This window comes from Schistocerca americana, chromosome 3, assembly GCF_021461395.2.
Source record: "Schistocerca americana isolate TAMUIC-IGC-003095 chromosome 3, iqSchAmer2.1, whole genome shotgun sequence".
NCBI lineage: Eukaryota > Metazoa > Arthropoda > Insecta > Orthoptera > Acrididae > Schistocerca > Schistocerca americana.
Genome location: NC_060121.1, coordinates 245,316,530 through 245,388,618, shown reverse-complemented (window position 1 = coordinate 245,388,618; position 72,089 = coordinate 245,316,530). Strand labels below are relative to the sequence as shown.

General features: G+C 43.1%; 1 protein-coding gene and 1 pseudogene across 1 annotated transcript; both read left to right on the top strand.

Moving 5' to 3' along the window:
* Nucleotides 1-16,266: 16,266 nt before the first annotated feature.
* Nucleotides 16,267-43,421, top strand: LOC124605998 (homeobox protein slou-like). Its single transcript, XM_047137961.1, has 3 exons — nucleotides 16,267-16,330; nucleotides 42,778-42,857; nucleotides 42,963-43,421. The coding sequence occupies exons 1-3, from the start codon at nucleotides 16,267-16,269 to the stop codon at nucleotides 43,419-43,421; spliced, it is 603 nt and encodes a 200-aa protein (XP_046993917.1).
* Nucleotides 37,293-37,410, top strand: LOC124607719 (annotated as a pseudogene).
* Nucleotides 43,422-72,089: the final 28,668 nt, after the last annotated feature.

The following is a 72,089-nucleotide window of genomic DNA, read 5'->3' as shown; positions in this document are numbered from 1 at the left end:
GGAACGCACTATGATTTAAGCCGCGCCTGCAATTGAAACCTCGCAACAAAGCAGCACTGGTGCTTATTTGCGTCACGATCCGAAGGCAAGTCAAGTGCGCACACTGAACGAAAACGATTGCTATTTAGTGAGTCGTACATCCATCATGTTATCAAGTGTAATATATGCCTCGTTGACAAAAAAAAAGATGTTTTTCCCTTTTCGTTCCCAGCGAGTGTCCTATGGTTACCGGGTTCACTTACAGTTGTATTCGCTCATTCAGTATTTATTTTTCACTTTCAGGTTGGATGCCCTTTACACCACAACATTAGTGAGTTGACTTGATGAAGATGATGATGCTCATATGTTCTGGCCATTAAGCAGGTCCATGACCACAAATTCGGCGTGATATAATCCTCCCGATTTTCCACCGTTCTTTTCATAGCTGCGTTTGATGTATACTGTCTAATCAAAAGTATTCGGACACCCGTATGTAATGCAGAATTGTCCTCTATATGTCGCGAGAGACCAATCCGCCAGTATAAAACGAGATGGGAAGTATTATGTAGTCAATAGAGAAGCCGTAAGAGCAGGATGGATAGGGTAGGAGGGCTCTGTGACTTCGAACCTAGACATGATGTCACCGAGTAACAAATCCATTGCGGATATCTCATCACATCTAACAGTGGCGGTTGCTGTGTCAGAGCACAAGAGCACGTGAACACCCCAACTTTTGATGCTTGCGGATTTGAACCATTTTATTGTCCACAAACCATTTCCTCTCAGATGCTGCTTTATAAGACTGTGCATTCTTATGCTGATACAAACCATCACCGTCTCCGAATTGTTCCTCTACTGTGCACAGTGCACGGTGCTGTAAAATGTGTTCATATCCTTCAGCATTTATTGTTTTCGTAAGCGCAATAACGGGACCACGTCCCCACCATGAAAAACATCCCTATTCCGCAACACCACCTCCTCTATACTTCACTGTTGGCACTACACATGATATCAAGTAACGTTCTCCAGACATTCGGCTAAACCTAAATCCTTCCAACAAACTGGCGCAGTGTATAGAGATATTCATCACTCCAAATGTTTTTTTTTTCAGTCGTCTATTGTCCAGTGGCGTAGAACTTTAGCCACTTCAAGCGTCGCTTATCATTGACTACAGAAATATATGGCTTGTAAGAAGGTGCTTGACTGTTCTACCCCAATCTGTTAGCTGTCCCCTCACAGTCACTGTGATAGCTGCACGGTTATGCAATTTTTTTCAACCAACCTCTGCAATGGTCGAAGGTACCTGTCTGGTCTTCGTTTAGCTGTTGTTGTTGCTTCGGGTTTCCACTTCCCAATCGCATCACCAACAGTCAGTCTGCCAATTCAGAAGGGTTGAGATTTACCCGATTGAGTCAAGGGACATTCGATGATCGGTCCACGTTAAAAGTCACTGAGCTTTCCTGATCGATTCATTCTGCTATTACTGCTTCTCTACTGACAACACAGTACTCCCAGCCTCATTTTTTACCCTCGTAGCATGTAGTGGCCAGTTCCACATTACGAAGAGGTGCCCTGATACTTTTGATCACACAGTGTACTCGTTGCGAAAAATGACCACAGCAACAAACTTCTTACGAAGGTGAACTTAAAATCTTCTGGATTATTAGGCCGCGTCATATTTCTTCTAAATGATCGACGTTTCGACCCCTCTGCTGGGATCTTCCTCAGGATCTTCTGGTGTCCACTACTGCTAGAACACTCAGCATTTTAAGTTCAGTGACAACGGCCACGAAAGCCTGCAGACTTACATTCTTACGAAGGTATTTACTTCCGATTCAATCCAGTCTGTTGTGAACTGTTGTTCGCGACGCGTTACAAGTATATACAAATGTTGCCACGTTCCGAAGGTTTCTACTTTAAAAAAGAAACTGCTGGGCGATATTTGCGTTATGTGTGAAAGATTCTAATGTTACTTACGGAGTGAGGCGTTGACACCGTGACGCTACAGAGCACAGAATATCGAACTTCCTTGGTAGTGAAACTTTCCTGGTTACCAAGTCCTGAGACTGAAGTTAGGCTCGCTGACAGGATTAATAATGAACGTTAGGAGATTGGAGTGCTTAGTGCTGTTACGTGCTGAGAGAAAATGAGCCTAAACAACAGTATTGGTTTCGTTTAGAAAGTATTCACTTGGAGTGGTTGACTTTCTGAAAAGAAAAAGTATTGGTGGTGAATTCAGCTTCAGTTTGAATCGACGTGAGAGTGAAACACAGATATACGGAGTCATGAGTTCAGAGCAAACCAGTGGTGGCCCGAATATACTCATTTGTCGGATTATTAGCCCAGTCAAGGAAGACAAAAAAATGTCGACTGGGGAAAAAGTTCGTGCAGTGACAATTTTCTTTTACCATGGTAGGAGAGAGTGTCATGAACAAGATAGTAAAAATCCTTAACAAACCGAAAATGTCTTCACATAAAAACACGAGCTCATTGAAGTTAAGGCGGCCGGAGTGGCCGAGTGGTTCTAGGCGCTACAGTCTGGGACTGCGCGACCGCTACGGTCGCAGGTTCGAATCCTGCCTCGGGCATGGATGTGTGTGATGTCCTTAGGTTAGTTAAGTTTAAGTAGTTCTAAGTTCTAGGGGACTGATGACCTCAGATGTTAAGTCCCACAGAGCTCAGAGCCATTTGAACCATTTTATTGAAGTTATTTTGTTAGCTCACATAAGACAACTGGACAGGAAATACTGGGAACATTAAGTCTGCCTGTAAATTGAAAAGCGAGCAGCTCTTGTGATGGGGGAAGTTGCCTTTCTCGGAAGAACGCTATAGCTGCTGTACGGGATGACTAAGCATCAATTTTCATTTAGCATTGAAGAACAGTGTGCACAGATTTACGTAGATTCTATCGGTATGAGTCTCTTGGGTTGGTATTATCCGTCATTCATAGCTGCATTGCACTTTGTGGAATATGTCTGCACAATGCGTCGCCAGTAGTTCATAAGCCGAGCTGCAGAAGGGTCGGTATAACTTTGTGAAACGTCGTGTTGTTGCTTTTCCTTACGTAGTGCGCTAGAGAGAATGGGCAAATGGCTGCTCGATCTTCATTTTTAGAGCTATGAAGGATGGAAGTACATGATCTCAATCCAGGGACCTACCTTCCCTTACATCCTAACCTGCACCCCCGCCTTTCCATCCAGTTACACGCCCAGAACACAATTTATCCCTAAGTAAGGTTCTACTGCACTTAGATATGGTACAAACATTTAATATTTGTTCTTAAACCATATTATTTAACAATATGTATTAATTTTATAGCATAAAAATAGATTTTTAATAATCAGTGATGAGCCATCCTCCGCAACGCGGAAACTATTAGTCCTAGTGACAAAGTGAACAGACTTTTTTTCCAGGAAATTTAACGTAGTTTAATTTTGTACTGTGAAACATTTTCGCTAGAAGCTGCAATTTTCGATATAGCCACGAAAAACATAAAAAAATTTACATTTAATAAATTCGCATCCCGCACCCGACCTCACGGTCACATCTTACCAGCAGCCAGCATTTCTTTTATGTTATTCAATACAGTTCCCAATGTACAAAAATTTGTGATTACACGTACTTTTACCTTTATTTTCCTTTGTTGGCTGGACTATGTGGCGTTACTATCACTTTCGCGAATCCGAAACAATATAATTGAGGCACTGAAAATCATAAGGACGCAAAGCACACACATAAAAACTTTAGAAAAACAGATGTCTGTGAAAATCAAATTTGTGGACAAACCACCAGTTTCATAGTTCTAAACTGTTTTTTAACGAAGTGTCAACACCCAAAATTTCCTATGAAAATATAATGTATCCACTGTTAGGAAGTGTCTACATATATAAATACGAGGGTAATCCCAAAAGTAAGGTCTCCTATTTTTTTGTAAGTACAGAACTCTGTTTGTGTGGCAGTTGGTCACACTGTTATGAAGAGTGCTTCACGCGCTCTGTGTAAACATGCGCACGCCGCGCTGAGGCGCTCAGTCTTGGCTTGGCAGCCGTTGAGAATGGAGCTCCCGCTGGGTGTTACCGCCAAGTGCGAATCACGGGCACTTATTCGGTTTTTGTAACGCAAAGGGCACTGCGCCGATTGAAATCCCTCGCCAATTGACAGAAGTGTATGGTCAGTCGTGCATGGATGTCAAAAATGTTTGTAAGTGGTGTAGAGAATTTGCAGCTGGTCGGACCGAAATTCACGACGAACGAAGGAGCAGGAGACCGTCAATTTCTGAGGAGACAGTGTTGAAGGTTGAGCAAAGCATTCGTGAAGATCGGCGGATCACCCTGGATGATCTCTGCACGTTGGTTCCTGAGGTTTCCCGAAGCACAGCTCATAGAATTTTAACGGAAACATTGAACTACCGAAGGTGCGCGCAAGATGTGTGCCACGCATGCTGACTGAGGACCACATGCGGCAACGAGGTGGTGCTTCCCGCGCATTTCTTCACCGCTTTGCAGCCGAACAGGACAACTTTCTGGACTCAATTGTCACAGGTGACGAAACCTGGGCATACCACTTTACACCTGAGACCAAGCAACAATCACGCCAGTGGCGGCACTCAGTCTGCCGGTAGTCATGACAACCGTTTTCTGGGATCGGAAAGGGGTATTGTTGGTCGACTTTATACCCACTGGGACCACAATTAACGCTGACAGGTACTGAGAGACTGAAAAAACCCAAACGGGCAATTCAGAACCGGAGAAGAGGAATGTTGAGCAAGGGCGTACACATTCCCCATGAGAACGCTCGCCCACACATCGTTCCGCAAACCGTTGCTCTCCTGCAAAAGTTTCAGTGGAACATAATCACCCACCCACCCTATAGTCCTGACTTGGCGCCCAGTGACTATCACCTGTTCCCTAAGTTAAAAGAATATTTGGCCGGAAAGCGATTCAGCTCCGAACGCGAGGTGAATGAAGAGGTTCGTAACTTTCTGAGCAGCATGGCGGCAAGCTGGTATGACACGGGCATACAGAAACTGCCACAGCATCTACAAAAATGCATCGAGATAAATGGTGATTATGTCGAAAAATAGCTAAATGTTCAAGCTGTTAACTGATGCAAACCATTGTAGAAATAAAAAGGTTTACGTACTTATAAAAAAATAGGAGACCTTACTTTTGGGATTACCCTCGTATTAATTAAAAAGCCTTCAGCGTCAAAAATGGTTCAAATGGCTCTGAGCACTATGGGACTTAACATCTGAGGTCATCAGTCCCCTAGAACTTAGAACTACTTAAACCTAACTAACCTAAGGACATCACACACATCCATGCCCGAGGCAGGATTCGAACCTGCGACCGTAGCGGTCGCGCGGTTCCAGACTGAAGCGCCTTTAACCGCACGGCCACACTGGCCGGCGCCTTCAGCGTCACAGCATCTTACAGAACAGGATTGGAAACTCAGTACGGCTCTGAATTAAGTAACTATGTAAAAGATCAACATATTCCTCGACGTGACGTAAACAAATATCTCTAGTGCTGGGTCGAGCTCAACAGGTTCGTGCAGCTTGTCTCTGTGAGGCAGTAACCCTCGTAGTTTCAGTCCCAGCATCAAAAGTAACGTCAAAATAATTTATTCAAGTGAGGGAAGAGAGACAGTGATATATAACTTAAGTTCTCTAGATGTTGCGCCGATCTGCTGGGTTAAGCTCTAAATCCGGCCGAAGTGCCTCATGGAGTGAAGGCAGAAGACAACACAGATGGAGACCCCCTCATGTGAAGGGGATGACAACCTCCGCGGCAGGCTCGCTGCTTCTTCAGAGCGGCAGGACCTGCACCGTGACGGGTTTCACCCTCCCCCTTGTCCTGCTTCCATCGCGGGCATCACAATCGCAAGACAGCTGCCTTACCGGAACAGTTTGACTTAAAACGCGTCACTCAGTTACAGCACGGGAGAGATGCCAAATTAAATTTAATTTCTTGCTCGTACCGGAAATAATATCAAACAAAGAGTAATGTCTTGTCGATGACTAGGCCATTAGAGACGAAGGTCAATGTCGGAAGAGGGTTGAAAAGCGGCTGTGTACTTTCTGAGGGTGTGGTGTGCGTACTGTAAGACCCTCAGTACACACACCATCAGATTATTTGACTTGTCGCTCTAACGAAGTAGGCGAGTGTCAGCAATATGTCTCGTGGTCTTATCGTGGCGTATTTATCTTCTGCCGTTAGGTCAGACGATAGAAATGCCACTTGCACGCTTAGAGTAGCAGATTGACGGTGACCAGCTTTAAACAGAACTTGATTGTCACACACATTTATTAAAATAATTACAAGCATAAAAATTACTCAACGTGGTTCTGGATGCTATTTAAAATTGACAGTCTGAAGTTCCTTTGGTATTGGTACGTTAATCTTATTCTCACATATATCTCTGATACTTGACAAAAGTGTCTATACATTCATCTTCATGGCTATGTACAGGAATATGGTAATCTTATTAAGCGCAGACTGAAACTTGACTATTGACTGGTACAGACAAATGTAGACTGGCACAGACTGGTGCAGACAAGTGCAGACTCACTAATCGGAGGTCTGTACACTCGTTATAATACCTCGCGCATTCATGTATCACTGCGCGAGTGTGATCTGCGAGGAGAAAAGGTTCTACGCAAGCAGCAATCTCATTGGCTGCGTTACATATTAATACACGGATCGACGGAAGCAGAATTTGGTCCGTCTCTATGGCAGCGCCATCTCGTAGTGCGGAGACGGACGAGCGCTGCACCTGCGCTGTTGTGCTTAGCGGAGCGCGCTCTAGTGGGAAAGTTGTGTACGCGCTGACTACGCGGAACTATCTACACAACAGAGGAAATCATCCGGAAGTTTCCTTAAGCGATTTAAGAAAACCATGGAAATCCTAAATCTGGATGGTCCGACGGGAGTCTGAATCGCCGCTCTGCCGAATGCGAGTCCTGCGCCTCACCGTTGCCACACATCGCTCGACCATACTGGAAAATTCATTGTACTGGTCTGAATATTCAGTTTTATACTTTTTGTTTACTTGTAGGTTTTCGCACGGGGTATCAAATAAATACTTTACATACAGAGGGGTCCAAAAAATTGTATCAACTGTTAAAAAGTCCATAACTGACAAACTAATTGACGGAGTTGTCTCATCTTTGGTAGTGTAATAGTTTGTGGTTCCGGCAATCGCCACACAAGCGTTGTATTGCGTTGTTTTGTTTTGTCAGATGACAGTCGCCAGATAATCAGTGTTTTGTTCTTAGTTGCTCCTAGTTACTCGAGTAAACATAGCTGGCGCAAGGCTTACATTCGGTGAAAGGAAGTCAGTTTTGAAGTGGTACTGTAAGTAGGAAAACATTAAAGAGGTTCAACGGCAATGGCGAAATGAGTATCAAACAGAGCCACCGACACGTTTAACGATTCGTCGCATTCAAGACAAATTTGAAGCCGAAGGCTGTGTTATCCAACTGAACACGTTGCAGTCAGTAGTTCGTGCTGCAGTTAGAAGGGATCGTTTGTGTGTGGATGTTAATGGTGACCATTTCGAACACCTACAGTGATATCTTTAAGTTGGACTTTAAGCTACACTTTCACCAAAAATGAGACAGCTCCGTCAGTTAGTTTGCAAGTTATGGACTTTTAAACAGTGGATACATTTTTTTGGACCTCTCTGTATTAGCTGTAAATTTAAAGGTAGATTCAATGTCAAATTAGATGCAATTCGACAGTTCGTGTTTTCCATTCCAAAATGTATTTTAGACTCTACTGAACATTTTGGTATAACGTGCATTAAAAACATACAAATTTAAGGCCTTCAAATAATATTTTTAAAGTTGACGTGACAGATGTTTCAGCACCTCGTATACACCCCTGAGTCGAACAGTCATATCTTGGGATCTCTACAGTCTAGAAGGCTGTCAATTGTCTTCTTTGGATGCCACTGCTGTGTCTCACGAGCCGGCCGGTGTAGCCGAGCGGTTCTAGGCGCTTCCGTCCGGAACCGCGCGACCGCTACGGTCGCAGGTTCGAATCCTTCCTCGGGCATGGATGTGTGTGATGTCCTTAGGTTAGTTAGGTTTAAGTAGTTCTAAGTTCTAGGGGACTGATGACCTCAGATGTTAAGTCTCATAGTGCTCAGAGCCATTTGAATCATTTCTATGTCTCACGATTTGGAATTACAAATAAACAAATCAGTCCTTTTTTGTGGCACTAGTTCGAATTAAAATAGTGTGCTAGCCAGCGATTTCTGTAGTTTATTTGCAAATAATGCTGTTTATACATATAAAATGACTAAGCGTAAACGTATGTTTAAGAAACGCAAATTTATGGGTAACACATGTATCAGATACGTATTTACGTCTAAATTTGTAGGAAACATGTGCACCATCAGTGAAGGAAGTATCCAGAATATTGTTGGGGAGTGACCATGTCCCATAGTGCTTGGTGTTAAGTATAAGGAAGCTGAATTTCCTGGTAACCTTTGGGAGCAATGGCGGCAATCGTACCTGGTCTTTTGTCGAAATATTGTTCTCGTTGCAATGCAATGGCGACTTTGGTGAAAAATTCGCTGCAAGCACGAATTACACCTTGCAGCTTCTCACTCACCTCTTGCTACACATTTTTGGAGAAGAACAAACCTAGCTCCGGAGAAGTGAAAAAGTTGCATGTTAAGTTGACACTTCACTACAGGACATCGCGAAATCGCAAATATACGAAGAGTAATCGACTCACAGCGGCTTTTTCTGAGTTAGCGCGTAAACAAATGGAAAATACACCAAATCTGGAAACTGTTACACTTATCACAGTCAACTGCCACGCAAACCGCGATTAAGCCTGGTAGCAGACACGAACTTGCCTCTGCCAAGCGAAACACCTGTAGTTCACTATCTGCCAGATTTGAGAGGAACGGCCGATGAGTCTTTTACTGTCTCAGTTACACCGGGAGATACCCAAGAGGCGCCTGCGACGCCTACGAGGAGGAGATGTACCGCAGCATGAACAAACGACAAATTGCGTCACTGGTCGCATCTGCTGTGGTAATGTGCTTCTTTTCCCGAAATACAGGGTGATTAAAAAAGAATACCACAACTTTAGGAATTTAAAACTCAGCAACGACAAAAGGCAGAGCTAAGCACTATCTGTCGGCGAATTAAGGGAGCTATAAAGTTTCATTTAGTTGTACATTTGTTCGCTTGAGGCGCTGTTGACTAGGCGTCAGCGTCAGTTGATGCTAAGATGGCGACCGCTCAACAGAAAGCTTTTTGTGTTATTGAGTACGGCAGAAGTGAATCGACGACAGTTGTTCAGCGTGCATTTCGAACGAAGTATGGTGTTAAACCTCCTGATAGGTGGTGTATTAAACGTTGGTATAAACAGTTTACAGAGAATGGGTGTTTCTGCAAAGGGAAAAGTTGTGGACGGCCGAGAACGAGTGATGAAAATGTAGCACGCATCCAGCAAGCATTTGTTCGCTCAGCTCGAACAAGAAGCACAACAATTCATATTTCAGCAGGATGGAGCGCCACCACATTGGCACTTATCTGTCCGTAACTACCTGAACGTCAACTACCCGAGGCGATGGATCGGCCGCCAGGCAGCCCGTGACAGAGCACTTCATCACTGGCCTCCAAGAAGCCCTGATCTTACCCCCTGCGATTTTTTCTTGTGGGGGTATGTTAAGGATATGGTGTTTGGGCCACCTCTCCCAGCCACCATTGATGATTTGAAACGAGAAATAACAGCAGCTATCCAAACTGTTACGCCTGATATGCTACAGAGAGTGTGGAACGAGTTGGAGTATCGGGTTGATATTGCTCGAGTGTCTGGAGGGGGCCATATTGAACATCTCTGAACTTGTTTTTGAGTGAAAAAAAACCTTTTTAAATCTCTTTGTAATGATGTATAACAGAAGGTTATATTATGTTTCTTTCATTAAATACACATTTTTAAAGTTGTGGTGTTCTTTTTGAATCACCCTGTATTTCCCCTATTGAGCAGCGACACACGGCCGTATACTCTTGAATCGTTTTGCCGCCATTAACGGTGGGAGAAGCTCTGGAAAAATCACCAGCCAGAGATCTGCTGGAATACTTTGTATCCTTTCACTGTGTCCGCTTGTGCTCCCATTCTCCTCTTCCCATCATCCATTGTAAATCACACTGTACTATCGGTGTGATTTTGTTTGAAGTGATGTGCGCACATTTCCAATTTCAAATCCAGTTATTCTTAAAAAGAAATCCCCTTTAGTTTTTTGTTTTTGTTGTTTCTTTGTGTCGTGGTACCTAATCTGATACACTGACTCCCAGGAAACAGTTAAACTCACGGAAGAACGAAATTTCATGATTTGAGAGGGTATGTTATGTTATTTCGTCAGGACAAATTCTAGTCAAATTTCACTTACAACTTTATAATATGGGCTAGCCGTTGAAATCAATAGTAAATGGAACTTGAATAAAACCGCAAACGGATGATATAATTACTAACGGTTTCGCTGTGTTCAAGCGTCATCGTCAGATGGCTCTTCATGGAAAGGAAAGCATCCTCGTAGTGCATACATTTAAAAGATTTATTCAGTACGGCCAAGGAAAGCACTTGCAGCAGCGTCACATACGCCACCACACGAGGACGCCCACAGCGTTCATAGTCACAGAACCCAACCCAATGAAAAGCGCAAGTTGACAAGAAAAAATAACTAGTAGGGTATTGAGGCGAACAGTGAAGGGGCTGTGGCACTATGGTAAAAAGGAAAGTAGTTAGTGTACTAAATATGATAAAAATGTAATAAAAGAAATACATTATCTGATGATCAAGTATAACGTACTGAACTAAACGACGAGTATTTCATAGAATTTCAATGCGCCATTGTCTCACAAGGCAATCATAGCACTTAATACGAGTAAATATCCAGATATCCTGTGACGTAGCATGTAAACTCCGCTGATTAACTGGGCGGATTACTCTTGCAACCATTGTAAGCGATACACTCAGATCTGAGGGTGGTTCAATGTACCGGTCCTATGAACTGCAAATGTTCATAGCACATGAATTATAAGGTAAAAGCCACCGAAATCGGGCATCAGTAGCAAATGACGTAACGCAGTATGGAATCTATTAAGTTTTGTTTATGAGGTAGTTCGCTTCCATAGCTCTTGCTGTTCCAGGTGGTAAGAATGAAAAAAACTTGCCCCAGTTTAAGGGTGCGGTAAATATTAACAGGCCGTATTAACAGGCCGCCGTCGTTTTATGTTTATTTCCTACTCAGTATTGTCCCTGATCTATATTAACAACATAGGAGACAATCTGAGTAGCCGTCTTAGATTGTTTGCAGATGATGCTGCATTTACCGTCTCGTAAATTCATTATATGATCAAAACGACTCGCAAAATAATTTAAATAAGATATCTCTATGGTGCGAAAAGTGGCAATTGGCCCTGAATAACGAAAAGTGTGAAGTTATTCACATGAGTACTAAAAGAAATCTGAAGGCTGTAAATTCAACTAAATACTTAGGAATTACAATTACAAATAACCTAAATTGGAACGATCACATAGATAATATTGTGGGTAGAGCAAACCAAAGACTGCGATTCATTGGCAGAACACTTAGAAGGTTCAACAGGTCTACTAAAGAGACTGCTTGCACCACGCTTGTCCGCCCTACTCTGGAATATTGCTGTGCGGCGTGGGATCCGCATCAGGTGGGACTGACGGATGACATATAAAAAGTACAGAGGGGCAGTTCGTTTTGCATTATCGCGAAATAGGGGAGATAGTGTCACTGACATGATACGTGAATTGGAGTAGCAATAGTTAAAACAAAGGGGTTTTTCGTTGGGACAGGATCTTCTCATGAAATTTCAGTTTTCTCCTCCGATTGCGAAAACATTCTGCTGGTACTCACCTACATAGGAAGAAATGATTATCACGATAAAATAAGAGAAATCAGGGCTAGCATAGAAAAATTTAAGTGCTCGTTTTCCCCGCGCGCCATTCTAGAGTGGAACGGTAGAGAGACAGCTTGAAGGTACTTCATTGAACCCTCTGCTAGGCACTTTATTTTGAATAGCAGAGTAATCACGTAGATGTAAATTTAGAGGAGTATCCGACCGAGTAAGGTGCCGGCGACGCTCCTACTTGCAGAGGATCCCTAATTTACTTGGATATTAGGAAAGATGGGAGGAATCACAACACTATTAAAAAAGAAGCTGACGAGTAATAAAATCTAGGATATACACTGAAATCAGAGTTGAGCGAAGTAATATACAGGGTGATTCAAAAAGAATACCACAACTTTAAAAATGTGTATTTAATGAAAGAAACATAATATAACCTTCTGTTATACATAATTAGAAAGAGTATTTAAAAAGGTTTTTTTTTCACTCAAAAACAAGTTCAGAGATGTTCAATATGGCCCCCTCCAGACACTCGAGCAATATCAACCCGATACTCCAACTCGTTCCACACTCTCTGTAGCATATCAGGCGTAACAGTTTGGATAGCTGCTGTTATTTCTCGTTACAAATCATCAATGGTGGCTGGGAGAGGTGGCCGAAACACCATATCCTTAACATACCCCCATAAGAAAAAATCGCAGGGGGTAAGATCAGGGCTTCTTGGAGGCCAGTGATGAAGTGCTCTGTCACGGGCTGCCTGGCGGCCGATCCATCGCCTCGGGCAGTTGACGTTCAGGTAGTTACGGACAGATAAGTGCCAATGTGGTGGCGCTCCATCCTGCTGAAATATGAATTGTTGTGCTTCTTGTTCGAGCTGAGGGAACAGCCAATTCTCTAACATCTCCAGATACTGTAGTCCAGTTACAGTAGCACCATCTTAGCATCAACTGACGCTGACGCCTAGTCAACAGCGCCTCAAGCGAACAAATGTACAACTAAATTAAACTTTATAGCTCCCTTAATTCGCCGACAGATAGTGCTTAGCTCTGCCTTTTGTCGTTGCAGAGTTTTAAATTCCTAAAGTCGTGGTATTCTTTTTGAATCACCCTGTATTACTCCAAGTGCAGCCTTCACTGGTATTACACAACGATAAACGGCAAGGAGTGTGTGCTGAATCATAGCTAGGTACACAGGACTACGATCAAGTCGGATGATCGTATGGAGAGAGGATGCTGAACCATGAGAAACAGCTCAAAGCGACAAAGGGAGAGATTTTAGCGAATCTTACCACATGGCTAGTGCTCTGGGTTTGGAGCTGGAACTCGCACTCGCAAAGCAAATGAAAGGACGGGTGAACACGTACGACATTGCTGTGTTCTGTTCAAAGTAACGAACAGCTAAACTGCTAGTATTGCTTGGCGCAAACTCTATAGCAGGACTTGGCCGCCAACGGTTGAGCAGGCGGCAGCTGCTGGTGCATCTCGAAGCTGAGAATAAATGGGGCGGGGCAGACGTGGCGACTGCCAGACCTTTTATACGATGACTGACGCCTCACTCCGGCCGACTTCCGAACAATAGAGCAGTTGCCAGCTACATGATAGGCCAAGAGGCGAGAGTCTGCCTGCTGAGATGTACACTGCTGGCCGTTAAAATTGCTGCACCACGAAGGTGACGTGCTACAGACACGAAATTAAACCTACAGGAAGACGATGCTGTGATATGTAAATGATTAGCTTTTCAGAGCATTCACACAACATTGGCGCCGGTGGCGATACCTACAACGTGCTGACATGAGGAATGTTTCCAACCGATTTCTCGTACACAAGCAGCAGTTGACCGGCGTTGCCTGGTGAAACGTTGTTGTGATGCCTCGCGTAAGGAGGAGAAATGCGTACCATCACGTTTCCGACTCTGATAACGGTCGTATTGCAGACTATCGCGAATGCAGTTTATCGTATCGCGACATTGCTGCTCGCGTTGGTCGAGATCCAATGGCTGTTAGCAGAATATAAAATCGGTGGGTTCAGGAGGGTAATACGGAACGCCGTGCTGGATCCCAACGGCCTCGTATCACTAGCAGTCGAGATGACAGGCATCTTATCCGCATGGATGGAACGGATCGTGCAGCCACGTCTCGATCCCTGAGTCAGCAGATGGGGACGTTTGCAAGACAGCAACCATCTGCACGAACAGTGCGACGATGGTTGCAGCAGCATGGACTATCGGCTCTGAGACCATGGCTGCGGTTACCCTTGACGCTGCATCACACACAGGAGCGCCTGTGATGGCGTACACAACGACGAACCTGGGTGCGCGAATGGCAAAACGTCATTTTTTCGTATGAATCCAGGTTCTGTTTACAGCATCATGATGGTCGCATTCGTGTTTGACGACATCGTGATGAATGAACATTGGAAGCGTGTATTTGTCATCGCCATACTGGCGTATCACCCGGCGTGATGGTATGGGGTGCCATTGGTTACACGTCTCGGTCACCTCTTGTTCGCATTGACGGCACTTTGAACAGTGGACGTTAAATTTCAGATGTGTTACGACCCGCGGCTTTACCCTTCATTAGATCCCTGCAAAACCCTACATTTAAGCAGGATAATGCACGAACGCATGTTGCAGGTCCTGTACGCGCCTTTCTGGATGCAGGAAATGTTCTACTGCTGCTCTGGCCAACACATTCTCCAGATCTCTCGCCAATTGAAAACGTCTGGTCAGTGGTGGCCGAGCAACTGGCTCGTCACAATGCGCCAGTTACTTCTCTTGATGAACTGTGGTATCGTGTTGAAGCTCCATGGGCAGCTGTACCTGTACACGCCATCCAAGCTCTGTTTGACTCAATGCCCAGGCGTATCAAGGCCGTTATTAATGCCAGAAGTGGTTGTTCTGGGTACTGATTTCTCAGGATCTATGCACCCGAATTGCGTGAAAATGTAATCACATGTCAGTTCTAGTATAATATATTTGTCCAGTGAATACCCGTTTATCACCTTCTTGGTGTAGCAATTTTAATGGCCAGCAGTGTATAACACTGACCCACGGCACAAACTGGAGTCAGCCGTGCTCGGCCCCACTCTCTCGCCTGTTATGGTTCTGAACGGCACCGATACAGTGCAGTTAGCGCCATGGGCCGTAAGGGTAGTGAGACGAAGCTAATCGAAAGGAAACTTATTCTGCGCTTACATCATGAGTGCAGATCTTCTTACGAGATTGCTAAAGTAGTCGACAGACCTAGATCGTCGGTTCAGTCGATAACAGATCGATTTTGCGCAACAAAATCATTAAGAAACCAACCACGTACCGGACGCCGTCACGCTTTGACTGATGCAGATGTGAGATTTATCAGGGCAGTTTTCAGCAAGACAAATTACATAGTATACCTTGGGTCTGTTAAGAAAAATAGTTCAAATGGCTCTGAACACTATGGGACTTAACATCGGAGGTCATCAGTCCCCTAGAACTTAGAAGTACTTAAACCTAACTAACCTAAGGACATCACACACATCCATGCCCGAGGCAGGATTCGAACCTGAGACCGTAGCGGTCGCGCGGTTCCAAATTGTAGCGCCTAGAACCGCTCGGCCACCGCGGCCGGTGCAGCGCCAATCACTTTGTGTGACAGCTACTGAACCTACCGGGCAAAGCCTGGTACTGCAGCCAGTGACCAATAACGGGAAGTTAAGAAGAAATGTGTGAGAGCCTTTCTCCCGAAATACAAAGATCCAGGTTTGAACTGCGACTCAAACCACGGTTACAGGTTGACTTCAGCGCAAATTCTGCCGCCACACGCTCAGAAAATGTCTCATTCCGAGCAGCCCGCTCTGTTGTCCACGCAAAATAAATCGGGGAGATTGCGCGCGCCCGTCCTGCGGAATACATTCGATAATGCTGTGTGCGGAGGAAATATGAAATAGGATCCGTCCAAACTGAACAGAGTAAACAGTCTCAGAGGTACTTGCGGCGGACCGGCGGGATTTACCCTTGTTTATTCCCTCACTCGTAATATTTGGACAGGCTTATTCGCAATAATTGCAAATTAAAGAACCCAGTGTACATACCGAGTCGCAGCGTTGTCTATTTAATTTAATTATCGAATGTGCGGCAGCAATTTCTTTGCACAGCGGGCAGTTAATTTACGCGAGGCGGGACGGAAGACGCAAGCAGCCCGGAGAGGGCCCTAGCCGGACAGGACAGGGGGGAGGGGTGGGGGATGGAAGAGTTTTAATTATCAAGTTTTTATGTGCTGTTTATTTTCTTCCCCGTGGCGCGCCAGCGCTGTTTCCCCCATTGATTAATTGAATGAAACTGGTTTAGGCGCGGAGCGGAGCGGAGCTGGCCACTGTGTCAACACTCGCGCTTGATAGCCGGTTGCCATGGCGACCGCCGCCGACACCGCCCGCCCACAACCGACGCGCAAAGTGGCCGACGACGACCGGGGTGGGGGTGGGGGGGGGGGAGCGTTCCTGCTGCACTTCAGTGAAGACAGAGGGCTCTGTTGTGCCCCGTCCAAAACGATTTTCGTCATTCTCTGTCGAGCGACACGTGGCTAAATTTGTGACTGGATTGAGGGTTCCGTGGTAAAGCCGTTCTGGCAGGGGACGTGAAAGTAAACGTGGGGCTGGTCGAGTTTTGTGACGTCACAACGTGACGTGAATCGCAGAATCCTCGTGGGAAGGAACGTGGCCCATGAGCAGCAAGAACGCTTACTATTGTAACAGCACGGGTTACGATCCTACCCAGGACTGTCATGTGCCGATATGTGCGATGTGGTGGCTGCACAAGGCTGTAAACAAAGCCGGCCGTTGTGGCCGAGCGGTTCTAGGGGCTTCAGTCTGGAACCGCGCGACCGCTACGGTCGCAGGTTCGAATCCTGCCTTGGGCATGGATGTGTGTGATGTCCATAAGTTAGTTAGGTTTAAGTAGTTCTGAGTTCTAGGGGAATGAGAGGTCCCATAGTGCTCAGAGCCATTTGAACCATTTTGAACCGTAAACAAGCAAAGAGTCGACACAGGAATTAATAAGCACTCAGTCATATGACGGGTCCAGGACCGTTTAGTAATGAAAACCTCATCGGTGCATCCATAACTTCCCTAGCAATTGAAAGTGTTAGCTGTTTGCTTGGACAGTGATCCTGGACCTGCGTTATGGTGTAACGTTGCTATAAAATGTTCTTGCTTATTACGTCTGAATACTGCAGGGACTTTAGCGAAATAGTCATGAAACAACACACAGCAAACTTATAATCCTAGAGGCAATAGACACAGTTCTCCACAGTCAATAAACAGGCTTTTAAGCGACAAGACGAGCGGGTGCGATGCTCGTTACCTTAAACAATAATAAGAGAATGTTCGCTGAGCTTGCTTATGGTGCACAACGATAACAGTGTCACTGTGAGAACTACAAGCTTAGGTGTGCAACAGGCTACTCTTATTATTACTGTGTCGCTTAGGAGAATTTAAAACACTTTGTAATTTAAATCAAATCTGAGCATAACAAATTGTTTATTTGCTCTAATTAGACACAATAAATATGAGGTTATCAAAGAGCATAGTTTTCTGAAAATCTGGACTGAATCATGAATTCACTCAAAATAACGCTGACACTGTGGGGAAGCACCACACTATATGGAGGACTGTATGGAGACAACGTAACAAGTTATTCTTATCTGCCGGCCATTGTGGCCGTGCGGTTAAAGGCGCTTCAAAAAAATGGCTCTGAGCACTATGGGACTCAACTGCTGCGGTCATTAGTCCCCTAGAACTTAGAACTAGTTAAACCTAACTAACCTAAGGACATCACAAACATCCATGCCCGAGGCAGGATTCGAACCTGCGACCGTAGCGGTCTTGCGGTTCCAGACTGCAGCGCCTTTAACCGCACGGCCACTTCGGCCGGCAAAGGCGCTTCAATCTGGAACCGCGTGACGGCTACGGTCGCAGGTTCGAATTCTGCCTCGGGCATGGATGTGTGTGATGTCCTTAGATTAGTTAGGTTTAATTAGTTCTAAGTTCTAGGCGACTGATGACCTCAGAAGTTAAGTCGCATAGTGCTCAGAGCCATTTGAACCATTTATTCTTATCTGGGCAGTACGAATTCAGCGTTTATGAGAAATTATCACAAATTATTATCAAATGGGGAACTCAAATTGCGTGCCAGAACAAGTAAATAGTGAGTCGCTCAGAGTATGGTCAACGTTACCGCAAACTGCGAAACTTACTTTTCCCCAACAACAGCTAGCGTGCGCTGTTGTGCTTTGTTATCTATCTTCGATAAACAGAACTTCGTTGTTTCCGTTAAACTTCGATAGGAACTATATGATTTTCTATTAGCATTTTTAATTCATTTCTTCAAGCAAATGTTCCATATACTTTAAATTTACCCCGAATAAAAAGATGATTACCTGCGCCATCTATTGTTATATTTTGCGGCGAGTATCTCATTGCGGTTTTGGAGAATTCGTATTCTATTGTCTCAGTTCGGTTTTCACTGTTTCATGTAGGTTTGTGAGCACGACTCAAACTGCTCGACAGTTTACATCCCAGTTCGGGAAATCTCGGTTTGTGTTCGATCTTTTGATCGGCCCACGATCTAGTGATTATTGTTGGTACTATATCCACGACCTGGCTTAGCGTTTGTACGGCATTGTGGATTTTAATAATAAGAATAACTGTGAAACAGGACTAAAATATCTTCTAAGGTATATTTCGTATGTAACAAAGGCAACTAATCAATAAATAAGAATTCTCAATCATGTTTCTCTCAAATTCTCCAGCTTTCGCTCGGCCCGCGGTCTAGTGAGATCTGATGGTACTATCTCCAAGACGGGTATTGCCACAGTAATTTATTCCCGCGACAGAAATTACAGTCGGATTACCACGATAAATCTGTTAGGCATTTAATTTTTCATTAATTTTCTTTATTGTTTCATTCAAATGTAGAAATTTGAAGTAAATCGGTCAAGTACTTTTAGAAATTTTTGCTAATAACCTTTCCTCTTTATATATCACATACATAAATTTTTCAAGTCAGATTGCGAAATCTTATGCAGGTAGTGATCTTCCTCTTGCCTTCAAGCTAAAGTGTGCAAAACGTGAAAAAAACGGTACGTTTGTATAAAATAAACAAGCGGACACTTTTCTTTATATAGTATATAGTGTTACTGTTCCTATCTTCCTATAATAGTTCAAGTCTTTTCGACAGACTGCCAGTGTCTCTTTGTCTCTTTATCTATTGTGCAACTTTCTTGAGCTAGGCAAGGAAGGTAGTTGAACAGACTCAACAGCTTCTAAAACCACCCTGACACTATCTTAACCCAATCTGACTGTGTGACGCTATTTGACGCACTTGGTCTGAAAACTACATCATACATTACGAGTCCAGCTTCCAGTACCTTCTGGAACTGGATATAATCCAAATTGGTATTAATATGACTGTCTTAATTAAAGTTTTTTTCAGATTTTATTTATATATTGTTTTCCGAAAATAATTATTTAGATGAAGATTTATAGCCCCAATGGTTAATAACAAAGGTTGCAAATTTTGACCATATTAAAAAAGGAGTCTCTGGTTATTTTATAAAATCCATTTCATTATCGATAGTAAAATTAGAAAAGTTATAAATGAAGACTTGTTTACACGAAAATTGAAGTCTAACAGTATTATATATACCGTAAACAGGCTTTTAGAACACTTAAGTCGACAATTGTAATTATTAATTTTCATGGTACAAGATCGATACTACGAAATGGATTGATATGAATAATTACAATACGAGGTCTGTTCAAAAAATCACGGAACTTCGTCCACAAACTTTTTCTATGCTTACCTTTTAGTTATTGTGTATCATATCCTTCGAAATGCTCTGCTCCACAATTGATACCCTGCTCCCAACGCCGTATCCACTTCCGAAAGCAGTCTTGGTGCGCTGGATCGCGCGAATCGCCGTCTGCGATTTCTCTTTTATCTCGTCTATCGTTGCAAATCTTCTTCTTTTCAACGGGGTTTTCAACTTTGGAAATAAAAAACGTCCGTCCACTGGGGCCAGGTCTGGAGTGTACGGAGAATGAGGCAGCAAGCAGCAAAGTGATTTCGTTTCTTGTGCAATAGTCATGCACGACTCATGAGGCGTGGAACGAACTTGGCGGCAACACGATGCATTCCAAGATGCTGTGTCAGGATTTCATGACGTGATCCACCTTAAATGTTACATTCGTCTGCAATCTCTCGGACAGTCAGTCTTCGATTGGCACGCACAATTTCGTTGACGTTTGTGACATGAGCGTCGTCGGTTGACGTCGAAGGGCGTCCTGAACGAAAGTCATCTGTAACATCTGTCTGGTCATTTTTAAACCACGTGAACCATTCGCAACCCCGAGTACGGCTTAATCACTCATCACCGTACGCTTCCTGCATCATTTGGTGTGTCTCTGTAAAGGTTTTCTCGAGCTTCACGCAGAATTTGACGTACACACGTTGCTCCTGTAACACTGCCATCTCGAAATTCGCAAACTGCGCGACACAACGTTCTACTCAATACAGCACTGAAAAATGACTAACAGACATACAACAATGACACTACTGGCATTTACACATTAAAAACTGCCGTGTGCAGGGATGCCAACCACATTTCGCTCCAGCCCACCACTGGCGCGAAATTACGAATGTTCCGGTATTTTTTGAACGGACCTCATACATTATCAGAATAATGGCTTACTGGCAATCAGATATGTTCAGAAATATCTACAGATGAGAAAAAATATAATTTACATAAACAAATTAACCGAAATATTGCTAAAATTTATACGGTATCGGACATTTCGGTTTAACTTGCGGGAATTCCGAAAAGGCAAGGTTCATTACAATGGGTACTTAAATAACTGATTTTCATTTAAAACTACTTGAATGAGAATACAAAAAAAGAATAAAATCGTTACAAATTAAGCTAAAATGAAAAGGAAATCAGTGTGCCAGAAGCAAAAAAATTTCCTTTATTGCACCAGAAGAAAAAATATGATTTTAAAGAAGCAAGGAAAGACATCCAGTCACATTATGCGAAATTTTTTGGAGAGAAGGCCCTTTAAAAAAACCGTCGGTAGAGGATAAGACTTTTGACCTAATGGTTGAAAAGAAAGAAAAGTGATAAAGTAAGTGCCCGGAAACCAAGAGGTCGCGGCATCGAATCACGTTGGAACACCGGACATTTAAAAGTCCGCCTTTAAACTAGCCTCCACCTCTCAATGATGTGAAGATTCGTCAGCAACGACACGTGATTCGGATTCCATGTTGAACTATAGGTCTTCCTTCCCCTGTAGGACCAAGGTTGTGTCCTATGTAATCGACAGAAGCGACCGACAGCGCGCGACAACTTCAGGCGACAAAACACAATCGTAAGTATAGTTATGGAACTGCCCTACGTGAGCGACATCTGTGTCGCTGGCTGTCTCCCGCTGCAACTGGCGACGTTTGAATTCAAACGTGTTTGAACGTTATCGCTGAAGCACGCGCGACATACAGCGACAGCCACGTGTCTTCTCGGCAAAGCAGTGGAGCACACGCGACGGCAGCTATGAAATACTTGTCATCCGATTTTAAGAATACTATTCGGTGAAAAAATTTGATTCTTCTAAATCTTATAGCTTGATGTCTTTAAACGATAAAGGTCTGAATATAGTTTTGTTATTCGTCATAGTTACCGTGCTGCACGAAATTGGGTACATGGCTGCACGAAATTTTTAAGAATTTGCAGAGGTAAAATCACATTGCGTAGACTTTGCGTATAGTTCATTTAAGGCCATACATTACTGCGTATGAAATGTAACCAATACATCTAAATTGTATTTAAAGTTGAGATCGGAATGATATCTCTCTTCATTCTTGAGTTATTGGTTGTTATATCCACGGACGGTCGCTCGCGGCGCGTCCGAACCTTTCCTGCACTTTGGGAATCAAGTGATCGTAAAAATCGTCGTATCACATGAACGGTTTGAGATATCGAAACGACGATTTTTGGTTGGTTGGTTGGTTGGTTTGGGGAAGGAGACCAGACAGCGTGGTCATCGGTCTCACGATTTTTGGAAATGACATCACGCAGAAAGGACTATTTTAACACTCGATACGTTTTTGTAAACGCGTGAGCAGAGCGAAAACAAGACTCCCTATAAATTATACCACGAAATTTTGTACGAATTTTCATAGCCAAACAAAGGGAGAGAAACAGGTAAACGGGGTATCACAGTGACTAGCATGAGGCCTAGTTTTGCGTGAAAATATTTAACAGCTTGAAAGTAATCAGGGCAATTAACGAAAACTTAATTAATGAGTTGGGAAAAAATGAAATATTTCACGGAAAGCTGCTGCTAAGATATGTAAATGAAGTGTCAAAACTTTCATCTGTTCAAGGCCTAGCTGTTTTGCACATAAAAAGATACATTGGTGGGGTATTTAAATGTCAAAAAGGCTTCCTTCGAATGAAGTATGTTAGGAAGGCAAACGAGGAGTCAGTAAGATCATGCTTTCTGAATAAAACTTGAGAATGAAAAATGAAAGAAATCAGTCAAATATTTTATGAAATTATTTGTGTAAAAGAAATAAGTATATCAGAGAAACGTTCTACATGCCTTTGAATGATGCTCGAAATCGCAAACAGGAAATGAGATGCACCAAACGTTTCCCTAATATTTTTTATTTCATGCTTTTAGACAAATCATTACACAAAACGTTCGACTTTCTTTCCAAAAATTTCGTGTGCTATACTTTTACAGACTGTTTAGATTAATTGAAACGCTTGGCCTTAACACTGACTGTTGATGAATTACGTTCGCAACATCAAATATCTGTAAAATTTCATTCAGTATACATAAAACTTAGTATACAGTATTGTAACTGAGTCAGTTAAACTATAGAAGGAACCCAGGACCTTTCTGAAGCACGCAATTACGTACTGTAACGCTACCTCTACACCACAACTACCTATAATTTCGTATTATCAATCTATGTATTTAGGTAGTTAGTCTCGTAGTTAGTCAGTCTTCCGCATTTATTGGCTGATAAAAGCTCTTGATCATGTAACAGACATTCCTATTTAATTTACTGATAAGATAGTCGAATGATCCTCTTCACGTGTACTCGAAGTGTGGTGGTCTTCGTAGTTGACGATATTTATGAAATTCTTGCATTGCGATTCCTCCCTTTATAAATTGCATGCACAGCATTTCTTTTGGCTTTATTTTCTTAAGTAAACATAATTTTCTAGCCTTACTCTCCAGCTACAATATTCTTCAGTTTTATAGAAACAGCTGGTTGGCTCTAAGCAGCCATGTTATAGCGCGACATGGTCGCTCGTACGCACGAGACACGAGCTTTTCGCCCAAAGCTGCTGCTTGTCGCTGGAGTGTCACGTATCCAGAAGTCGCTCGCTGTCGGTCGCTTCTGTCGCTCACGTAGGACACGGGCTAATGGGGTAGATTGTGGAGGCGCGTGTCGCCGAAGTCGCGTCCAACTGAAAGACTTGTACAAGGCCACTGAACCACACGAAATCATTGTTATTAATGATTCACTTCCGAATACTAACACGTTTCAGTAGCTGAGGCAGTACAACATCCGCAGATCAGAACACTGGACTCGAATTCAGGAGGACGATGGTTCAAACTCGCGTCCGGCCATCCTGATTTAGGTTTTCCGTGATTTCCCCAAATCGCTTCAGTCAAATGTCGGGATGGTTCCTTTGTTAGGGCACGGCCAACTTCCTTACCCATAATTTCCTAATCTGATGGGACCGATGACTTCGCTGTTTGGTCCCCTCCCCCAAATCAATCAATGAATCGATTTTAGTAAAAGGTGTACAGCTTTGCTTCCGCCATTTTTCCCAACATTTGAGGCTTTAATGAAACAAATTGGTTACACATGTATCATTCAAAGTATTTTCCATCGCTGGCCACTACTTTCTCCCATCTTTCGGGCAGTGTACGAATCCCGCGTCGATAAAATTGTTCATCTTTTGAAGCGATCCACGAATCGATCCAATTTGTGACTTCTTCATGAGATCACAATTTGTGGTCAGCCAGGCCATGCGCCATTGACCTAAACAGGTAATAGCCAGAGGGAGCAATGTCTGGAGAATACGTCGGGTGGTGTAGGACTACCTATTTTAATGTTTCGAAGCACGTTTTGACCTCTTTTGCAATGTGGGGTCGAGCGTTGTCATGCTGCAAAATCACTTTATCGTGCCTCTCGCGATATTGCCACCGTTTGTCTTTTAATGCTCTGCTCAAACGCATTAATTGCGTTCTATAACCAGAACCTGTGAATGTTTCACTTGGTTTTAACAACTCATAGTACACGACGCCGGGCTGGTCCCACCAAATGCAGAGCTTGATCTTGGAGCCGTGAAAATTCGGTTTGGCCGTCGACGTGTAAGCATGGCTGGGATATCCCCATGATTTTTTGCGTTTAGGGTTATCGTAAGGAACCCATTTTTCGTCCCCGGTCACAATGCGATGCAGAAATCCCTTCCGTTTTTGCCTCTGAAGCAACTGTTCACAAACGTCTCTTCGTTTCAGCTCACGCGGGACCCAAGTTCCTTCTTTCTGAGTCATGCCGATAGCCTTGAGACGTTTTGAAATGGCTTGCTGTGTCACTCGCACTAATCAAGCCAATTCTCCTTGAGTCTGACGCGAGTCTTCACTCAGCAATGTCTCAAATTCTGCATCTTCGAAAACATTCTCTCTTCTACCACTTCGCCCGTCTACGACGTTAAAATCACCGTTCTTGAAGCGTTGAAACCACTCGTGACACGTTCTTTCACTAATAGCGCCATTACCATACGTACTTGAGAGCGTTCGATGAGACTCAGCCGCTGTTTTCTTCATACTGAAACAAAACAGTAACACCTCCCACAAATGACGAGAACTGGGCTCGTAATTTTCAGTTAATAACAACTTTATGATGCAGACACAAATCGACTAATGTTTGAATGAGGTTGTGTTGACCGAGGTCGAAGCTAACTGCCTGACGTCTGCGATCTGTTTCTTCTGACCGCTACTTACCGTTGTCGCTACCTATCGGCAAAAGGCGGAAGCAATGTTGTACACCTTTTACAGTTACCCACACCATGCTGAACTATTTAAGTATTATTTACTCCAACAGACAAATATCAGCATCTCCATATGAAGTAGTTACAAGTCTAACCAAATGGAAGAAGATAAAAAAAAACTATATTTCACTGTTTTTAAAATCAATCATCCTTACATTGCCACTTCAGACACTCAAATCATTTTGATTCTATTTGTCATACTAAAAGAGTTATTTCCTAAAAAATAACACTCCCCCTCCTTTCCTCTGTCCTTTTCCCGGGCTCCCTCTCCCCCCTTCCCTCCTCTTTCTTCCCCACCTCCCCTCTCTTTGCCCACTTCTCTCCCCCAAGTCCTTTTACATTTCCCTCCTCTGCCTCCTCTCATTCTGTCTCGCGTCTGCCCTTCTCCCCCTATATTAGTCCTCCCCCTCCTTGGTTCCCCCCCTTTTCGTTTTTTCCTCTCCTCCCTCCTTGTTTTCCCCCTACTCCCCCCCCCCATCTGCCTTGGATCGGGAGTGCCATCTTTGTGCCGCCTTTTTCGTGCAGTGTTTTACAGTGTGTTTTTCCAGTGCGTGCTCTGTGTTGTGTCTTTTGGGACGTCTAGCGAACAGCCATCATACTGTCGCTGGGTGTGCTTTCTCCCTCTTTTTTTTTTTTTTTTTTTTTTTTTTTTTTTTTTTTTTTTTCACTTGCGAACAGAAACCAGACTATCGCCATGATTTTTAATTGTGTGTCTACTATGTTACTTGTCTGATTCCTGTGTATTTTATCAACATCGCCAACCCCTTTTGCTTTCTGTTTTAACTTTACGCATTTTTACGCCATTTTACACTTTAAATCACCATTTTATCGCCTGCTTTTTCTTGTTTCTTTCTTCTTCCTTTTTTAAACAAAAGTCTGTAGGCTGTAGAGGAGCATAGTAAGCTGCTGCCAGCCCGCCCCCTTCGGGGGGAATTGAAAATCAATAAAGAAGAAAAAAAAAAAAAGAAAAAACTGTTTCTTAGGAAACTATGATGCGTAAAAAAATTACTGTACGTGTGATACCATGGTCCGATGTAAGAGACGGTCTGATGAGCCTCATCAGATCAGGTTAAGTAAACAAATAATTAAAAATAAAACAAAAAGGAGAACTTCGGTTTATTACCTTTTTACTCCCCTTCATATACTGAAGTATAATGAAATAGGAGAAAACAACGAGAAGATTATAATTTATCATCTTTCTTCTGCTATGTCACCTTCCAAATCCTTAATCAGAAAGACACAATTAAGAATCGAAAATATTTTTAACTTCAGTGTATAGCGAGGTGACGCAAGTCATGGGAAAGCGATATGCACACATACAGGTGGCAGCAGTACAGCTTAAGAAGGGTATAAAAAGGAAGTGCATTGGAGGAGCTGTCATCTGTACTCAGGTAATTCATGTGGAAGGGTTTCCGACGTGGTTATGGCCGAAAGACGGGAATTAAGAGACTTTGAACGCGGATTGGTAGTTGGAGCCAGTCGCATGGGACATTCAGTTTCGGAAACCGTTAGGGAATTCAATGTTCCGAGATCCACAGTGTCAAGAGCGTGCCGAGAATACCAGCTTTCAGGCATTGCCTCTCACCACGGACAACGCTGTCACAGTACAAGCGAGCGTAGCCGCATTTGCATAGAGTTGTCGTTATTAACAGACAAGCGACACAGGGTGAAATAACCACAGAAATCAACGTGGAACGTACGACAAATGTAAAGTCGCTGATGCGAACCTTTGCATGGAGTTCGACTCGCAAGTAGTCGGTTCGAAGCCTAATGGTGGATGAAGTTTTTCCCGCCAATATTTGCCCGGCAAGGGGAAGGAGAAGTAGTGGCGGCGTGACGTTCCTGATCTCCATAGCTCACGCCATGTCCCGCATTAAATTTCAGTTCTCTCACGCAGTGTTTTTTGCCGACTGCAGCCCGTGGTCTATGCGTGTTTCGTTTTTGTTTGTGGTTGCAGCCTAAAATGGTGGCAAAAATCTGTTCTAGTTAACTTTAAGGATGAAAGTGGCGGTGGCATTAGAGATAGTTTTTGTTTGTAGGTTAAGCCGGCCGAAGTGGCCGTGCGGTTTAAGGCGCTGCAGTCTGGAACCGCAAGACAGCTACGGTCGCAGGTTCGAATCCTGCCTCGGGCATGGATGTTTGTGATGTCCTTAGGTTCGTTAGTTTTAACTAGTTCTAAGTTCTAGGGGACTAATGACCTCAGCAGTTGAGTCCCATAGTGCTCAGAGCCATTTTTGTTTGTTTGTAGGTTAGATATAGTTTGGGAGTAGTGTGGGTGTTAGGAGCCAACGTCTGAAGTGGAATAGGTCTAGAGCGGGTGGGGTGGGAGCGGGGGGAGGGGTGGGGGAGGGGGGAGGGGGGGAGGGGGGGAGGGGGAGAGGGGGGGAGGGGGCGCCTGTTAGTGTTACTGCTTCTGTATTGTAGGGTACCGGGTTCGATTCCAGGTCGGATCGGAGGTTTTCCTCGCCCAGGGACATAATCATTTCATTTCAACTTCATCGCAAAGACTGTCCGTCCGTAAGGTCACATAAAGCTAGGTTCGCCCTTGGTGCTATTCGAGAAAAGTAGGCTACTTGCCAGCTTTTACCACATCCCTTCTCTTATCATACAACAAAAAGACGGCTCCTCGCTATACAAACACGAAATTGGTGACGACGAGTACGCGTATTCTCCTTGTTAATGAATATGTCTGCACTACACGCTGGATTGTCTGCCTTTCTCCTTCACTGTAGCACTTCGGAGATCTGGTTTCCATTTATACAACGAGTCCTCACGTTTGCCTTGGGCTTTGAATTACTTGGGTGTTTCTTGGAAGATCAAAGCCAGTCGGGTTTACAGGATTACATTAGAATTTCTTGAGATCCGCAGTTACAGTATCTTCCCAGGCTTTCTTCCAGTATAGCACAGTAACAAAGTTGTTACTTTCTAAGCATATAGTTTCCTCAAATGATGGTTTTCTGCAGCGGAGTCGTTTAATACACTCATGCTCACAAATTAAGGATAATTGCAGAATGTGGTGACACACAACGTGGCACTGCACAAAACTGGCGCTAACAGCATAGGCACATAGGGAACACACACGACACAGATCTGTAAGTCCACGGTATTGGTGATAAGTTGAGAAAACCGTCCCGGAACACATGTGCTACAAAACGCCACTGTTTCCTGCGCCTGTACCCCGACATCAATAAGGGATATGATCACCATGCACCCTTACACAGACCGCACAACGGGTTGGCATACTCTGGATCAGGTGGTCGAGCAGCTGCTGGGGTATAGCCTCCCATTCTTGCACCAGTGCCTGCCGGAGCTCCTGAAGTGTCGTAGGGGTTTGAAGACGTGCAGCGATATGTCGACCGAGAGCATACCAGACGTGCTCGATGGGGTTTAGGTCTGGAGAACAGGCAGGCCACTCCATTCGCCTAATATCTTCTGTTTCAAGGTACTCCTCCACAATGGTAACTCGGTAGGGCCGTGCTTTATCATCCATCAGGAGGAAGGTGGGACCCACTGCATCCCTGAAAAGGAGGACATACTGGTGCAAAATGACGTTCCGATACACCTGACCTGTTACAGTTCCTCTGTCAAAGACATGCAGGTGTGTACGTGCACCAGCCATAATCCCACCCCACACCATCAAATCACGACCTCCATACAGTTCCCTTTCAAGGACATTAAGGGGTTGGTATCTGGTTCCTGGTTCACGCCAGATGAAAACCCGGCGAGAATCACTATTCAGACAATACCTGGACTCGTCCGTGGAAACAGCCTGGGACCACTGTTCCAATGACCATGTAATGTGTTCTTGACACCAGGCTCTCCTGTGACCAGAGGTCAGTGGAATGCATCTTGCAGGTATCCGGGCGACTAAACCACGTCTGTTCAGTCGTCTGTAGACTGTGTGTCTGGAGACAACTGTTCCAGTGGCCTTACTAAGGTCCCGAGCGAGGCTACCTGCAGTACTCCGTAGCCATCTGTGGGCACTGATGGTGAGATATCGGTCTTCTTGTGGTGTTGTACACAGTGGACGTCCAGTACTGCAGCGCCTGGACACGTTTCCTGTCAGCTGGAATCGTTGCCATAATCTTGAGCTCACACTTTGTGGCACGCGGAGGGCCCGTGCTACGACCTGCTGTGTTTGGCCAGCCTCCAGTCGCCCTAGCATTCTACCCCTCATAACGTCATCAGTATGTGTTTTTTGAGCAATTTTCAACACACAGTCGCCATTAGCACGTCTGAAAACGTCTGTACACTTACTCGCTGCACCGTACTCTGACATGCACCAACACACCTCTGCGTATGTGGACTGCTGCCAGCGCCACAGTGCGACGATCGCAGGTCAAATGCACCGCATGGTCGTACCCCGAGGTGGTATAAACCCGCAAACCGCCGACCATAGCGTTGTTTCATAATGTATCAGCATTTTCCATAATTTACGACCATGAGTGTATATTTTGCTGCGTACTCATCCACCGTTTTTTGAATCCACCGTCCAAAAGAGCCTCGAATGAGAGTGTCCGCACGTTCAAACATTGCAACAGTCACAACTGTCTGCAGCCAGCATGCACGCGGGAGATCGGCCAGGCTTGCGCAATCTTGTTTCGATGATGGATAGACGCCTCCCCCAACGACTCTCCGTGCTTTTGTTCACTGCCAGGTTTCCGTAGGCATTCTGCAAGCATCTATGGATATCCGTGGTGCTCCGGTTATCCGCCAAAAGAAACTGAATGATAGCTCTCCTCTCGGAACGTCCATCCGCTACAGACGCCATTTTGCAGACAACGTATAGCGCTTCCACCTGTCGGAACTTCATGAAACTATAAGGGCTCAGTCGGCAATATGTCACGATGCCCCACAATAAATTCCGCATATTTTCAATTGAAATTGATCGAGAAAAAGAAGGGGTACGTTACTTAATGAACGGCCCTCGTATTTCGACTTATTAGCTCCTTCAATGTGTGCGCTACCTTCCGAATCAACTTCTACACCAGAACGCTGCCAATCGTCCAGTTCCCGGTCTGAACATGTGCCCGGAATCCCTCCGGCCGGGCTGCGGTAAACGCCCTGGTCGGCCGTGGGCGGCAGCGTGTGCGTAATGCGAAGGCCTAATCACGCCGCCATAGCTACCGACGCTTCTGGCGCCCTCATTAAGAAACCGCCACCGCAGCAGCACCGTCGCAGCGCCCCGAACCTTCGTCTCCCCACCCCCTTCCCCCCCACCTTTCTCCCTCCCCTCCCTCCCTCTCGCTCTCTTCCCTTCTGTGTCTTCTCCTCGCTCTGCTTAGTCTTTCAAATTTGCGTTCATTAAGCCCTAATTAGTCCTCTTGAGGTTTTCCGACAAGTAATTAACTGCTACTGCTACTTTTTGTGTGGAATGTGGCGGAGCGGAGGAGACGGCGGATAAGGTTCTAGATTGTTCCCGCTCTCCACTTAAGAACAACAACTTGAAACCAATGTTTCGGCGGAACTCCGCAATTTACATCATCGCCGTCTCCCGCCTATACCTCAGCCCCTGTCTTCCGCCCTACGCCCGCTCCTCAACCCTTTTTGCTCCGCCGTGGCCCGCGGCGCTTCTTGTAAACGCTGAATTTAACTAAACACTTAGTTGGTCTTTAAAACAATCCCTGCCTCCGCCCGCGCCGCCCCAGTCTTGCAACTCTAATTAGCAGCCCAGTTTAATTACTTGAGCTCATTTAGGAAGATTATGAACAAGGAGAGAGTCTTATATGGTTAAATGCAAGGAGGGAGGACGGCGAAAAGACTGCCAGATCATTCGCTTCTTCGAGCGGACGCTTCCGAGGGATGCCGGACTATGAATTCGGCGTTAAGTTTTTTTTCGTGTCCTCCGTTTGACTCAAAAGTCGATGCCTAATTGCTTGACTAATCGGAACGAAAGTCTAGTCAACAGTACCTCAACCAGTGCCTCAGGACACGGGGCTATTATCACAGCTTTGATGGCACTCGACAAACATAAGCACCCAACCGTCAGAGAAAACTTTTGTGGATTTCAGTGAAAAGTTTAGCTTTCTTTAGATGTGCTCTTGCGGAACTTTTTTAATTTCTTGATCGCAATGACTTCATATTTTCTAATATTTAGTATTTAGGATTTTTTCGTAGAAAACACCTGCTGCCCTTTAGCTTGTTTGATGCCCTTCTCGATTTATTTCTGACTTGCGCTTAATCTTTTGTCTCTGAATATCTGTTAAGCGCAACAGCCTCCAAAATTTGTTTTATATGTTCTAAATCTTGATCCGGCCTACATTTACTTTCACTCTTCAGCTTTTTCCAACGCGATTTTAATCAATATCAGATCAAAAGTATCCGAACATCTATACTGAAGAGGCAAAGAACCTAGTGCAGCTCCTTAATATTGTGTAGGGCCCCCGCAAACATCCTGAAGTGCCGCAACACGGCGTGGCATGGACTCGACTAATGTCTGAAGCAGCGCTGCAGGGAATTGATACAGTGAATCCTGCTGGGACGTCCAAAATTCATAAGAGTACGAGGGGGCGAGGATCTCTTCTGAACAGCACGTTGAAGGCATCCTAGCTGTGTTCGAATGCTCGAATGTGTGTGAAACCTTACGGGACTTAACTGCTAAGGTCATCAGTCCCTAAGCTTACACACTACTTAACCTAAATTATCCAAAGGACTAACACACACACACTCATGCCCGTGGGAGGACTCGAACCTCCGCCGGGATCAGCAGCGCAGTCCATGACTGCAGCGCCTCAGACCGCTAGGCTAATCCCGCGCGGCCCAGCTGTGTTCAATAATGTTCATGTCTGGGGAGTTTGGTGGAGTGTTTGAACTCAGAAGAGTGTTCCATGAGTGTTTAAACTCAGAAGACTGTTCCTGGAGCTACTCTATAGCAATTCTGGACGTGCAGGGTGCCGTATCGTCCTGCTGCAATTGACCAAGTCCGTCGGAATGCACAATGGACATGAATGGATGCACGTGATCAGACAGAATGCTGGCGCACGTGTCACCTGTCAGAGTCGTATCTAGACGTATCAGGGGTCCAACTGCACACACCCCACGCCATTAGAGAGCCTCCACCAGCTTGAACAGTCCCCTGCTGATACGCAGCGTCCGTGGATTCATGAGGTTGTCTCCATACCCGTATACGTCCATCCGCTCCATACAATTTGAAACGAGACTCGTCCGACCAGGCAACATGCTTCCAATCATCAACAGTCCAATGTCGGTGTTGACGGGCCCAGGTGAGGCGTAAAGCTTTGTACTGTGGCTCAAAAATGGCTCTGAGCACTATGGGACTTAACAGCTGTGGTCATCAGTCCCCTAGAACTTAGAACTACTTAAACCTGGGACATCACACACATCCATGCCTGAGGCAGGATTCGAACCTGCGACCGTAGCAGCCGCGCGGTTCCGGACTGCGCGCCTAGAACCGCGAGACCACCGCGGCCGGCTTTGTATTGTGTAGTCGTCAACAGTATACGTGTGGGCCTTCGGTTCCGAAAGCCCATATCGATGATGTTTCGATTAATGGTTCGGACACTAACACTTGTTGATGTCCCAGCTTTGAAATCTGCAGCAGTTTGCGGAAGGGTTGCACTTCTGTCACGCTGAACAATTCTCTTCCGTCGTCGTTGGTCCCGTTCTTGCACGGTCTCTTTCCGGCTGCAGCGATGTCGGAGATTTGATGCTTTGCCGGTTTCCTGATATTCACGATACACACGTGAAATGGTCTTACGGGAAAATCGCACTTCATTGGGGCCTCGAAGCCGGCCGAAGTGGCCGTGCGGTTAAAGGCGCTGCAGTCTGGAACCGCGAGACCGCTACGGTCGCAGGTTCGAATCCTGCCTCGGGCATGGTTGTTTGTGATGTCCTTAGGTTAGTTAGGTTTAACTAGTTCTAAGTTCTAGGGGACTAATGACCTCAGCAGTTGAGTCCCATAGTGCTCAGAGCCATTTGAACCATTTGGTGCCTCGAAGATGCTTTGTTCCATCGCTCGTGAGCCGACTATAACACCACGTTCAAACTCACTTAAATCTTCATAAGTTGCCATTGTAGCAGCAGTAACCGATCTAACAACTGCGCCAGACACACTGTGTGTTATACAGGCGTTGTCAACTGCAGCGTCGTATTGGGGTGTCTGTTTACGTATCTCTATATTTCAATACGCATGCCTATACCAGTTTCTTTTGCGCTTCAGCGTATAATGGTAATCAGATTTATTAGTTATGAACTGTAGATTAAAATTGAAGAAATTGATAAAAGGTAGGAAATGAAAGAGATGGGACCTGATCAAACTGAAAGAACCAGAGGTTTTTGACAGTGTCAGAGGGAGGATTAAGGAACGATTGACACGAGCAAGGGAGAGGAATGTAGTGGAAGAAGAATGGGCAGCTTTGAGAGATGAAATTGTGAAGGCAGCACAGGATCAAGCAGCTAAAAGGGAGAGGGCTGGTAGAAATCCTTGGGTAAGTTGCTATGGGACCAAACTGCTGAGGCCATCGGTCCTAAGGCTTACACACTACTTAATGTAACTTCAACTTACGCTAAGGACAACACACACATTTCCTTGTCCTGTTCCAGACCTCACGCCACCCTGCGTGAGCTAAAACGCGTGCCTTTCGGCTTCCTCTTGTATCCCGGTGTTGGCTCTCCTGCCAACCCACAACAGTAACATCATAGATTAAGGGTCGACCTGCGACAGCAATCGCACAACTTACGTACGGGCCGCTAGACGCCGCGCGAGCGCAGAGTGCATTGCGGTCGCAGGCGCGCGTGTTGCGTACGGGCCGCGAGGTGTCGCCACGAGCGCAACCGTATATAAGTGCCGACGGAGTTCGGCCAGATCTCGTTTTGTTGGCATCTCATTTTTGCCTATTCTCTTATTTGCTTAGTTGCTTAGCTCCTATTCGTTTATGGCTCATGTTATTGTGCTCTCTTTCAGCCATTCTGATTGTTTTGATTTACTCCCGATTGAGAAGTGCTCATTTTGGCATTTCACTTTTGCATATTTCTCATTTTGCTAATAATATGCTCCTTAGCTTTTTACAGTTGAATTGATTAACATAGTCTCATGTACTGTTTGTTCATTTCAGTCTGTTCATATTTTGATATACAAATACAGTAATAATTACCGGAAGCATTAAACTTGTTTAAAGTATTCTCGATGTAGGATATGTTCTGTCACACAGGTGTAAGGTTTTGAATATAAATTATATACGAAACTGTGATTTAAAAGAATTAATTTTTTCAGTTTGTACATCAGACGACAATTTTGTGATATGAGGGAGAAATTTGAGGGGCGAACCCATGGAAATAGTCTTAAGTGAGCCACTCTAAAATTAAAAATTTGTGTGACACTGAAAGACGTGACACTGTAGGCACCGAAAATTTTTATGTATATAAAATTATACGTCACGATGCCTATACTAGTTTCTTTGGCGCTTCAGTGCATTAGTGGATGTTAATATGGAGCGTGTCCACCCTTCACCTTTATGACTGTTTGAAGTCTCATGGGGACACTTTCAGCGAGGTGTGTGAACGTGTGTGTGGGAATGGTAAGCCATTCTTCCTCAAGAGGTGAGAGCAGAGAAGGTAGCAATGTTGGACGCTTGGGTCGGTACCGGATTCTTTACTCTGACTCATCCCGAAGGTTTTACACTAATTTCAAGTCGGGAGTCCCGACTGGGGATTCTGGGTAGCCCAGTTCATTTCAGGAATGTTACTGTGAACAACCTCCTGTTCCTCTTTTGTACGTACTATACAGTGCTGAAATATCATGTTTATATCCTTCCGTATTTAGCGTTTTCTTAAGCGCAATGAGGAGACCACACCATAAAGACAACAAACATCGTCATACTGTAACACAATATTCGTGCTTCACTGTTGGCAATATACACAAGGCAGGCAATGTTATCCAGGCTTTCGCCAAACCCAAATCCTTCCATCGGATTGACACAGTGTATAGAGGAGTTCATCATTCCAGCTCACTAGTTTCAAATCATCCACTGTCCAGTAGCACCTGCCTTTAGACTACATCAATCATAGGTTAGCACTGAGAACAGAAATATATGGCTAATGAATAACTGCTCGATCGTTGCACCGCCTTCCTCCTAACTCCCTACGCGTAAACACTATGCCAACTGTACTGCTGGTAGGATTTCGGTACTCGCTACTGACTTCTTCCTCTACTTTACGGCAAGCTGAGAAAGAGAGAGAGAGCCGGCCGGTGTGGCCGTGCGGTTAAAGGCGCTTCAGTCTGGAACCGCGTGACCGCTACGGTCGCAGGTTCGAATCCTGCCTCGGGCATGGATGTGTGTGATGTCCTTAGGTTAGTTAGGTTTAAGTAGTTCTAAGTTCTAGGGGACTGATGACCACAGATGTTAAGTCCCATAGTGCTCAGAGCCATTTGAGCCAAAGAGAGAGAGAGAGAGGGAGAAGAGGGTGATATATACGTGCGTATTATTAACCCCTTCCCCCAAAAACATTTATCCTCTTCATACCTCGTCTACATTACCACAGATGACGTGTCACTAATCTCATTTGTACTAAGACTGCAGTACACGTGAGGCGCCTATTTGCTTCCGCTGCCCTGAGTGGAATGCATAAGTTCTAATAAACGTTCACCAACCTGTAGTCTTCTACAGCTGTTGTCCCCTGCGCAGAAAACAGCACGTAGGTCGTGATTCCGTAATATTGACTCTGTAAGAAACTCTTTGCGAGGAACTGTCATTTTAGAAATGATTTAATTTCGGAGGCAACATGTCTGTCCCCCGACACCGCAGTAGCAGCTCTATTCACAAATTAGACATTACAAATTAAGTCTTAACTGATACCGCGGCGGACAACATGTCCGTCCTCAGACACTGCCGAACCAGCTCTGATCTTACAGCCGGCCGAAGTGGCCGTGCGGTTAAAGGCGCTGCAGTCTGGAACCGCAAGACCGCTACGGTCGCAGGTTCGAATCCTGCCTCGGGCATGGATGTTTGTGATGTCCTTATGTTAGTTAGGTTTAACTAGTTCTAAGTTCTAGGGGACTAATGACCTCAGCAGTTGAGTCCCATAGTGCTCAGAGCCATTTGAACCATTTTTTTCTGATCTTACATCCGAACCACTTCGCCCGCCACCCAAGTTAGGCGCCATCCGAGGATCACCGAAGTGCTTCGTCTGCCTTTTAGTTTCGTAGTTGTTTACTTTTCTGCTGGTTGTTAATACTTGTGAAATAATGGAATAATAGTACGCTATTGAGAGATGCTTCAAATATGAAATATAAGTAAATATGCTGTTTAGTTTGTCTAATATTAACAGCAGAAGAGTGTCATTTTGGCGCGCAACTCCCAATCGCGAAGGAGGACCACACTTTAGGCGGTCTTTCTCACGTTACCCGTACCTACCAAACCATCTGTCATCGGTACCTCACACCACATTACGTCATCTTGCAACTGCTGTCTTCTCAACTGCTCTAAAAAGAGCTTCTTGTGTCTGAATATGATGGCTGCAAAGTCAGAGATATTACAACTTCATGCGATTCTTTACAGCTCTCCACAATTACCGACGGTCCCTGTCCTTCAGCACATGAGGTCGGCCTAATCTTGCTTCAGCTGCGATTCTTCTTTTGCCTTTCCACTTCGTAATCAAATTAACGACAGTTGGCTTAGATTTGTTGCTCGGGTGACATCCGGTATTTTTTTTTCCCAACGACGATCAAATGTTCAAATGTGTGTGTATTCCTAAGGGACGAAACTGCAGAAGTCATCGGTCCCTAGACTTACCCATTACTTAAACTAACTTATGCTAAGAACAACACACACACACGCACTAGGGAGGACTCGAACCTCCGGCGGGAGGGGCCGCGCAATACGTGACATGGCCAACGGCGATCCACATTTCTTGGTGTCAAGTAGGAATATGTGTTCACTTTATTTATTTGGTAAACTTGTGGAGTTAACTTATCAGGGCCTTTGCTTTGGCCAGTAATATACCTCCAGCTAATGTAGTAGTTTATATTTTCATTGTACTAGTGATCGTTGTACTTTACAACGGTGCCATGGGAGTGGCACTGTTCGACCCTATGTTCGTATATGACAACTGAACATCTCAAGTTGTCTACTTTATTACATAATTTCGTCGACCGCTTCCTGATCGCTCCATTTATTGTGTCCGTATGGAGTTCGTTATATAGATCAACTATTCTGGTATAACGGCTGACACCAACTATCCATCGAAGTATTATATTTTGTACTACTTGGAGGTGATTTATGTGTGTTTGGCCAGCCAGACACCAAACAGAACTGCTGTACAGCATTTTAGAAAGGACTGTTGCTTTATACAGCCAACGGCCTTGCCGCAGTGGTAGCACCGGTTCCCGTCGGATCACCGAAGTTAAGCGCTGTCGGCCTGGCCTAGCACTTGGATGGTTGACTATCCGTTGTGCCGAGCGCTGTTGGCAAGCGAGGTGCACTCAACCCTTGTGAGGCAAACTGAGGAGCTACTTAATTGAGAAATAGGGGCTCCGGTCTCGGAAACTGACATACGGCCGGGAGAGCGGCGTGCTGACCATATGCCCCTCCATATCCCCATCCAGAGACGGCTGTGGGCTGAGGATGACACGGCGGCCGGTCGGTACCGTTGGGCCTTCATGGCCTGTTCGTGAGGAGTTTAGTTTAGTTTAGTAGCTTTATACAGTCGTAACTTGGCTGTGGTGTTTAGGTACAAACTTTTGAAAAAGGGGAAAAGTTTCTTAGCTATTCCAGTGGCTTTGTTTCTAAGATCCTGTAAATGTTTATGGAGGAATAATTGTTTGTCCAGGGTAACCCATAAGTATGTCGTTTTAGTACTCGATGAAATGTCTTGTCCATCCAGACTCAATTTAACAGGCATCTGCAGGTTTTTTTTTGCTGAAGTAAATGCCAGTCATCTTAGCCGGGCTTAACTGTACTTCGTTAATCTTGCACCATGCCACTGCAGCTTCGAGTGGTTCTTGCATTTGTCTGATATTGGCCTGGATGTATCTTTCGATGGTAAAGTAGGCCGTATCATCACAAAAGTTCGCTATTTGCACTCCAGCGACTGTTGGCATATCGTTGACATAAATATTGGATGATAAGGGTGAGGAAACCGATCCTTGGGACAACCCCGCTCTGCCTTGGAGTGGTACGATCACTTTACTATCTGTCAGGTAATTCGCAACGAGTTTGACACAACAACCCCAATGCCCCCGTTCTTTTGTACTAGCGGGTCCATCTCTGATGTCATCTCGTGGTCAATTCCGCATTACGTATGAGTACCCGGATACCTTTCGTCAGATAGTGTACACATATCTTCTATCGAGTAAGCCGTCTCGCAATAATTTCCCAGTCACTTCGTTTTTCAATTATTGTTACTATTACGTCTTCATTTCGTACGACACCCGTCTATTTATAATTTAACGCGTGGCGGTAGTAGCAAAGTTTCCGTACGTAAGACTGTGTTGTCAGGGACACAGACATTGTACTGACTTTGTGCGTCCGAGCTACACTATGTTGGTGTAGTAATCTTTTACTATTTCCACCAATGTCTAATTGGTTTCATTGTGCTGCTTGTACTGCAGCAGATAGCAACAGCAGGGGAGCGTTCCAGACTGAATTCAAATGGGAATCCCTCGACGGAAGGAGACGTTCCTCTTGAGAAACACTATTCAGAAAATTTAGGGAGCCGGCATTTGAAGCTGACAGCCAAACGATTCTGCTGCCTCCGACAGATATTGCGCGTAAGGACCACGAGGATAGGATTCGAGAAATTAGGGCTCATATGGAGGCATACAGACAATCGTTTCTCCCTCGCTCTGTTTGCGAGTGGAACAGCAAAGGAAATGACTAGTAGTGGTACAGTGTAGCCATCGCCACGCACCGGACGGTGACTTGCGGAGTATCTGTGTAGATGTTGGTAGCACAGAGCGAAGTCTGATGTTGAAATGACTTTACTTGCGGTTTTCACACAGAAGTCGTGCAAAATCAACGATTCTTCTCATGTAGAGCCGGCCGAAGTGGCCGTGCGGTTCTAGGCGCTGCAGTCTGGAACCGCAAGACTGCTACGGTCGCAGGTTCGAATCCTGCCTCGGGCATGGATGTGTGTGATGTCCTTAGGTTAGTTAGGTTTAACTAGTTCTAAGTTCTAGGGGACTAATGACCTCAGAAGTTGAGTCCCATAGTGCTCAGAGCCATTTTCTCATGTAGAGCTTACATTACCTAAAGAAGAACACATCAAGAGTCTGGCAACCTTTTATTGTCTCCCGTGTGTTCAAATGGTTCAAATGGCTCTAAGCGCTATAGGACTTAACATCTGAGGTCATCAGTCCCCTAGACTTGGAACTACTTAAACCTAATTAACCTAAGGACATCACACACATCCATACCCGAGGCAGGATTCGAACCTGTGACCGTAGCAGCAGCGCGGTTCCGGACTGAAGCGCCTAGAACCGCTCGGCCACAACGGCCGGCTCCCGTGTGTCTTTGACCTGTTATTTAGATACTTTGTTTACACGTCACCAAAGTTCCTCTCTTGGACCTTCAATAAGTGATCGTTTAAATGTCTGTCGTGAAAAGACCCGCAGTTTTGCGTGCGGATGGTTCATACCAGTGTTTTATTGGTGAGCGATGTATAGTCTTAGGACATCTGCGTGCGGTTCTGACCTTTCGACATCACACACTTACTCTGTTGGAGTGAACAGTTAGTACTGTATGACTGAAATTCGTACATAATAGAGGAGAAAGCAAAATCAAAAACGGCACAAGTACGAGTGTGGCTCAGTGGTCTTGTGCAAATCTCCTTATTGGACGCCACTTTGGCGACTTACCTATCCCTAACCTACCCCGAGTATCCAATAGGGTAAAGAGGACCTACAGTTTGACGTGGAATGTGAAAGACATGTAGTTTCTGGCGTCTCCTCACATCGTTGAGAGGTGAATGATGATGATGATGATGTTTGGATTGTGGGGCGCTCAACTACGCGGTTATTAAGCGCCCGTACAAATTCCCAATCTTTTTTCAGTACAATCTTGCCACTTGCATGAATGATGATGAAATGATGAGGACAACACAAATACCCAGTCATCTCGAGGTAGGTGAAAATCCCTGACCCCGCCGGGAATAGAAACCGGGACCCCATGATCGGGAAGCGAGAACGCGAATGAGAGGCGAAGGCTAGCCTGAAACGAAGATTGAAAAACAGTTAATCGAAACGTTTTGATTAATGAGCTTGCGAGTATCATTCTTGACATATTTGGGCGTATCTTTTGACTGCATTGACTAAAAAGCTTAAGTTATTTACGCCGCCAAGGGACCGTATGTGATACAAATTTCAACTTGATACTTCAAACAGTTCCACAGAAAAAGGGATGTTTACAGACGGTCGAAAATTTTGATTTCGTGGCCTTAGAAGATTAACATCTCTACGCTACCAAGGGACCGTAGACCTTTGACATAAATTTCAACTTGATGCCTCTATTAGTTCCTGAAAGAAAGGTCCTAATAGACGGACAGCCAGCCAGCCACACAACAATTGAAATATGTTCTTCCCGATATAATTACAATTTTAGTTTTTTTCTGTATTACTTGTATTGTGAAACCCTGCCTCTCACAAATTTTATTATTATATGTCTATCCATTTTAACACGGGTAATGTATCACGAAGCAAATACCGTCCGCAATGGCGGAATGTTACGTGATACCACGTACTTATACGTTTGTAACTATTACCGCGCCATCTATCACAAAGTGAAAAAAGTGGTCCAACTAAAACATTCATATTTCTTTACGTACTACACGAGTATTTAATAAAAAATGGGGGTTCCTACTTAAGAGAAGGCAGTTGATATCTGTTTGACCTATGGCAGCGCCATTTAGAGGACCAAACATAGCGCCATCTGGTTTCCCCCTTCAAGCTAGACGAGTTTCGTTAATTGTTGTTGTTTCGTTTGACGCTTATTTCGTGAGATATTTGGCCTGGTCACGATCAATGGACTACCCTGTATATGTGTGTGTCTGAATTCTGGCACATGTCCGAAGGAATAGAGACCACACATATATAATTCAGACGAGCACGGCTAATGACATCTTTAGTGGGGATGCACACCAGGTTCGCAACTCTTAAGGGAATTGGCGAAATGCCTCGAGTAATGAGAATAATGAGCAAGGGGTACTACGTTCGTTGTATGTGGATAAGTCGAGAATTTGAGTCTGACGGGAGGCGTTCTAGGCTGACCACTGCGTCTAGATGGCGGAGTGGTTATCGCATCTACCTAGTAAGCAGGAGACCCGGATTCGAATCCCGCTCCGGCACAAATTTTCAATTTTCACCTTTGATTTATATCACTGCTCACTCGCAGCCCATGTCTGTAATTGCTTTGGCCGGCCGAAGTGGCCGTGCGGTTAAAGGCGCTGCAGTCTGGCACCGCAAGACCGCTACGGTCGCAGGTTCGAATCCTGCCTCGGGCATGGATGTTTGTGATGTCCTTAGGTTAGTTAGGTTTAACTAGTTCTAAGTTCTAGGGGACTAATGACAGCAGTTGAGTCCCATAGTGCTCAGAGCCATTTGAACCATTTTTTGTAATTGCTTTGTGTGTCAATACATATACTTCGGAGCATCTCATAAGGACTATAGTTCAATTATTTTATCTTGGCGTCTCGCGCACGCCCGCCTTGACGCGGGGCATTGCTGCGTTGCCAATTGCAAACGACGCACGCGCCAAGAGAAGCAGCGCCATAGTACAGTATAGTTCGTAAAACTTAGTTTAGGGGGGAGCGCGCAGTTCATGAAGTAATGCCACCACGGCCGCATTAACTCTTTCGCTGCTACAGAGACGTGCTCCCAGCATTCCGCGCTGTGCGCGATTTTGTCATCACTGCACTGCTCGCCTGTGCTGACACATGGTGTTCCGACTGCTTTGACACACTTATTTGATTTCACAAAATCTATTTGGCCCAAAAATTTGATATTTACACATCTTCTTGACTGATACCTCCCCCCCATAAATGACTTAATTTTGTTTCGATGTTCAACGCAGTTATTGTGCAGCATTAAATGTAGTAAGCCATTGCACGAAAGTTTGAACAGTTTGCAGAGGTAAAAGTCCATAGCGTATACTTTCCGTATGGTCAATTTTACTTGCCACAATGTTGAGATTGAAATGTGGACAAGATACCTAAATTTCATATAAAATTTACTGTATAACAATATCTCATTTAATTTAAGTACCAGATAGGTGTCGTATGTAATATTGAGAAATATTCCGTCTTTCGCGACTGTAATAAGACTTTGAAGCAGTTGGTATAAAGAATGCTTTTTCCAAACTTTCTATAAAAGAAAGTCTGCTATCAAGACATTGCTTTTCTTCAATTACTTTATTTATGACTGAACGTTTCTAAAACTGAAGACGCTTATCCGAGCTCTGCAGTGCAGTCGAGCTCTGGCAACGTCGTTCTCTGTTCATTGGCTAACTGTGTTTTGTGACATCAGATGTGCAGAACGAAACTAAACTCGAACGCCATCGTAAATGACATGCACTTTAATAAAACTTGAAGCAGTAGTTTCTTTCAAGAGTTCTCACATTGTTTTACGCTTTGATCTAACATACGAGGGTAGTCTGAAAAGTTTCTGACCTCAACACGGAGACAGCAGCACCTGTCAACAAAAATGGGGAATTTGTTTGCGCATGCCTAGTAAGACACTCATGAAAAGGGGTAGGATGTGTGACTAGTGATAGAGAATTTGAGAGTGTAGTAGCGTCTGTGAAAAGTTAATTGCGATTTTAAGTTGGGGTTATTCCGCGTGTTCCAGGAAAGGAGCTGACGGGGGACGAGGACGACTCCTGCGGCGTGCGGGAGGACCTCTGCAGCGACGCGTCCGACGACAAGAGCGCCTCTGGCGGCAGCAGCAAGAAGAAGAAGTCGGGCAGCGGCGGCGACGGCAAGGGCGGCGCCGGCGGAGGCGTGGGCGGCGGCGGGGGCGGCGGCGGGGGCGGCGCGGGAGGCGGGGGCGGCAGCGGCAAGCCGCGGCGCGCGCGCACCGCCTTCACGTACGAGCAGCTGGTGGCGCTGGAGAACAAGTTCAAGACGACGCGCTACCTGTCGGTGTGCGAGCGCCTCAACCTGGCGCTCAGCCTGTCGCTGACGGAGACGCAGGTGAAGATCTGGTTCCAGAACCGGCGCACCAAGTGGAAGAAGCAGAACCCGGGCATGGACGTGAACTCGCCGACGGTGCCGCCGGCGGGGCCCGCGGTCGCCGGCCCGCCCTTCGGCGGCTCGCCCTACTCGCACCACCAGCACGGCGGCCTGCTGTACGCGCCCTACCCCTACTCGCTGCCGGGCGCCGGCGCCGCAGCCGCCGCCGCCGCCGCCGCCGCGCCGCCGCCGTCCCAGCCGTACGGCCACCCCTACTTCCACTCGCTGGCCGGCCACCACTCGCTGGGCCACTCCTCATGAGGCTCGCCGGCTCACGGCCCGCGCCGCGCCGCATAGCCTCGCGCTCACCCTCCACCGCAAAGCCGATAAGCCCGGTGCCCGCTTCCCGTAGTTACGAGATCCCCGGGACGAGACGCGCGAACGGACACTGTGCTACGTCTCGTCTCCGAACAGTGAAATCGTCGCAGGACCAAAGTAGCTCGACAGGGAAACTCCTCCCATTTGTTTGGACCCAAAATACTCCGACAAATTCCTGTCTTCACCACGAAACCTTCAATGTGATGGGGTTCAGACTGAAATGTAACTTTCTGACACATTACGGAAGCCAGATTATGTATGTTGGCCCTAGGCCGTACTATGTTGACCCTGAGCCTTATGGGGGCTTTGTCCAGTTTTGTCCAGCTGTCCAATGAGAGCTTCTGTACAGGGACTTGAGGTCCATAAACGCTAATGGACCCTCTGATATAAATATTTGGCTCAGCTTGCAAAAGTGAAACCGCCACTGGACCAATGCAACTGACTGGGGAAAGTCAGCTCCCACTTTCGAGCCTTTAGTAATATCCAGATAAACTGCCTCTGCCCAGAATGAAACGTTAACTGCAATTTACGTTGTAATAAAACTTCCTGACAGATTACAACTGTGAAATGGCTCTGGCTCGGCGCCTGATGAGTGTTTCGCCCAGTTTGGTACGACTCTCCACTGAGATAGCTTCTCCACCAGATCTGGAGGACGAGATGGACACTGTTATACAAGTTACGTCAAGTTTAAAGAGTTAAATTGGCCTAGGACCACAGAAACTCAGCTCCCATATATCGACAGCCTTAATTAATTATTTATTTCAAGTTTCTGCTACCAATCACTTTTTATTTTATTTTATGCTTAATCTAACATAATGCAACGAGTTTCGAACATGTTCTGTTCATTTTCAAGCGTTAATACATACATATATATACAGAGAATTGTTACTTAAAAACAAACAGTCTTAAACTAGTCTAGAACACTTTGTCCACTGTTTTTTGTTTTTTTAATTTTTTAATGTAGCTGCTGGTGTGACATTCGGGGGGGGGGGGGGGGGGGGGGGAAGGAGGGGGGCAGTGTATATCTAGAAATCGAAATCAGTGATTTCGATTTCGATTTCTAGATTTCTAGATATACACTGCCCCCCTCCTTCCCCCTAAATGCCACACCAGCAGCTACATTAAAAAATTAATAAACAATGGACAAAGTGTTCTAGGCTAGTTTAAGACTGTTTATGTTTAAGTAACATTTCTCTATATATGTATGTATGTATATATTAACGCTTGAAAATGAACAGAACATGTTCGAAACGCATTGCATTATGTTAGATTAAGCATAAAATAAAATAAAAAGTGACTAGTAGCAGAAACTTGAAATAAATAATTATACCACACAGTCACGGTCCTCAAACATAGCCATTATGGCTGAAAATAAAAAGCCTTAATTAATATTAGAATTATTCCTGCTCTCAAAATCAAATTGAAATTTGTGGTTTACTCCGATAACGAAACTTCCTAAAGATTAAAACTGTGCAATTGAGCGTACTGACCCTAAGACTGATGGGCGTTCCGTCCTGTTTTATGCAACTGCTCCGTCAGACACCTTCAGCACAGAATCTCGAGAAAGAGAAAGTTGGATGGGTGTTCTGTTGCGAATACTTACGAATACAGGTCTCGACTTTAAACAGTGAAATATGAGGAGCGGAATTCGTCTCCCATTTATTTCGAATTTAAAATATTCGAATTCATATCCTCACAATGAAATTTTAGCAGTGAGGTGTCTTTTACACTGTAAACAAATTCTTGACAGATTTAAGAAAGTTTTCAATTCAGTAAACCTTACCAACAGCCGTAAACTTTAAAATATTGTCTTTTATTTTGAGACCAACCAGTTTCGATGAGTCATCTTGCCATCTTCAGGCCCTATATGCTTTTTTCGAATCAACGAACTTATCGTATACCGCCATAAACTGGACTTCGTGAATCCCAATCGTTGTGCAGCTGTTTCATATGAAAGTGTGACAACGTGAAAGTGTGACAACGTGAAAGTGTGACAGCGTGTGAAGCGTATGAATCAGCTGCATAACGATTGGGATTCACGATATTCACGTTTATGGCGCTATGCGATAAGTTCGTTGATTCGAAAAAAGCGTATGGGACCTGAACATGGCAAAGTGAATTGCCGAAACTAGTTATTTTCAAAATGAAGTAAAAATCTTAAAGTGTACGGCTGTTGGTAAAGTTTGTTGAATTGGAAAGTACGTACCAGCCGATATCCCTTGACTGTAATGGACCAACAGAGATTTAAGAAAGGGTCGGATACAGTATGTTGAGTCTAAGACTGATCGACGTTTCGTACAGTTTTGTGCAACTGCCCGCTGAGGAGGCTTCTGTATAGGATCTCCAGATAGGTGTATCGAGACTGTAATACGAGCATTTGTCTCGACTTTAAATAGCGATCTTGCCACAGGACGAAAATAGCTCAAAAGAGAAATTTACATCAAATTTGTTTGAAACTTTAAATGCTCGATTTCCTGCCACCACAATAAAACATGAACTACGAAATAAGGTTTGAGCTGCAGTAAACCTTCCTGGCAGAGAGCCACATTCACGATGTTGACCACCTACTTCGATGTACTATCTATCTCATCTTCACCTTATGGTACTTAACAGCCAGTTATAGCCTACCATGTACCACATCCTAATTCAAAAGTCAGGGATTCGAACCATAGTTTATCACAGAAATTAACGTGACTTTCGTGTCTAGCAGTGTTTTCTTTTTCTTTAATGCCGACGTACATCATGGTTCCAGTTCTAAAACCAATTTTAGGCCCCCAAAAACTGACTGTCAGTCGGTTGGCAGGTTGGAGGATTCGTTCCAAACGAATGTATATCACCTGCAATAGGTCTACGTTCAGTAAAGTTTTGTGATATTCAAACCACTGTGCTTCAGGGCAACTTTACGTAAATGACAAACACATGATGACGGAATAAACGCAACAGTATTTCCCTTGGAAAACGACCACTTTCATCACAGATTCCCACTCAAGTTAAGCATCTTTAGCACATAACAATGCCAGTGCACTGATACACTTTGTTGCCTTGAAATTGCACTCAAGGGTCAAGGATATGCGTTCGAGTTCCGGTCTGGTGCACAGTTTCAATCTTTCTGCATGTAACAGTAGACCTACGTTCCGACGCAGGGTGAAAGACTTTGTTTCTGTATACACACCCTTGGCCGCAGCTAATCTATTATCCGCCATGTTACTTCTGCCAGGAATGCTAGCCTACGTAGCATATTATGAAGGAGTGTTTTTCTGGATTCTGGAATAGCTAGATGAAGTTTCAGATCTGGGCCGACTGATGCCCTCGGAAGTATCAGGCGCTGGAGGTCTACCAGCGAAAACGCAAAGCCCCGGGTTCAGATCCCGGACCAGCCCGCACTTTCAATCTGTCAGGAATTTTTAGTTAATCTTCTCCGTCATTCTGTATCTACAAGGCAGGTAAACCATACAGACAACGCATTGTTTGTCGCTGGGAGAAAGCCAAAAAGAAAACCATTCTGTATTTAACTGGAAATCAATGTTACTCAAACACTACAGCTTGACCTTTCACCGATGCCCGCAGAGTATTTCCTTCCGAAAAATTTATTCATCAAAATTTCACGTGCTGTTTCAGAAATTCTGCAGGTCACAAGATCGGGCGTGAATGTGTCAGTACTTCTATAAGTTGAACTGTGGATTATTGCGACCTCAGTGGTTGTTTTGCTGACAGTATTACTTACATGACACAGCCGACGTTTCGTGTGATGTTCGCTTGGTAATGTAAGAGAGCCTACAATGTGAAATGTTCTTACAAATTCCACCTACCAGTGATCATTTCTGTCGCCGTGTAGATGTTAAGTGAGAGGTTACGTGTGCAGTGTAATATTGTGGACGGTAATGTAAACTGCCACCATTACAGCCATGTATTCACTCTAGGATTATTCGTGATGTGACTGCAAAATTTGTGTTACACTACTGCACGGAAACTAGCAACTTTCGAAGCAAATATATGGAAAAGAACATTACTACCTCGTCATGTATAAATCACAGAATTTTTTTCCACTGATGTTAAAAAGAGCGCTAAATGCAGATTGCCATGTAAAATGTTTTTGTTTAACACTCAGCTGTTGCATTCCTCATAAACAAGGTGCTACTCTATGAAACTTAGATACAATGTGAGAATCTTTTATTGACAGTGTATACCCACACTCATACAATTGCAGTCACAACTTTGTAAGTAAAGCGATTGGCGAAATGCGTTTTGTATTCCACTTATTGTTGAACAAACCAGTGGCATTCTGAAATGCTCCTTATACTAAAGCTCCTTTTATTACGTAAGATTTCATAGCGCATATTGTGCAATAGTGATTGAGTATTTTTCAGACGCAGACATAAGACACGAATCGGCATGCGCTTCGGTTAGAGATAGCTAATATTTAGCTGAACTACGAAGCGCTACAGATATCTTTTAAGTACTATTGTTCTGTGGTTTTTGTTTCCATCCTGTCGTGTGTTTGTGTTACACTCAGTGATAAACACAAGACACGTGCTTTAGCGTGAGGTCATTGTTTTCGTTCATTCGGCAGCAAACATAATTTCATTGTGTTGTTTATTGTTCTTCAGTTAAAGTACCAAAATCTTCCATAACAAACTCCAAGATTATGTTCCGTACATGTATGTGCATGGTTTGTACGTAAATGGTACAACTGCGGATCAAAATTACACTCGCTGCAGATGGACTGCGTGTTTATAAACAGTGCAAAGTTGTGGTCCATTTCTCACCGTGATCTCGAAATGTCCTCTCCTGCCATTATTTTCTCACTATTCATCCAAAAGTTATTGGAAAATACGTTAATTTTGTTTTGAAATGTATTGTATATAACTTATTGATTTAAGATGATGATCTGAAAATATTTATTTGTAAATTCTTAGATATAGAAATGTTAATTTGTTGTTACACCTGAAGGAAAATATAGCAGTTCGCTGATGAAACAGATTTTTTGCTCATTGTTCCCACTGATTTGTGGTTCCGTACATTACCAATCATTAACAATATTCTTACACGAGAGAGAGAGAGAGAGAGAGAGAGAGAGAGAGAGAGAGGAGCTGTACTATAGAAGAAGAAGGAGCAGACCAGCAAAAGATGGTGAAATGAAGTTTCACGTTGAGCACTTGCACCATGTCGAATAAGTTGACGTGACTAATACTTGGAGAAAGCGTGATTTACTGCCTCTTCTACATATACATTATTCACTTAACATGGAGGTGGTACGCGAAAGGTGCGAACAATTTTTTAGGACACTTACTTAGACGTAGAAAAAGAAAATATGATAAAAAGGACGTAGGTCAGCAAAAGTTTTAGTTCCATGTTAGAACTCATTTTATATAACTCTTCATGTACGAGCAAACGTATCAGAACGTGTGAGCTGACGTGAATACTCACTCAAGTGTTAATATACGGCACCAACAAAGATTATCTGTCAATGTTTTTGCATTTTTGATGACTCTTTCTGAGGGTCTCATGTTCTCTCGTCCTAACTGATACGCTGGAAGATGTGCGTTTATCAGTTTTACGGAACGTGCACTTTATGCGCACTGGAGCTGTTATATACGTCAGTATTACTCCCTTCGGCTTCTAAATAACAGATTCCGTGATATCGATAGGAATAGGTGGACCAATGCCCTGACGTCTACGTTCTCTGGATCTAAGCCCGCCAGAATTTTATTTATGGCCACTTTTGGATCCTCATCCGCGGCGTACCTAAGTTCAAGATGCAGACGGTATTCGTATCTCTGTGGTGGAAAGCTGTGAAAACCATATGGAATACTCCAGTGATGTACTAGCGCCTCTGAGATTCAGTGGGACTGCGATTTGGTGCATATAACAGTGCTTACAGGGGATATTTTGGACAATTAATATTAGCACGAGTGACACCCTTACATACAGTGCACAACACACAAAATATGAACGCCCTGTATTTATGAATGGTTTTTCGTAACAGTACCGTAATCTGATAGGTATTGCGCTATTATGTCGATCTGGCATCATGTCTGACATTTTAGACTTCCAATAGGAGCAAACTCTGATGCTAGAAGTGTTTGGAGCTGCTGCATTTAACGTCAGGGCATCATACATAGGTAATGGGGAAACTACGTGTGTTACACACAGTTGCGGAAGAAAAATTAAAGTGACTGTAACAGACAGGACGACAGTGAAGTCATCTGTCATCTCTACTCGGAAGACCATTGTCACGGAACTGATAGATGTTAACGCTTCGGTTCGAATGACTCTGGCACTATGGGACTTAACGTCTGAGGTCATCAGTCCCCTAGAACTTGAACTACTTAAACCTAACTAACCTAAGGACACTACACACTTCCATGCCCGAGGCAGGATTCGAGCCTGCTACCGTAGCGGTCGCGCGGTTCCAGACTGATGCGCCTAGAACCGCTCGGGCACACCGGCCGGATGTTAGCGCTTTAACTGATGATGTTGTCTATAAGCACCACTGCTTTCCAATAGCCATTGTTCGAACACTGAGTGCAGTTAAAAAATTTAAGTAGCATTGCTGCTTCAGTCATCCACTGGGTATGTGTAGTTGACAACACCTACCTTTGGAACGTGGTCTTTAGTCTCCAGATGAGACATAAACGGTAGCTTGCACGAGAACTGTGAGTAATTTTTATTTTGGTATTGTTATCATTTTGTTCTGAACGAGTGAAAACTCAGTGTCAAGTCTTTGTCAGTTCACTTCTATAAAGCATACACAGGTAAGTTCATAATCATATATTTAAAAAGAAATAAAAAACTGCAGGACAGAGAAAGTGAAGCAGCTAGAAGTGATCTTGGAAACGAAATGAAACTTGAGGTGTTGAGAGGGTATGTGATGTTATTTCAGTGATTAAAGTGGCGAGACAAATACAGTATGAGCCCACTTAATCGGTTTCACGTCGCTCCCCTTCTGGCCTGGTGTCATGCACTGATTCGCTTGAGGAGGTTGTCATAAAGCCGTTGGTATCCTCTCATGTGGCAACGTGGCCAATAACAATTGTAACCGATCTCTGACATTCTGCATACTGGCACTGAGAATGAGTTGACGTCCATGTTGGTCCCACATATGTTCTGTCAGGGGACAGATCTGAGGATCTTGCTAAACAAGGGCGTACCTCAACATCACGCAGGCAGTTCATAGAACCACGAGCCATGCGTGGACGAGCATTGTCCTGTTGAAACATTGAAAGGTGGCTACACTAAGTCACAGCGCCAGAGATTGCGCCAAAGAGTATTATTCAGCCGCCTCCACTGGCAGTGTTTGTTGAGATGTGGTGGTGGAGAGTGCTTATTGAGAAGTAGCAGTAGGCTGTGCTTGTTGAGATGTTGCAGTAGCGAGTCGTAGTTGAGAAGTTGCGGTAGTGAGTGCTTGTTCAGAACTTGTAGTATTGTTTTGATGGGCTAGACACCAGATGTTCTTGGATCGGGGATGTTGTAATGATCAGAGTGTGCTTTTCGTCAATATATATGAAGGTAAAAAAAAAAAGAACGTGCATGGGGGCTTAATTAAATAGAATGCAAATAATTTTAATTTTAGTAGCTGTCTGTCCGGTTACGCAGTCTCGTAACCGGTTGGCCCTGACTAGTATTACTCCGCAATCTGACTGCATAGAATAACAACAAAGAATGAAAGAAAATTTCCGTTAACACAATTAATTAATTAAGTCCCCAGCAACTATAAAACCTAGGAAACAACAAAACACAAGTGTAGCTGTTCTGTGTGTGGAAGTGTGATTCAACGTACACATCTGGCACGGTTCTTCCTCAATAAGACCAGATATTTCAAACACCATTTATACTGAAGTAATTAAAAAAAACAGAAATACTATAACTGCAAATAGAAACCAGAAATACAGTCTAATACAAGAACACGAGCCAGATGCTTTGTTGACTGAACCTGTGACCAAGAGGCATTATTGTTTAAGACATTGAAATAATAAAAAAAAGGAATTTTTTACCTTTATATATATTGACGAAAAGCACACTCTGATCATTACAGCATCCCCAATCCAACAATATCTGGTGTCTAGCCCATCAAAACAATGTGACAACATCTGAACAAGCACTCTCCATGGGAACTTCTCAACAACGACTCACCACTGTAACATCTCAACAAGCACTGCCTACTGCTACTTCACAATAAGCACTCTCCATCACCACATCTCAACAAACACTGCCAGTGGAGGCGGCTGAATAAAACTCTTTGGCGCAATCTCTGGCGCTGTGGCTCAGTGTAGCCACTTGGCGCAATCTCTGGCGCTGTGGCTCAGTGTAGCCACCTTTCAACATGGCAACAAAATGCTGCCACATGAGAGGCTACCAGCCATGAACTGAAGTTATATCCGATGGCTGCTCACACCGTGAAGACAGGAGTAATACAACTGTATCTCTCCAAAACACTGAAAAAATGCGACCACTCCCCAGGTTGCCACCACATTTGCTGACTATGGTCACCCAGGGTGGAGCATAACCACGATTCATCGATGGACACACTACGAGGCCACTCATCAGCAGCCCATGTTTTCCATACAAGGCACCATTCCAAACTCAGCCATTTCAGTTGTGGTTACGCCTAGACGGTAGTTTCCTAGACTAATAATGGAACCTTGACAGCTAGTATGCGTGTCCTTCTGTTCCAATTCACTACGAAAGCGGGCCACTGCCACATTAGAACGTCCCACAAATCTGGACATTGCACAATGAGGCCTCTTTTAAACTCTGTCAGGTGCTGATAACGCTGGTTCACACGAGTGCGCTGCATCTCTGTGTCGTTCATAGTCATCACTCAGCACCTGACGCTGTTCACCTCTTTTATATACCCTAGCAGGACAGGTAACTAACACGATCGATACAAACGCACTCTAGTGGTCGTTCCAATTGTCACAGGTAATTGCAACTCTATAATCATTTACATGCCCTGCCGCTGTTGCCGAGCGGTGCTTGGGGCTTCAGTGCGGAACCACGTGGCTGCTACGGTCGCAGGTTCGGATCCTGCCTCGGGCATGGATGTGTGTGATGTCCTTAGGTTTACGTAGTTCTAAGTCTATGGGACTGATGACCTCAGATGTTAAGTCCCATAGTGCTCAGAGCCATTTTTTCATTTAGCTGGCCACTGATGGTGTGTACGTGTACGAAGTTGCACTGACATCCGACTATATCTTCTGGGTGCCTCACATTTTTTTGTAAGACATCGTATGTTAGGTATTGGAAAGTGTTAGTTGAATTGCTTACGATCAACATAGTACAGGAAAATTCAAAATGAACAGAGGGCCATGATTATTTGATACGTAGCTATTCATTGATGAGAACTACAGAGAACGGAAAAAGTAGCTCATATTTTTTTTTAAATACATAATGTAGGTGCTTCATACCGGTCTGCAATTTTGGCCAAACAGATAGCATCTGAGTAAGAATCCATTTCACGACATCTTGAATCATATGCGAAGTCAATTACGCGAGCAGGTTAGAGAGGTACATGGAGTTATTTTCGACGAAAGAGTCACATAACACATGGTCATCACATAACCCCATGTAAAGAAATCCATGGTTATCAGGTCTGGAAATTTTGGTGACTAAGAGCAGAACACATGTTCAGCACCACCGAAAGATGCAAAATTGTGAATTTTTTCCACATTCTCTGTAATTCTCGTCAACTTGTAGCTAGGGTCTAAATACACACATCAAATAAAGTTCTGCATCACCGCCGTTCCCAGAACTCCTGAAGATAGACGTTGACTGTGGATATTGTATCACAGACACAATCCGTTTGTTCAGAGATGTCACTAAACCCGCCCAAAGATGTAAACAACCATGAAACAGCAGCGCCTATTAGACGGAGGGGGTGCGACAGCCGATCAGCTCCAGTCATTCCACCAGGAAGGAGGTACACGGCTCGTGTTGTCTGTAGTTCAACCATGCCTAGACGGTCAATACGGCGGTTCGATCGCGTCCGCGTTGTTACTTTGTCCCAGGAAGAGCTCTCAACAAGGGAAGTGTCCAGGCGTCTCGGAGTGAACCAAAGCGATGTTGTTCGGACATGGAGGAGATACAGAGAGACAGGAGTTTTCGATGACATGCCTCGCTCAGGCCGCCCAAGGGCTACTACAGCAGTGGATGACCGATACCTACGGACTATGGCCCGGAGGAACCCTGACAGCAACGCCACCATGTTGAATAATGCTTTTCGCGCAGCCACAGGACATCGTGTTACGACTCAAACTGTGCGCAATAGGTTGCATGATGCACAACTTCACTCCCGACGTCCATGGCGAGGTACATCTTTGCAACCACGACACCACGCAGCGCGGTACAGACGGGCCCAACAACATACGGAATGGACCGCTCAGGATTGGCATCATATTCTCTTCACCGATGAGTGTCGCATATGTCTTCAACCAGACAATCGTCTGAGACGTGTTTGGAGGCAATCCGGTCAGGCTGAACGCCTTAGGCACACTGTCCAGTGAGTGTAGCAAGATGGAGGTTCCCTGCTGTTTTGAGGTGGCAATATGTGGGGCCGACGTACGCCGCTGGTGGTCATGGAAGGCGCCATAACGGCTGTACGATACGTGAATACCATCCTCTGACCGATAGTGCAACCATATCGGCAGGATATTGGCTAGACAATCGTCTTTATGGACGACATTTCGCGCTCCCCATCTTGTAAATGACTTCCTTCAGGATAACGACATCGCTCGACTAGAGTGGCCAGCATGTTCTCCAGACATGAACCCTATTGAACATGCCTGGGATAGACTGAAAAGGGCTGTTTATGGACGACGTGACCCATCAACCACTCTCAAGGGTCTACGCCTAATCGCCATTGAGGAGTGGTACAATCTGGACCAACAGTGCCTTGATGAACTTGTCGATAGTATGCTACGAAAGATACAGGCATGCATCAATGCTAGGGGTATTAGAGGTACCAGTGTGTACAGCAATCTGGACCATCACCTCTGAAGGTTTCGCTGTATGGTGGTACAACAAGCAATGTGTCGTTTTCATTAGGAATAAAAAGGGCGGAAACGATGTTTATGTTTATATCTATTCCAACTTTCTGTACAAGTTCTGGAACTCTCGGAACCAAGGTGATGCAAAACTTTTTTTGATGTGTGTACTTACAGCCTTTTGTAATCGCTATATTCTTTCTGAAATATCTTGCACAGATTTTTAAATAAATAAAAATAATTTTATTCAAATACTTAATTACTTTCAGGGCGCACCAAGTACTCTTAGAAGAAAAAAACAAAAATAATCATTTTCTCCAACGTTTGGATCACTGCACATGCATCAAAAGAACGTAGTGTCAAAGAAAACAGTTCGATGCAATATATTCACGTTATAGCTGCGATCGTCAAACGTTTCGTGAATCAATGAAAGTGGTTTCAGTTCTTCAGGGAGCACAAAACTGGGCCACTAACCAATGAACACATATAATACGGCGCGACGAGTCAACTTTCACTAAGCTAGTATTAGTGAGCACTCAGTCTTACTAAATAACATTAAACCAATTACGTAAGTTATATGTTGCTTTGTAAGCTACTGAACAATACAATAAGTTAATTTGTAACGTCATGACTAAGAATACCAACCAATTATTGTCGGAAACATCAAGTAGTGGTACTCACATACTTCATAGGAAAAAAGATGACAATGAACAGAGAACAAAAAGAAATGAATGTCTGTTCATAACAACAGTTTTCAACAATACACTCTCAATTGACAGTTCTAAACTAGCGATAAAATCTTTCTCAAAAAGAATCAAAAGAACCTCGAGCACTCAGTCTTACTAAATAACATTAAACCAATCACGTAAGTTACAAAAAATTGCTTTTTAAGCTACTGAACAATACGCTCGGTTAGTTAATTTGTAATGTGCAGCGTAAGAAGAGACGACATATATTTATTTACGGAATTTAGAATACGCTACACGCAGACACTGTTAGACCACCCATGTACTGACGTGTTTTGCTTAACGACCTCGTAACGTATTATGCCTCACTGCCTGAAAGGGCATGAATGTGAACTGGAATGTTTTATTGGTACCTCACGTTCAACGATGTCTCCTCCATTCCGTAAATTCAGTGGTATAGTATAGAACGCATACCTCGTGATTACGGGCTATGCCTCTCGGAACTAGTAGTGACATAAGCAAATGACATTGAAAGTGACTGCTGTTTTCACTCGTCATTAATTTAAAATATGTGTGCTCACTGAGTTTCTCATAACAGCGATTGTGGATGGAATTGCCCTTTTTACAGCATCCGTAACCTAAAGATCGGGTTACCTGTAAAGAACATCACAGGGAGTGTGAAGCAAAAGTGTTCGTCTGCTTGGATACCATAGGGTTGGTACTCTAGCGTCAGCATACACCGTCATGTACGAGTACATAACTTCTACAGCAAGGGCTTTCAATGGTTACCGCCATCGGCTTCATATCAACTGATGTTTAGGACAATTTGAAGTGAGATGTTAGTTTTAAAACTGGGTATATTATACATAACATGTGAAACTCAGCGTATAGGTACATCGACACCTGATAGGTAAATCGCTTATATTTTACAGTCAGTTTCGGTCTTTCAAGCCACATTCAGATATTAAAACATCACAACACTTTAGCTGAATCGAAAACTCCTTAGATTCGCATTTGAACAAAAACATCACAGTAGATATTTTTAATGTACCACATGAAATGCTCAGATACATTTGACAATACAATTTTAGTTTCCCGCGTAACATAAAGTGTCGAAAAGGTATGCACTCGAGTCTGTTGTTATGGACGAACTGTATCGTTCTGTATTTTTATTCTTCATGTCTGCGTATTTATTTCTCAACGTAGTCACCCTGGTTACGAACGCATTTCTCCCAACGAGTCACCAGTTTGTTGACAGCGTCAGTGTAGAATGTTTGACTTTGTCTACGGAACCGCAGCCTCACCTGTGCTTGCACCGCTTCATCACTATTAACGCGAATTCCTCGAAGGTGTTCTTTAGGTTATGGAAACAGATGAAAATCGGATGGGTCCAAGTCGGACGGAGGATGATCGATGACAGTGAACCCACGCCATCGTATTGTTGCAGATGTCGCAGCGCTCGTGTGTGCTCTGGTATTGTCATGATGAAGGAGACGATGCTCCACGTGTGGACAAACTCCTCGAATCCGAAACACGATTACTGTTTCTCACGCACCAACATAAAGTAGTCCGTTACACATCACCATGTTATATGCTGAAGTTCGAAGCCCTCTAGCGGCAGAGTGCTGTAGATACGTATACATGAAGAATAAAGATGTGCAATGTTAATTACGTTTATTTAATTAAAATTTTTAAAAAGTTTTCAGATAAAAAATCTGACGCATTACACCACGCCCTCGTGTCACTCCCCACGAACATTTTCCATTATACTCTGTAGAGCCATAGCTTAGGTTATGGCAATGAATAGCAGCCGTACACAAACTGAATTTTATGAAAGGCACCTTAGAACAAATTTACGACAGTTTCTCAGACAATGTACCCACAGTACCGTCACATGCTTGATAGCTTCACAACTCTGAGCGTCCAAATCAATTCACTACTGATAATTTACCGGAATACGGTTACTGACGCCGAAATTTGTTGACTGAAAATTTTTTGGTTATGCCTAAAATCGACTAATTCTATGTAAAAGATTCTGTGTGTGTGTGTGTGTGTGTGTGTGTGTGTGTGTGTGTGTGTGTGTACAGAGAGGGGGCTCTCGGTGTATACGGGTTGGTATTGTCTGATAGTTCTTCGAGAGCAGAGAATAGAATTCCGTTGCAGAGAGCTGTGTATTCGTTTATTGTTTGTTGTCCTTCAACTATAGGTTTTTTTAGTTGCTAGTTTTCTTCAGTTACTAGCTTTCGCTGCATTCTGTGCCCTCGAAGAACTATTAGACAACACCAAACTACAAACACCCCAACCGCCGCCCCCCTCTCTCTCCACACACACACACATGACAAATATACTTCACAAAGCTTCAGAACTCTCACCGGGAAAACATTCAAAAATGTCCATCGTCTTGTTTCTGTAGTTTGTAAACAGTGATAGTGAAAATTGCTTAGTGCAAATCTTCACAGTGAAGATTATGGGGAAACCAGAAAAAATAAGTAAAACATACTGCAAACAAACACACACACACACACACACACACACACACACACACACACACACACACACTGAGAGAGAGAGAGAGAGAGAGAGAAAGAGAGAGAACACAATCTTTCACACTGAATTAATTGATGTTAGCCGTAACCATAACATTCCCACTTGTAAAATTTCGAAGTAAATAACTGTTCTATGTTAAGTTCTATGTGGTTGCAGATGACAGACTGTGAAAGAAAGCAACTGAAAAAAAACATAAAAACCAGGAAAACCACTACATGCGATTACAAGGTATGTATGCAAAATTTTGTTTTCCAAATTTGTAAATACTGTCTTAAAAACTCAAATTCATGTGTGTACAAGTAGTAAAAAGCAGTTTTTCTGTTTTTGGGAAGGTAATAAAACCACTTTTGATGACGAAACGACAGCGAAACAGGACTGGGCAATAAAAAGGAAGGATAAAAATTGTGTATTGTTCAAGGTGCACCCTTTCCATAAATCTATTTGTAAGCAAACACGGACAGAACAACTTCAACCTCAAGATAACTGTAACAAAATTAATATTAATTACTCTCTCTCTTTCTCTCTCTCTCAATGAGGTTGGGTGTCTGTGGTTCAGATTACGTCACTTTTTCCACAATGACATTGGCAATAGATTTCCCATACGAGTCGGTCGTTTCATTTGCAGATACCCACAAATTTGAGTCGCCGATATCGTCTCTTATATCTCGTATTACCTGAAAAGAACTATTTTATTGAAAATTAATGAAGATCAGAGGTGTAATTTGGGGTCTGACTAAACTAAATCAAACTGCTTGGCATTACAGGCCGTGTCTGATTTTATGTTTCCATTATATATTTTTGTATAATGTTTTAAATAATTGAAAAGTTTTTGTGAAGCTCAAAATAGGGGAGGGGGTGAAGGGGGGGCGGGGTAACTGACACACAAACTAATATCATTAAATAGATTTTTAGACTTACCTCTTCATAAACTTTGCCAAGGTAGTTTTTCCTTATTTTTGATTCATCAGGAATATTTCTCCAGTAACTCTCTGGTAGAGCCCTGCAGGCAAGTGGCCTATCCGCGTGGCCCACACGCGCCTACGGTGTGCCCGAGACAGAGGGCGAATACAGTTCACGAACGTTGGCGGAAGTTGCCGAAGATGACCGACGCCATTTCGCCTGATACCGCAGCCGCGTGAGATCTTTTCGACAGCCACGCGTAAGTCACAGGATTATCTATCACGACGTGGATCCCACGCGCTTCCGATCGCTTGCATACTGGCTCCGAATTTGCAGTACGCTTGCCACTACGCCTTACGCTTCCTATATTTTCCTGGTCAGTGCTGTTAACAATATCGATTGTAATGGGTTGTATTAGATCATTAGCTCAATTTAGTCACTTGATGAATGGACAACAGCAGGTCTTCGGCGTAGGGCAATCCAAAAAAGACTACCGAAGTCTTAGTTCCATCTTTTAAGTGGCCATCCTTTGCCCTTCTTTCTCCTGGGTTTGTATTGTAAGGCCATCTTTAGAATGCTCCTTTCTTTCATTCGTTCCAGCTCTTCACTCCAGTTTTGTTTGTGTTGTTCTAGTTTATCATTTACTGCAAAAATATTCAGTTCTTATTTCTTATGTTTTCATAAGGAATCCTGTCCATGAGGAAAACGTGATAAGTGCTTTAAGCCGATTTTCCATAAATTTCGCTGAGTGGAAGAAGGCTCAAAATAAGCGAATATGTGTCTCGGCTTACCTTTAGGTGCTCGGCCGTGTCCGAGAAAAAGTTGTTGTGGAACTTTATGTGCCTTTTTCTAGGCGGTACTTCAACGGAAGTGGTGGTAAAGTAGCCTGCGTCACCATTTCACGCTTTTGCGCCCCATGTCCGAAACCTGACTGCTACTTTTATTTTAGTTTCTCACCTATTTACTCACGTCCATAAAAGATTACTACAGGAATGTTTCCCAATGTACTGAATACTGAAAAATTTTCATACTTATCCATCTACTAGTTGTATGTATGGTGAATGAATAAAGACGTAAGAAAATCGATAAACGAATGAGAAAAGTATTTAGAATTTTTTTCTGTAAAATTTTTGTAGTGCGTCTTGATCCATAATCAACTGCAAGGTCTAATTTTCAATAAAGTGATACTCTATGTGTGGCCTGCAGTGAACTTACTGCCAATCGGTCAAACTGCAGCAATGTCAGTGATGTCTTTCCCGAGCGAAATTCATACGAGGAAATGTCAGTGTGGCAAACCTGCATTCGCGCGATACTCGTGGTAATCTGAATTTGTATGTTTAGAATGTTTTCACGATCGATATCACCCAAGGGAACACACGAAATCTTCCTGAAGAATAAACATAACAATAAAATGCAAAAATTAATATAAGAATTGATATAGGAATTAAACGCCAGAATGAGAATTTAAAAGAACTGTAACCCCTGAAAATACCATACACACATATATTATATAATAAATATGTGATACTTGTTGTGAAACCCAGCTGTAATTATACAACTGATATAACGCCCTTGCATCGCCTAACTTGATAAGAAATTTTCTTGTAGTAAACTTCTATGGTCGTGGGTAGATGGATAAAAAAAAATAATTAAAAAAAAGTAATAATCAGGTTTCGAAATTGGGGCACGAAAGTAAGGTCGGGAACTCGCGTTCAAAGGCTCCTAAATTACGTCATAGTCGTTGACCGTCGATTTCTCAGAAACGATGAAATTTCTGCAGATAAGCCGAGACATATGTTCGCTTATTTTGACTTCTTCCACTGTGTGAAGTTTGTGGGAAATCGCATTATGACACTTGACATGTTCTCCACACTATTGTAACCTTTGACTGCGCGTAAAAATTTCATTTCAGCTACCTGAACATGGCTTGAATCTTTTCTCTTCCTAACCCAGGTTTCACTGTCGAACAGTAAAGTAGTATGGTCATGAGCTTATAGAAATATTCATTTCTCTGATTGTTCATGTATCTTTCTCAATATTCTGCTTATACTGCCACGTCCACTGATATATCTGTAATATAAGATCTGTATTCGTATCTTCGTTTAAAGTGATATAGGCCCTTGGTAAATAAAGTGCTGAACTTGTTCCAAAATATCATCTTCGATTACAAATCTGTTTCGAACGGGATATTTCCTATGGAATACCATTGACTTACTTTTATGTAATCTGTCTCAAAATTATAATCCTCTCCAATGAAGTTTAAAAGATGGGTTGAGTTTTGTAGTTCATCTTCACAATTCGCTGGTAATACAATATGCCTGGCGTATAATAAAATTAATTATATATTTATTCTTGTTTATATGGATCCCTTCTGGTGATCTTTCTTTCCATTTTCGGAAGGCGTCATCTATACGGATATTAAAAGGAGTAGGCAGTAAAGTACACCCTAGTCTCTCACCATGGTTTATTAACATCATTTCCCCTGTATAATCCGTTACAGAATTATATTTCAGAAAACTGCCAATCGACGGACCCAGCTGAAGTGAAACAGTGCTGCATCACAGTGTTCTTCGCATTATTAGTTGAAATTTCTCGACATATCTTTCCAGCTGTCCACACTTGTTTAAGCCCACTTATCGATAACGTATCTTCAGTTTTATAGCCATCTCTCTCAAACTTAAAGTTGTGCAAAACAACACAGGCCTTTACACATTCTATACAAATGCGTGAATCCACTGTATCCCATTTGCAAACATTGTTAAAACTCATACAAGTATTTGTGCACGTTTAATTGCACTGAGGCTGTCCAGTGAGAGGCGGGGGAGGAATGAAATGAAGGGAGCTACTGTGCCGCTCGCTACAGCAACCGCACAAAAAATGCGAAACCGCCGCGGCGGCGTGCCGTGTACCCGACGCTTTTTAGACAGCTGCCGAACAGGTGTGCCACGTGGCTTGCACCCAGCGCCTGTCTGCCGTTTCTACAAAATAATAAAAGAGAAAAAAATTATGGTAACGGTAATAAATTAAAAACTCTACAACAATTCATTTGTAGCATACAATAAAAACAGCAAGTAGGTGATCTGCTGCCTGTATTGCTTTATCTGCTTGTACGCCTTGAAAATGGACAAACCAAAACGAAAAATATATTTCTTTAACTTGAGTGAAATCCCTTTTGCACTGATTACTGGTAATGTCCAAACAGTGGTACGATATCCATTACTACATGACTTTTTGAGCAGAGTTTCAAAAAAATTAGAACCAGCGGCAGAATAATCACTGTTTGAGAAAAGCCGCAAATGGTGGAGAGACTAAGTATTCTTTTATCTGCCTATTTCATTTAATATTTTGACGCTATTCATCTTGAAACTGTGTAAGTCAAAAGTTTTCAATATTTGTTCGATGCCGGCCGGTGTGGCCGAGCGGTTCTAGGCGCTTCAGTCTGGAACCGCGCGACCGCTACGGTCGCAGGTTCGAGTCCTGCCTCGGGCATGGATGTGTGTGATGTCCTTAGGTTAGTTAGGTTTAAGTAGTTCTAAGTTCTAGTGGACTCAGAAGTTAAGTCCCATAGTGCTCAGAGCCATTTGAACCATTTGTTCGATTTTTACGTCTATTACAGGAAGTAACACACGCAGGAACAAAAACCTAAAAATCTGTTGTTTAGTAAACCTGTTATTTTGAGCGGTTTTAACGTTCACGTTAAACTGGCGTTGAAAGAAAGATGTAATCAGAAACCGATTGTTTCAGCGATAACCGTCATCCCTATCACACGCCATAGCGCGGCGATGACTCACCGATTGCGGTTAAGGATGGCTCCATTTAATCTGACTGTTAAAACCGCTCAAAATACCCGATTTTCGGTTTTTTACTCCTGTACTGAACTTTGAAATCGGACGAGGATCAAAAAGCTTTGACTCGCTCCGTTTCAGGATTGCCTTCATAAAATCGAAATATTAAATTAAGTATACCAAGAAATGAAAATTTAGTATGTTCACCGTTCGCAAATTTTTTGAAACTCTGCTCAAAAATCATGTTGTAATCAGTGATCATACCACTATTTGGGCATTACGAATAGTCAGAGCTAAAGGGTGAAAACTGTGGGTGAAGAACTCTGTTTTTCGTCATCACTTAATACTTCCGGGCTGAGATGCCGTGGTCCATACATAAGACTCTCCCCTTACGTTTCACCTTCGACTGCGGAAGGCATCCTCCGAGGACAATCGGCGAACTGCAACAAGAGCACGAGTGAGCGCCGTATTGTACAAGCCATCCATAGGGCGCCGCTGTCAATCACGTGACGTCGGCTGTGCTATGATCTGTTTTTAGTGTTAATTTGTTCATTTTCAATCTGCGACAACAACATAAAGGAGAGCTTCTGTAAAGTTTGGAAGGTAGGAGACGAGGTACTGGCAGAAGTAAAGCTGTGAGTACCGGGCGTGAGTCGTGCTTCGGTAGCTCAGTTGGTAGAGCACTTGCCCGCGAAAGGCAAAGGTCCCGAGTTCGAGTCTCGGTCGGGCACACAGTTTTAATCTGCCAGGAAGTTTCATATCAGCGCACACTCCGCTGCAGAGTGAAAGTCTCATTCTGGAAACATCCCCCAGGCTGTGGCTAAGCCATGTCTCCGCAATATCCTTTCTTTCAGGAGTGCTAGTTCTGCAAGGTTCGCAGGAGAGCTTCTGTAAAGTTTGGAAGGTAGGAGACGAGGTACTGGCAGAAGTAAAGCTGTGAGTACCGGGCGTGAGTCGTGCTTCGGTAGCTCAGTTGGTAGAGCACTTGCCCGCGAAAGGCAAAGGTCCCGAGTTCGAGTCTCGGTCGGGCACACAGTTTTAATCTGCCAGGAAGTTTCATATCAGCGCACACTCCGCTGCAGAGTGAAAGTCTCATTCTGGAAACATAAAGGCATATTATGTAGATACAGGCACAGGTCAGCTACTTTCCTTTTTTATATACTATAAATGAATTGTTAAGTTCTTGATTTATTATTGTTAGTTAATGTTGAAACACCCGTTAGAAAAATTAATGAATTACTGCGCTTATAAACCTCTTACGTTATTTGATTTTCAAACAGCTGAGCAGAACTGAATGTACTCAGACATTTCTCTCTTTACTTATTCTGATCAACACTAAACTGTCGCACAATATTTTTAGCGCAACGCAATCTGACTTTCAATAATTCCTAGAAAAGAATGGTCCTGACTGACAATAACCTATACCTTTCATGAATCACTTAACTCACATAAACCTGGAAGAACCGAAGAACTGTATCCGTACTGCCATAACATCAGTGACGAAGGACATGCTTGCCCTAGTACGGGAGGAATTTGAGTATCGATGTGATATTGCTCTTGTCGCTGATGGAGCACATATTGAACATCTGTAATCTGAACTTGAGGGGTTCGTAAATATGTGTAAAAAGTTTCATATTCGTATGGCTTAAAGTTTAATATATGCATTCGAAATACGTATATTCTTTTTGAAAAACCCTGTAGTTTCCATATCGAGACCCTGTCTTGAAATCTGGCGGAAATCCAAAGAGATTCCTTTCGCATGTAAAGTACACTAGCGGAAAGACACAATCAATACTGTCACTGCGCAATAACCATGGCGATGTGACGGATGACAGTACTACTAAAGCAGTACCACTGCTCGCAGTTTTCTGGTATTCCTTCACCTAAGAAGACGAAGTAAATGTTCCAGAAATCGAATCTAGAACAGCTGCCAACATGAATAACTTAGGGGCAGATATTCTCTAGATTCAATAACGGCAAGGCTTCCTGTCCAGATTGTATACCAGTCAGTTTCTTTCCGGAGTATGATGACGTAATAGTTCCTTACTTAGCAATCATACACAATCTCTCGCTCGTAGAAAGATCCGTAGGTAAAGACTGGAAACTTGCGCAAGTCACACCAACACCCAAGGAAGGAAACGGGAGTAATCCGCTGAATTACAGACTAATATTTTGGAACATTTCATGTGTTCGAACATTATGAGTTACTCGTACCTCGAAGAAAACGATTTATTGACGAACAGCCAACACGTATTCAGAAAATATCGTCCTTTGGAAAACAACCAACTCTTTGTTCTCACGAAGGAATGAATGCTATCGACAGGGAATGTCAAACTGATTCCGTATTTTTAGATTTCCGGGGAGTTTTTGGCACCATTTCTCACAAGCGACTTTTGGCAAAATTGGGTGCCTATGTCGTATCAATTTGTGCGACTGAATTCGTGGTTTCCTATACGAAAGGTCACGGAACGTAGTAATAGAGGAAAATCATCGAGTGTGATATCAGGAGTTCCCCAAGAAAGTGTTATGGGCCCTATGCTGATCATGATCCAAATAAACGATTTAGAGGGCAATGTGAGCAGCTCTCGTAGGCTGTCTTCAGACGACGCTGCCTTTTACCGTCTTGTAGAGTCATCAGGTGATCAAAACAAATTGCAAAACGATTTGGACAAGACATCTGTGTGGTGGGAAAATTGATTCTAAATAGTCAAAAGTGTGAAGTCAGCCACGTGAGCACGAAAGGAAACTCCTAAATTTTGGTTACAAGATAGAACACGCAAATCTAAAGGCTGTAAAGTCAACTAAATACTTACGGATTACGAGTAACTTAAATTAGACCGACCACTTAGCTAAAGTTGTGCAAAAAGCAAACCGAAGACTGGGATTTATTGACAGAACACTAAGAAAATGCAACAAGTCTACTAAAGAGACTTCTTACACTACGCTTAACTGTCCTCTTCGGGATCACAATTGCGTATTTGAAACAGTTGAGGAAAATAGGAACATTATTTACGTTGGTGAAACTTCCCTTTTATTACCAGACGTAAGTGGGAAATCATGGAGTGATAGTACAGCTCATGGTCTCCTCAAACCGGTAACAAAGGAACAGCGCCTAATAACACCTCAGGCAGGCGGTGAAAATGGCTTTGTTACAAAGTACTAACGCACTTGTCATGTGGAAGTCAAATCAAGCATCGGGAGATTACCACAATCACATGAACCAACAAAACTATGAGAAATGGGCATCAGAAAAAGTGATTCCCAATTTAAACCCTAACTCTCCATATCACAACGCTCCATATCACAACTTTAAAATAAACAAAGCTCCAGCTTCAAATTCTACTAAAGTCGATATCAGAATGTGGCTATCAAAGGAACGTATCCCATTCTCGGATACCATGCTGAAACCTGTTCTATATGAGCTTGTTTGAAGAACCAAGCCAAAGACGGTCGAATATTCCGTCGGTAAATTTCTACAACGGTGGTTCCCAACCATTCTTAGACATTTACCCCTGAGTGCACTCAGACATTAGCTACTACCGTTAATTCCCCCCCCCCCCCCCTCCCCACCCTATCACCAACTTTGGCATCTAACTAAACCGGAGAATGAAAGATCTTTCTTGGAACACCTTTTTTTTTTTTTTTTTTTTAAATGATGAGAGATGAACGATATTGTTTTTCTGTGTGTGTGTGTGTGTGTGTGTGTGTGTGTGTGTGTGTGTGTGTGTGCATGTACGTATGTTAAAATGAATAACCCCGGAGTTCGTGGTGCGTCGTGCTACCTGCAACTCCTTCTCAGATAAGAAAGCTAACTATCCACAGTGAGGGTAGACATGTATTACAGAACATAATTCCCCTGCGTTACTCCTCTCCACTTCGGCACTTGCTTGAGCCGCACGCTGTAACCCCATTTAAAATCAAACAGATTCAATTGTGTGCACTATACTTACCGTTTGTAAATCGCTTAATTGCTGCACTCCTTACTTCTGAAATGGCAGAAATTGAACGATTTCAGGATGTTAATGCTTTGTGCCTAACTACTCTAATAATAACAATAATAATAGTAATAACACTGTGTACAGCACTGTAATAGTAGCCCTTATGCAGTTACTGCTGTGTAGTGCTGTCAGTCAATCCATTTAATCCGTTTCGAAGCGAGTAATGAAGCAAATTCTGGACTCAAATGGTTCAAATGGCTCTGAGAACTATGGGACTTAACATCTGAGGTCAGCAGTCCCCTAGAACTTAGAACTACTTAAACCTAACTAACCTAAGGACATCACACACATCCATGCCCGAGGCAGGATTCGAACCTGCGACCGTAGCGATCGCGTGGTTCCGGACTGAAGCGCCTAGAACCGCTTGGCTACCGCGGCCGGCAATTTCTGGACTACTGCAGTTAATATCTACAACTTGGAGACGACATTTTCTTTGAGATATTTACCATTTGTTACGTATATGCCTCACTTTTATCGTCAGCGATGAACGGGACAAAGCACAACGTATGTGTGTAGCGGGTGGACTATGTGAAGAACCTGTAGCCTCCACCGCATTAATGCTGCCAATTGAGAAAAAATTACTATTGATAACTTATACACACACCAAAAAGTTTTGCATAACCCCGGTTCCCAGAAGTTCTCAAGATAGACGTTCACCGTTGTAACCTCCCCACCGCAATTTTTAAAGAAAATAAAGCAATACTTAATAGAAATGGGAGCCAAGTGTAACCTCCCCACAAAAAATTTTAAAAGAAAATAACGATACTAATTAGAAATGCTGATGTACATGGCTCTATGCGTAACCTGCCCACAATCAAATGTACTGACAATGGCAACAAATGTGAAATTCGCAATCTGACTCAATTATAAATCCTTCAAAAAATTAAAGTCCATTCAGTGACAAGAAAATTCAATTAAACCGAAATATCGGTCTTTGGCCCTGTGTAAAAACAATCAGAATTAAAGTCTTACCTCAGAATAAATGGATGTCACATATCTGCTCTTGTTGTTGCGCACCACTTGGAGGAACTGCATTGCAAATAATAATATTCTCCTTTTTTTGTAATTCTAGTGAAATTTTTCTTCAAAAGGAAGTGGAATGAAATGGGAAGTGCAACGAGATCTTTAGTTCAAAAAAATTAAACTTTTGAGAAAATGCTTTTGAAATAAAAAATTATTATTGGGAGACTTGTTGGAGAATAATTACAATAAATAAAATTTTTCATTATCAAATGATTATATTAATTAACAGTATACCTTATTCCTCATCTTGACCATTGTTGCTGACCGCCTACATCACACAACCGCACTGGGCTGCTACTACTGACCGACCGCTCTGCATGACGACTACAGACTGAGTACTGCTCTCAACTAGACAGAGCTACAGACTCGCAACGACTGAACTGACAGACTCGCAACGACTGACTGACTGCTACTCTGCATAGCGACAACTAACTCGCAAAGACTGCTACTGACTGAGAACCGCTCGCAACACTCGCGCGGTCAAGCGCATACTCTCTGGTCACAGATGCTACAATGCCTCGCCATCGCTGCTGCGTTACATACGTGTTTCATAACCCTCCACTCGGGGGGCAAAAATTTGGCAGCGATGGTGAGTCATTTGGACTTGCCAAGCGCGGCAAAATTTTTCTTTAATTAACAAAATCTACAACTTACAGAATATTTAAATGTTGTGCACACGCACTAAGTACAAAATATATCAGACAAGGACAAAATGTGAATACTAAACATAGTAGCAAATCAGAAAAAAGTATATACAAACTTTTTGACAGATAAAGTGCACAGGCACTGAAAAAATTCTTTAGCATATGCAGAACAAATAAACAGACTGGCAAGAATAATTAGATGTAGTACATAAAGTAAATGTTGTGCACACGCACTAAGTACAAAATATATCAGACAAAGACAAAATGTGAGTACAAAACATAGTAGCAAATCAGAAAAGTATATACAAATTATTTGACAGATAACAAAGTGCACAGGCACTGAAAAAATTCTTTAGCATATTCAGAACAAATAAACAGACTGGCAAAAAATATTATGTTGACAAGTGTACATGCACTGAAAAATGTCTTTAGCATTTTCACAACAAATAAACATAATGGCAAAAAAAAATTCATGTCCAAAGTGCACATGCACTGAAAAATGTCTTTAGTATTTTCACAACAAATAAACATAATGGCAAACATCATGTCGACCAGTGACATAAGTGTACTCACACTGGAGTTTAGCGAATCGAAAAATGTATAACCTATGAACGTAAATGATGTTACCAAAAAAAATTTTTTTCTTTATGTGACAAGAATCAGGATAGGAAAGGGAAGGATTGCATCATGGTTGTAGCACTTTAGATTGCACACAGCTGCTCTGAAAGTCCATATCTTTCCACAGTAGTACAACACCAAGTGACACAACTTGAAGTTCTTTTCCCATCAGAATTTATCAGTGTAGCCAAGACACTGAACTGTCGTAGTAATGTTCCATGTTTTCACTTTGGCAGTACATTAGGTACACCAAACAGTGGGACCATAATAATGTCTTCATCGCTCATGGTGGTGGACAGCATGTCGTGTCAACACCACACTCTTACAAGGCACACCAACGTAGAATTAGTGCAAAACCAAATATAGTGCTCCATGATCACTGGGATAAACAGGACAAATGGACATTGCAGTAATTCAGGGTAGTCAGCTTATGAGGTGAAGGACATCAAGTCACATAATATTGACAATTACAGTCTTCATTGATAGTTCGTGGCATTCATAGCCCAGTTATTGAACATTTCTGTACCAAGTATGTAGTATTACAGAAAAATGTTCATTAATTGTTTTACATACAATCAGTAGCCTTCTTTTCCTGGTTACAAAATATTATGAAATAATCGCATTCTTTTCAGTTACAGAGTATAATTAAGAATCATTAACCTTTTCCTAATTACAGTTAATTAATCATTTGTCATTAATTAATCATTTGTCTAATTACAGTTAATTAATCATTTGTATAATTACAGTTAATTAATCATTTGTCGTTAATTAATCATTTGTCTAATTACAGTTAATTAATTAATCATTTGTAGCCTTAATTAATTACAAAGCATTATTAAACAGTACCATAGTTAATTAATTATGTGTCATTCCAATCTATTAAGAATCATTAGTCTTTTCCTAATTACAAAGCATTATGAAACAGTCACATTTATTTCCAATTACAAAGTATGAACATTGAAAACAAGAGTTAATTAATGGCATAATTAATAACAATTTCGTTGATTGACATTAATTATTGGCACTCAGTGGCCATCAAGTATTGAATAGAATAAAACATAGTTCATCATTCAGTATTATTCAGATCATTACACAGTCATTATTAAAAATCAGTTAATTACAGTCAAATCATTAGTAATCACAGGCATTACAATAAACAGTGGCAGTTATTAGCTAGTGACAAAGCATTATTTTGAATATAGTCTCATTAAGAGGTCATTACTCGAGTGACATGCTATTCAGAGTTGATTAGTATTATTCAGAATTATCATAAACTAGTGACATTATGTGGGACTGGTAATACATTTTTTTGGTAGCAATGCATTGCGTTGGGATCGATAATTAATTGCTGAGGCATAATACTTTTTGCTTTTGACCTATTGCTGCAAATGAGGATAGGTAACGTCATTCGTCATGAGGCAGCTGTAGCAAGATTATGTAACAAGGCAGTACATGTGATCACATTTATAAATGATAAACACAAATGGGTAAAAAATATAAAAATGCAAGTACTAGAACAGGTATAATAAGTAACAGGTTTAGTAAGTGTCATGAAAAACTTCTCCTGGAAAAAATACAAAAACGGATTATTGACCTGAAAGAAGAAACGCACACTATGCTGAAAAGTAGTGAACTTCGAATTAACAAGTAGTGAAATGTGTATAAAATGTGTTCCATAGCTGTCCTTTCCAAAACTTTCCGTCATCCTACTATGCAATGTAACACCTGCTGTCAAAGCAAACCGCAACAAATACTTAAATAACTACGTGGCATAAATACATAACTTCAACCTTATCCTCATCTGTAGAGAAAAACTTCATTATTCATAATACCATTTCCTTCATCATTATTCATCAGTATTCACTATCATCTGCAAAAAATCACTTCATTACTCATTACCTAACTATTCCTTATCTCTAGCATATTTCATCACTAAAAATAAGATGTGTAGTTCTCTCTGACAGCCTGCATCAATCACCTTGTATTCTGAAAGAAAAAATTAGTTAAGACTGCTATTCTGTGATGAGTATAGTATAGTCTTGTTAATGCTTGTTAATCCTGATCCCTTTACTCTTCCTCATAAAGTTATTGCATCTCCTTTCGTTTATTCCGTAGGTGAAATTCCCATTTATGTTAAATTTATTTCTTAGAATCATCATTCCTTTCTGAAATTGATGAACAAAGATTAATGTCTTGCATTTAAATCCTATACCCACTAAATAATGACTGGTTTATGGTGACACAATTAACCATACAGCATAACATGACAGAAAACGTAATATGTCCAAGACATTGACAGTGTTCGGATGCGAAAAAATGTACACAGAATAATACAATGCAGTAGCAAAAAAAATGTGAAACAGTCACGATGTTGAGATGTCATAAGGCAAAAAAAAAAATGTCAAAGTCGACTGGTGTGTGTTATATCTTAACTATTTCATAGTGCATACAAACAAAACTGGAGTACAGTCATATACACAAAAAAATGGAAAATGTGCACGGTCTGATGTGTAACGACAAGAAAAGCGACCTGCTAACCTTACCTTGCCGGGCACTTGCCAAGAAAAAAAATACGATAATCATCAATAAGTAGTCACATAAATATAATTGCAGAAATAGTCATAAATGTGTAAATTCATCTGGAAAAATATGCACGGTCTGATGTGTAACGACAAGAAGAGCGACCTGCTAACCTTACCTTGCCGGGCACTTGCCAAGAAAAAAAAATACGATAATCCTCAATAATTAGTCAGGTGAATTAATTGCATTAGTAAATGGCATCATAGTGTGTTGAATCATACAGTGGTTTCACTCAATAAACGGTTTAATGTTTGAGATATGGTGATTGCCTTTCGATTTTCTGGTTCTCAAAGTTTCGACGTGTACAACATTGGGGTGAGGGATGCTGCGAATCCGATACGGACCTGCGTATAGAAGTTCAAATTTACTGCACTTACCTTTTAATTTGCTGGATAAATAGTGTGTACGTACTAATATCTTCTGTCCAACGTGAAAGTCGCGGCGTGTACAAACCTGTTTTTGCTGTCTTCTCCGGCGCTCTGCGGCACGTTTGATGTTGTTCAGCGCAATGTCAATTATTTCGTGGTGTCGTAGGCGACGATTTTTGGGGAATTCTATTAATTCTTTAATTTTGTTCGGTGGTTCAACGTTTTTCAGTATAACAGTCGGAGATAGCATAGTGGATTCATTTGGAATGGAATTAATTACATCTTGGAATGAGAGTATGTGTGTATCCCAATCAATATGTCTTTTGTGGCAGTATATTCTGCACAGCTTACCAATTTCCTTCATTAATCTTTCACAAGGGTTCGAAGAAGCGTGGTACTTGGATATATAGATCGGAGAAATGTTTCTAGCTCGTAACATGCGTGTCCATACACTACTACGAAATTGAGATCCATTATCAG

Bases quoted from the DNA above. Each gene is read 5' to 3' on its own strand.
- LOC124605998 (XM_047137961.1), top strand. From the start codon at position 16,267: ATGGCGACCGCCGCCGACACCGCCCGCCCACAACCGACGCGCAAAGTG. The intron at 16,331-42,777 runs GTGGGGGTGGGG...CGCGTGTTCCAG, and splicing joins AGTGGCCGACGACGACCGGG to GAAAGGAGCTGACGGGGGAC. The intron at 42,858-42,962 runs GCCTCTGGCGGC...GGCGGGGGCGGC, and splicing joins ACGCGTCCGACGACAAGAGC to GCGGGAGGCGGGGGCGGCAG.